Source organism: Salvelinus namaycush, unplaced genomic scaffold, assembly GCF_016432855.1.
Source record: "Salvelinus namaycush isolate Seneca unplaced genomic scaffold, SaNama_1.0 Scaffold1046, whole genome shotgun sequence".
Lineage (NCBI taxonomy): Eukaryota > Metazoa > Chordata > Actinopteri > Salmoniformes > Salmonidae > Salvelinus > Salvelinus namaycush.
Genome location: NW_024057727.1, coordinates 23,497 through 91,415, shown reverse-complemented (window position 1 = coordinate 91,415; position 67,919 = coordinate 23,497). Strand labels below are relative to the sequence as shown.

Below are 67,919 nucleotides of genomic sequence, written 5' to 3'. Positions count from 1 at the left end.
CATTAAACAGGCTATTCTAACATAGCCCAAATACGTGGGCTGGGTGTGTTCCATTTATACCATTTAAACAAGGCTATTCTAATGGACCTAATACAGTGGGCTGGATGTGTTCATTTATAACACTTAAACAGGCTCTATTCTAATGGACCCTAATACAGTGGGCCTGGATGTGTTCATTTATAAACAAAACAAAAAAAAAATTAACAGGCTATTCATAATGGACCAATACAGTGGGCTGGGATGTGTTCATATTATAACATTAAACAGGCTATTATAATTTAGACCAATACAGTGGGCTGGATGTGTTCATTTATAACATTAAACAGGCTATTCTAATGGACCAATACAGTGGGCTGGATGTGTTCATCTTATAACATTAAACAGGCTATTCTAATGGACCAATACAGTGGGCTGGGATGTGTTCATTTCTAACATTAACAGGCTATTCTAATAGACCAATACAGGGGCTGGGTGTGTTCATTTATAACATTAAACAGGCTATTCTAATAGACCAATACAGTGGGCTGGGTGTGTTCATTTATAACATTAAACAGGCTATTCTAATGGACCAATACAGTGGGCTGGATGTGTTCATTTATAACATTAAACAGGCTATTCTAATAGACCAATACAGTGGGCTGGGGGATGTGTTCATTTATAACATTAAACAGGCTATTCTAATAGACCAATACAGTGGGCTGGATGTGTTCATTTATAACATTAAACAGGCTATTCTAATGGACCAATACAGTGGGCTGGATGTGTTCATTTATAACATTAAACAGGCTATTCTAATAGACCAATACAGTGGGCTGGATGTGTTCATTTATAACATTAAACAGGCTATTCTAATAGACCAATACAGTGGGCTGGATGTGTTCATTTATAACATTAAACAGGCTATTCTAATGGACCAATACAGTGGGCTGGATGTGTTCATTTATAACATTAAACAGGCTATTCTAATAGACCAATACAGTGGGCTGGGTGTGTTCATTTATAACATTAAACAGGCTATTCTAATGGACCAATACAGTGGGCTGGATGTGTTCATTTATAACATTAAACAGGCTATTCTAATAGACCAATACAGTGGGCTGGGTGTGTTCATTTATAACATTAAACAGGCTATTCTAATGGACCAATACAGTGGGCTGGGGGGTGTGTTCATTTATAACATTAAACAGGCTATTCTAATGGACCAATACAGTGGGCTGGATGTGTTCATTTATAACATTAAACAGGCTATTCTAATAGACCAATACAGTGGGCTGGGGGATGTGTTCATTTATAACATTAAACAGGCTATTCTAATAGACCAATACAGTGGGCTGGGTGTGTTCATTTATAACATTAAACAGGCTATTCTAATGGACCAATACAGTGGGCTGGATGTGTTCATTTATAACATTAAACAGGCTATTCTAATGGACCAATACAGTGGGCTGGATGTGTTCATTTATAACATTAAACAGGCTATTCTAATGGACCAATACAGTGGGCTGGATGTGTTCATTTATAACATTAAACAGGCTATTCTAATGGACCAATACAGTGGGCTGGATGTGTTCATTTATAACATTAAACAGGCTATTCTAATAGACCAATACAGTGGGCTGGATGTGTTCATTTATAACATTAAACAGGCTATTATAATAGACCAATACAGTGGGCTGGATGTGTTCATTTATAACATTAAACAGGCTATTCTAATAGACCAATACAGTGGGCTGGGGGATGTGTTCATTTATAACATTAAACAGGCTATTCTAATGGACCAATACAGTGGGCTGGATGTGTTCATTTATAACATTAAACAGGCTATTCTAATAGACCAATACAGTGGGCTGGGTGTGTTCATTTATAACATTAAACAGGCTATTCTAATAGACCAATACAGTGGGCTGGATGTGTTCATTTATAACATTAAACAGGCTATTCTAATAGACCAATACAGTGGGCTGGGGGATGTGTTCATTTATAACATTAAACAGGCTATTCTAATGGACCAATACAGTGGGCTGGGGGATGTGTTCATTTATAACATTAAACAGGCTATTCTAATGGACCAATACAGTGGGCTGGGGGATGTGTTCATTTATAACATTAAACAGGCTATTCTAATAGACCAATACAGTGGGCTGGGGGATGTGTTCATTTATAACATTAAACAGGCTATTCTAATAGACCAATACAGTGGGCTGGATGTGTTCATTTATAACATTAAACAGGCTATTCTAATAGACCAATACAGTGGGCTGGGGGATGTGTTCATTTATAACATTAAACAGGCTATTCTAATGGACCAATACAGTGGGCTGGGTGTGTTCATTTATAACATTAAACAGGCTATTATAATAGACCAATACAGTGGGCTGGATGTGTTCATTTATAACATTAAACAGGCTATTCTAATAGACAAATACAGTGGGCTGGATGTGTTCATTTATAACATTAAACAGGCTATTCTAATGGACCAATACAGTGGGCTGGGTGTGTTCATTTATAACATTAAACAGGCTATTCTAATGGACCAATACAGTGGACTGGGTGTGTTCATTTATAACATTAAACAGGCTATTCTAATGGACCAATACAGTGGGCTGGGGGGTGTGTTCATTTATAACATTAAACAGGCTATTCTAATGGACCAATACAGTGGGCTGGGGGGTGTGTTCATTTATAACATTAAACAGGCTATTCTAATGGACCAATACAGTGGGCTGGGTGTGTTCATTTATAACATTAAACAGGCTATTCTAATGGACCAATACAGTGGGCTGGATATGTTCATTTATAACATTAAACAGGCTATTCTAATAGACCAATACAGTGGGCTGGGTGTGTTCATTTATAACATTAAACAGGCTATTCTAATGGACCAATACAGTGGGCTGGATGTGTTCATTTATAACATTAAACAGGCTATTCTAATGGACCAATACAGTGGGCTGGGGGGTGTGTTCATTTATAACATTAAACAGGCTATTCTAATAGACCAATACAGTGGGCTGGGGGGTGTGTTCATTTATAACATTAAACAGGCTATTCTAATGGACCAATACAGTGGGCTGGATGTGTTCATTTATAACATTAAACAGGCTATTCTAATAGACCAATACAGTGGGCTGGATGTGTTCATTTATAACATTAAACAGGCTATTCTAATGGACCAATACAGTGGACTGGATGTGTTCATTTATAACATTAAACAGGCTATTCTAATGGACCAATACAGTGGGCTGGATGTGTTCATTTATAACATTAAACAGGCTATTCTAATGGACCAATACAGTGGGCTGGATGTGTTCATTTATAACATTAAACAGGCTATTATAATAGACCAATACAGTGGACTGGGTGTGTTCATTTATAACATTAAACAGGCTATTCTAATGGACCAATACAGTGGGCTGGGGGATGTGTTCATTTATAACATTAAACAGGCTATTCTACTAGACCAATACAGTGGGCTGGGTGTGTTCATTTATAACATTAAACAGGCTATTCTAATGGACCAATACAGTGGGCTGGGGGATGTGTTCATTTATAACATTAAACAGGCTATTCTAATAGACCAATACAGTGGACTGGGTGTGTTCATTTATAACATTAAACAGGCTATTCTAATGGACCAATACAGTGGGCTGGGGGGTGTGTTCATTTATAACATTAAACAGGCTATTCTAATGGACCAATACAGTGGGCTGGATGTGTTCATTTATAACATTAAACAGGCTATTCTAATGGACCAATACAGTGGGCTGGATGTGTTCATTTATAACATTAAACAGGCTATTCTAATGGACCAATACAGTGGGCTGGGGGATGTGTTCATTTATAACATTAAACAGGCTATTCTACTAGACCAATACAGTGGGCTGGGTGTGTTCATTTATAACATTAAACAGGCTATTCTAATGGACCAATACAGTGGGCTGGGGGATGTGTTCATTTATAACATTAAACAGGCTATTCTAATAGACCAATACAGTGGACTGGGTGTGTTCATTTATAACATTAAACAGGCTATTCTAATGGACCAATACAGTGGGCTGGGGTGTGTGTTCATTTATAACATTAAACAGGCTATTCTAATGGACCAATACAGTGGGCTGGATGTGTTCATTTATAACATTAAACAGGCTATTCTAATGGACCAATACAGTGGGCTGGGTGTGTTCATTTATAACATTAAACAGGCTATTCTAATGGACCAATACAGTGGGCTGGATGTGTTCATTTATAACATTAAACAGGCTATTCTAATAGACCAATACAGTGGGCTGGATGTGTTCATTTATAACATTAAACAGGCTATTCTAATGGACCAATACAGTGGGCTGGATGTGTTCATTTATAACATTAAACAGGCTATTCTAATGGACCAATACAGTGGGCTGGATGTGTTCATTTATAACATTAAACAGGCTATTCTAATGGACCAATACAGTGGGCTGGATGTGTTCATTTATAACATTAAACAGGCTATTCTAATAGACCAATACAGTGGGCTGGATGTGTTCATTTATAACATTAAACAGGCTATTCTAATAGACCAATACAGTGGGCTGGATGTGTTCATTTATAACATTAAACAGGCTATTCTAATAGACCAATACAGTGGACTGGATGTGTTCATTTATAACATTAAACAGGCTATTCTAATGGACCAATACAGTGGGCTGGATGTGTTCATTTATAACATTAAACAGGCTATTCTAATAGACCAATACAGTGGGCTGGATGTGTTCATTTATAACATTAAACAGGCTATTCTAATGGACCAATACAGTGGGCTGGGTGTGTTCATTTATAACATTAAACAGGCTATTCTAATAGACCAATACAGTGGGCTGGGGGATGTGTTCATTTATAACATTAAACAGGCTATTCTAATAGACTAATACAGTGGGCTGGGTGTGTTCATTTATAACATTAAACAGGCTATTCTAATAGACCAATACAGTGGGCTGGATGTGTTCATTTATAACATTAAACAGGCTATTCTAATGGACCAATACAGTGGGCTGGATGTGTTCATTTATAACATTAAACAGGCTATTCTAATAGACCAATACAGTGGGCTGGGGGATGTGTTCATTTATAACATTAAACAGGCTATTCTAATAGACCAATACAGTGGGCTGGATGTGTTCATTTATCACATTAAACAGGCTATTCTAATGGACCAATACAGTGGGCTGGGGGGTGTGTTCATTTATAACATTAAACAGGCTATTCTAATGGACCAATACAGTGGGCTGGATGTGTTCATTTATAACATTAAACAGGCTATTCTAATAGACCAATACAGTGGGCTGGGTGTGTTCATTTATAACATTAAACAGGCTATTCTAATGGACCAATACAGTGGGCTGGGTGTGTTCATTTATAACATTAAACAGGCTATTATAATGGACCAATACAGTGGGCTGGATGTGTTCATTTATAACATTAAACAGGCTATTCTAATAGACCAATACAGTGGGCTGGATGTGTTCATTTATCACATTAAACAGGCTATTCTAATGGACCAATACAGTGGGCTGGGGGGTGTGTTCATTTATAACATTAAACAGGCTATTCTAATGGACCAATACAGTGGGCTGGATGTGTTCATTTATAACATTAAACAGGCTATTCTAATAGACCAATACAGTGGGCTGGGTGTGTTCATTTATAACATTAAACAGGCTATTCTAATGGACCAATACAGTGGGCTGGGTGTGTTCATTTATAACATTAAACAGGCTATTATAATGGACCAATACAGTGGGCTGGATGTGTTCATTTATAACATTAAACAGGCTATTCTAATAGACCAATACAGTGGGCTGGATGTGTTCATTTATAACATTAAACAGGCTATTCTAATGGACCAATACAGTGGGCTGGGGGATGTGTTCATTTATAACATTAAACAGGCTATTATAATAGACCAATACAGTGGGCTGGGTGTGTTCATTTATAACATTAAACAGGCTATTCTAATGGACCAATACAGTGGGCTGGATGTGTTCATTTATAACATTAAACAGGCTATTCTAATGGACCAATACAGTGGGCTGGATGTGTTCATTTATAACATTAAACAGGCTATTCTAACAGACCAATACAGTGGGCTGGGTGTGTTCATTTATAACATTAAACAGGCTATTCTAATGGACCAATACAGTGGGCTGGGGGATGTGTTCATTTATAACATTAAACAGGCTATTCTAATGGACCAATACAGTGGGCTGGATGTGTTCATTTATAACATTAAACAGGCTATTCTAATAGACCAATACAGTGGGCTGGGTGTGTTCATTTATAACATTAAACAGGCTATTCTAATAGACCAATACAGTGGGCTGGGTGTGTTCATTTATAACATTAAACAGGCTATTCTAATGGACCAATACAGTGGGCTGGGTGTGTTCATTTATAACATTAAACAGGCTATTCTAATGGACCAATACAGTGGGCTGGATGTGTTCATTTATAACATTAAACAGGCTATTCTAATGGACCAATACAGTGGGCTGGGTGTGTTCATTTATAACATTAAACAGGCTATTCTAATAGACCAATACAGTGGGCTGGGGGATGTGTTCATTTATAACATTAAACAGGCTATTCTAATAGACTAATACAGTGGGCTGGGTGTGTTCATTTATAACATTAAACAGGCTATTCTAATAGACCAATACAGTGGGCTGGATGTGTTCATTTATAACATTAAACAGGCTATTCTAATGGACCAATACAGTGGGCTGGATGTGTTCATTTATAACATTAAACAGGCTATTCTAATGGACCAATACAGTGGGCTGGATGTGTTCATTTATAACATTAAACAGGCTATTCTAATAGACCAATACAGTGGGCTGGGGGATGTGTTCATTTATAACATTAAACAGGCTATTCTAATAGACCAATACAGTGGGCTGGATGTGTTCATTTATCACATTAAACAGGCTATTCTAATGGACCAATACAGTGGGCTGGGGGGTGTGTTCATTTATAACATTAAACAGGCTATTCTAATGGACCAATACAGTGGGCTGGATGTGTTCATTTATAACATTAAACAGGCTATTGTAATAGACCAATACAGTGGGCTGGGTGTGTTCATTTATAACATTAAACAGGCTATTATAATGGACCAATACAGTGGGCTGGATGTGTTCATTTATAACATTAAACAGGCTATTCTAATAGACCAATACAGTGGGCTGGATGTGTTCATTTATAACATTAAACAGGCTATTCTAATGGACCAATACAGTGGGCTGGGGGATGTGTTCATTTATAACATTAAACAGGCTATTATAATAGACCAATACAGTGGGCTGGGTGTGTTCATTTATAACATTAAACAGGCTATTCTAATGGACCAATACAGTGGGCTGGATGTGTTCATTTATAACATTAAACAGGCTATTCTAATGGACCAATACAGTGGGCTGGATGTGTTCATTTATAACATTAAACAGGCTATTCTAACAGACCAATACAGTGGGCTGGGTGTGTTCATTTATAACATTAAACAGGCTATTCTAATGGACCAATACAGTGGGCTGGGGGATGTGTTCATTTATAACATTAAACAGGCTATTCTAATGGACCAATACAGTGGGCTGGATGTGTTCATTTATAACATTAAACAGGCTATTCTAATAGACCAATACAGTGGGCTGGGTGTGTTCATTTATAACATTAAACAGGCTATTCTAATAGACCAATACAGTGGGCTGGGTGTGTTCATTTATAACATTAAACAGGCTATTCTAATGGACCAATACAGTGGGCTGGGTGTGTTCATTTATAACATTAAACAGGCTATTCTAATGGACCAATACAGTGGGCTGGATGTGTTCATTTATAACATTAAACAGGCTATTCTAATGGACCAATACAGTGGGCTGGATGTGTTCATTTATAACATTAAACAGGCTATTCTAACAGACCAATACAGTGGGCTGGGTGTGTTCATTTATAACATTAAACAGGCTATTCTAATAGACTAATACAGTGGGCTGGGTGTGTTCATTTCTACGTAGTGTTTTAACTACTGTTCAATGGATTTGTAAAATGGATTAAATATTTTCTTCTTTTTTTTTTTTTTTTTTTTTTTTTTTTTACACACGATATCCCATAATGACAAAACGAAAACATTTTAGCAAATTTATAAAAAATGTATAACAGAAATACCTTATTTACATAAGTATTCAGACCCTTTGCTATGAGACTAGAAATTGATCTCAGGTGCATCCTGTTGCCATTGATCATCTGAGATGTTTCTACAACTTGATTGGAGTCCACCTGCGGTAAATTCAACTGATTGGACATGATTTGGAAAGGCACACACCTGTCTATATAAGATCCCACAGTTGACAGTGCATGTCAGAGCAAAAACCAAGCCATGAGGTCGAAGGAAATGTCCGTAGAGCTCCGAGACAGGATTGTGTCGAGGCACAGATCTGGGGAAGGGTACCAACACATTTCAGCAGCATTGAAGGTTCACAAGAACACAGTGGCCTCCATCATTCTGAAATGGAAGAAGTTAGGAACCACCAAGACTCTTCCTAGAGCTGGCCGCCCGGCCAAACTGAGCAATCGGAGGAGAAGGGCTTTGGTCAGGGAGGTGACCAAAAACCCGATGGTCACTCTGGCAGAGCTCCAGAGATCCTCTGTGGAGATGGGAGAACCTTCCAGAAGGACAAACATCTCTGCAGCACTCCACCAATCAGGCCTTTATAGTAGAGTTGCCAGACGGAAGCCACTCCTCAGTAAAAGGCACGACAGCCCGCTTGGAGTTTGCAAAAGGCACCTAAAGGACCTAAAGGAGAAACAAGATTCTCTGGGCTGAAGAAACCAAGATTGAACTCTTTGGCCTGAATGCCAAGCGTCACGTCTGGAGGAAACCTGGCACCATCTCTACGGTGAAGCATGGTGGTGGCAGCTTCATGCTGTGGGGATGTTTTTCAGTGGCAGGGAGACTAGTCAGGATCGAGGGAAAGATGAACGGAGCAAAGTACAGAGAGATCCTTGATGAAAACCTGCTCCAGAGAGCTCAGGACCTCAGACTGAGGTGAAGGTTCACCTTCCAACAGGACAACGACCCTAAGCACACTGCCAAGACCACGCAGGAGTGGCTTCGGGAAAAGTCTCTGAATGTCATTGAGTGGTCCAGCCAGAGCCCGGACTTGAACCCGATTCGAACAACTCTAGAGAAACCTGAAAATAGCTGTGTAGCAACGCTTCCCATCCAACTTGACAGAGCTTGAGAGGATCTGCAGAGAAGAACGGGAGAAACTCCCCAAATACAGGTGTGCCAAGGTTGTAGCGTCATACTCAAGAAGACTTGAGGTTGTAATCGCTGCCTTAGGTGCTTCAACAAAGTACTGAGTAAAAGGTCTGAATACTTATGTGATATTTCATTTTTTGTATTTTTATAAATTAACAAAAATGTATAAAAACCCTGTTTGACTTTGTGATTATGGAGTATTTGTGATTATGGAGTATTTGTGATTATGGAGTATTGTCTTGACTGATGAAGGAAAACAAACATTTAATCCATTTTAGAATGAGTCTGTAACGTAACAAAATGTTGAAAATGTCAAGGGGTCTGAATACTTCCCAAATGCACCGAACATTCTGATCTGAGTGGTCAGTCTTACCAGTTTTAGAACGGCCTGACAGACCTGTATATTCTGATCTGAGTGGTCAGTCTTACCAGTTTTAGAACGGCCTGACAGACCTGTATATTCTGATCTGAGTGGTCAGTCTTACCAGTTTTAGAACGGCCTGACAGACCTGTATATTCTGATCTGAGTGGTCAGTCTTACCAGTTTTAGAACGGCCTGACAGACCTGTATATTCTGATCTGAGTGGTCAGTCTTACCAGTTTTAGAACGGCCTGACAGACCTGTATATTCTGATCTGAGTGGTCAGTCTTACCAGTTTTAGAACGGCCTGACAGACCTGTATATTCTGATCTGAGTGGTCAGTCTTACCAGTTTTAGAACGGCCTGACAGACCTGTATATTCTGATCTGAGTGGTCAGTCTTACCAGTTTTAGAACGGCCTGATAGACACACTCTAGAGTTCTCTCTGTGTTTGTCTGTCTCTCCTTTTCTCTCTCCTCTTTCTTCTCCAAAGCCACCCCTCGCTCCATCTTCCTCTCCTCCTCCAGTCCTTCTATCTTTTGATCCTGAATGGTACGAGATAACTCTGAGATCCTGTGGAAGCAGAGAGGAGGACGGTTGGAGGAGTGCAGAAACAACCCTGTCAATCTCCAGACAACGAGAAACAGGATGTATCATGTCTGAGGCAGAGACAAAGGCTGTGTCCCAAATGACACCCTGTTCCCAGGGAGAGCCCCCCGGTCAAAGGGAGAGTGCCCCCCTGGTCAAAGGGAGAGTGCCCCCCTGGTCAAAGGGAGAGTGCCCCCCTGGTCAAAGGGAGAGTGCCCCCCTGGTCAAAGGGAGAGTGCCCCCCTGGTCAAAGGGAGAGTGCCCCCCGGTCAAAGGGAGAGCCCCCCGGTCAAAGGGAGAGCCCCCCGGTCAAAGGGAACGCCCCCCGGTCAAAGGGAGAGTGCCCTGGTCAAAGGGAGAGCCCCCTGGTCAAAGGGAACGCCCCCCGGTCAAAGGGAGAGGCCCCTGTCAAAGGGAGAGCCCCCTGGTCAAAGGGAGAGCCCCCCGGTCAAAGGGAGAGCCCCCTGTCAAAGGGAGAGCGCCCCCCGGTCAAAGGGAGAGCCCCCCGGTCAAAGGGAGAGGCCCCTGTCAAAGGGAGAGCCCCCTGGTCAAAGGGAGAGCCCCCCTGTCAAAGGGAGAGCCCCCTGTCAAAGGGAGAGCCCCCTGTCAAAGGGAGAGCCCCCTGTCAAAGGGAGAGCCCCCCGGTCAAAGGGAGAGCCCCCCGGTCAAAGGGAGAGCCCCCCGGTAAAAGGGAGAGCCCCCCGGTCAAAGGGAGAGCCCCCTGTCAAAGGGAGAGCCCCCTGTCAAAGGGAGAGCCCCCCGGTCAAAGGGAGAGCCCCCCGGTCAAAGGGAGAGCCCCCCGGTCAAAGGGAGAGCCCCCTGGTCAAAGGGAGAGCCCCCCGGTCAAAGGGAGAGCCCCCCGGTCAAAGGGAGAGCCCCCTGTCAAAGGGAGAGCCCCCTGTCAAAGGGAGAGCCCCCTGTCAAAGGGAGAGCCCCCTGGTCAAAGGGAGAGCCCCCTGGTCAAAGGGAGAGCCCCCTGTCAAAGGGAGAGCCCCCTGTCAAAGGGAGAGCCCCCCGGTCAAAGGGAGAGCCCCCCGGTCAAAGGGAGAGCCCCCTGGTCAAAGGGAGAGCCCCCTGGTCAAAGGGAGAGCCCCCCGGTCAAAGGGAGCGCCCCCCGGTCAAAGGGAGAGCCCCCCGGTCAAAGGGAGAGCCCCCCGGTCAAAGTGAGAGCCCCCCGGTCAAAGGGAGAGCCCCCCGGTCAAAGGGAGAGCCCCCCGGTCAAAGGGAGAGCCCCCCGGTCAAAGGGAGAGCCCCCCGGTCAAAGGGAGAGCGCCCCGGTCAAAGGGAGAGCCCCCCGGTCAAAGGGAGAGCCCCCCGGTCAAAGGGAGAGCCCCCCGGTCAAAGGGAGAGCCCCCCGGTCAAAGGGAGCGCCCCCCGGTCAAAGGGAGCGCCCCCCGGTCAAAGGGAGAGCCCCCCGGTCAAAGGGAGAGCCCCCCGGTCAAAGGGAGAGCCCCCTGTCAAAGGGAGAGCCCCCTGTCAAAGGGAGAGCCCCCTGTCAAAGGGAGAGCCCCCCGGTCAAAGGGAGAGCCCCCTGGTCAAAGGGAGAGCCCCCCGGTCAAAGGGAGAGCCCCCTGGTCAAAGGGAGAGCCCCCTGTCAAAGGGAGAGCCCCCTGTCAAAGGGAGAGCCCCCTGTCAAAGGGAGAGCCCCCCGGTCAAAGGGAGAGCCCCCCGGTCAAAGGGAGAGCCCCCCGGTCAAAGGGAGAGCCCCCCGGTCAAAGGGAGAGCCCCCCGGTCAAAGGGAGAGCCCCCCGGTCAAAGGGAGCGCCCCCCGGTCAAAGGGAGAGCCCCCCGGTCAAAGGGAGAGCCCCCCGGTCAAAGGGAGAGCCCCCCGGTCAAAGGGAGAGCCCCCCGGTCAAAGGGAGAGCCCCCCGGTCAAAGGGAGAGCCCCCCGGTCAAAGGGAGAGCCCCCCGGTCAAAGGGAGAGCCCCCCGGTCAAAGGGAGAGCCCCCTGGTCAAAGGGAGAGCCCCCTGGTCAAAGGGAGAGCCTCCAGGTCAAAGGGAGAGCCCCCCGGTCAAAGGGAGAGCCCCCTGGTCAAAGGGAGAGCCCCCTGGTCAAAGGGAGAGCCCCCTGGTCAAAGGGAGAGCCCCCTGGTCAAAGGGAGAGCCCCCTGGTCAAAGGGAGAGCCCCCTGGTCAAAGGGAGAGCACTATATAGGGAATAATGTGCCATTTGGGACAGATCCAAAGCAGTGTTCTCAGATGGTGGTGAAGGCAGGAAAGGCAGGGTGCCCCCTTTAGGACTGGAGTAACCTTTTAGTCTGACCTGTTATTCAGATGCAGGGTCTCAGCTTCATAGAGGGCTCTGAGCTCTGTCAGCTCCCTCTCTCTCTCCTTCTCTCTCTCTTCTCTCTCTCTCCCTCTCTCCTTATGGTCGTGGTCCAGATCCTGCAAGGAGAGAGGGCCTAGGGTGGAGGAGAGAGGAGGTGAGCCCAGGGTGGAGGAGTGGGGTGGGGCGGAGGCAGAGCGGGGAGCAGGAGGGAGGTTGGTTGTAGGGTCACTGGGACGTAGAGATAGAGACACCACTGAACCACAGTGGGAGAGGAGAGAGGAAGACAGACGAGAGAACTCAGCTCTAAGCTCCCAGAGGTCCCTGTGGATGGGACAAACAACAATCATTATCAACTGGACTATATACCAGAAGTACGTCCAGAATGGCACTCTAATCCCTATACAGTGCACTACTTTAGACCAGAGGCATAGGGCTCTTTTAACCAGAGCTCGAGTCAAAAGTAGTGCACTATATAGGGAGTAGGGTGCCACTTCAGACACAACCGTAGAGATAGAGTTTTGAAGATACTGCTTTGAAATGTTTTCCAGGCATCAGTTTACCTGTCAGTGGCAGTCTTCATGGTGTGACAGTGTCGTCTCAGAGTGACCACATCTCCCCATATGGACATCAGATGACCCTGCCCCCGGTCTACATGACCGGTCAGTCGCTGAAGAAGGAAAGAAAGAAAAGAGGGGACGAGAGAAAAGAGGGGACGAGAGACAGGAAGAAGAGAGGGTCTGCATGATGAAACAGCTCCAGTAATTTAGGAAACATGAAACAAGAATGAAACACATCTCCTATTCAGTCTGTCAATCAGTCTACCTCGTTATCTTTCTGCCACTCCATCTCCCTCAGTCCCGCCTCCTCCACGGCTTTGGACCAATCAGTAGTCAGTTTGCAAAGGTCCTCTCTCAGTGCTTCATTTACCTGGCCTGATTGGCTGAGCTGGCCACGAAGGAGAGAGTTCAGATCTGCCAGCCCTACACTCCTGCTCACCCAAACACACCAAACACACCCAAACACACACCAAACACACCCAACACACCCAAACACACCCAAACACACCCAACACACCCAACACACCCAAACACACCAAACACACCCAAACACACCCAAACACACACCAAACACACCCAAACACACCCAAACACACCCAAACACACACCAAACACACCCAAACACACCCAAACACACCAAACACACCAAACACACCCAAACACACCCAAACACACACCAAACACACCCAAACACACCCAAACACACCAAAACACACCAAAACACACCCAAACACACCAAACACACCCAAACACACCAAACACACCAAAACATACCAAAACACACCAAAACACACCCAAACACACCCAAACACACCCAACACACCCAAACACACCAAACACACCCAACACACCAAACACACCCAAACACACCAAAACACACCCAACACACCCAACACACCAAACACACCCAACACACCAAACACACCCAACACACCCAAACACACCAAACACACCAAACACACCCAAACACACCCAACACACCCAAAGGGAATTAAGTGTCACCATCTTGTCAAGGTACCTTATTATATTGATTGTGTCTTAACAAAAAATATATACAGTATATAGTTGTTTTTTGTGGGTGGGGGTTACAGGTACTATATACACATTCCTATAGGCAGTTCATATCATATTTACATGTGAGCTGCCACTCGAAAAGAAACAAAACATTTAGGAAAAGGACATAAATACAAGTTGAAAAAGTTTAACACAGTCAGTATATAACAAACCCGCTTTGGTCCGTGTGGACCCATTTGGGTAAGTCTAGAGATGAACAGTTTAATGTCGGTATTTATCAAACATAGGAGGCGAACACGGGGAACACGGTGAACACGGGAAACACGGCGAGTGAGAACACGGGGAACGCGGCGAGTGAGAACACAGGGTGGCTTTCTTACCTTTCGTAATAAAAGCTAAATTAGTGATGTATTCACATCTCTCCCAAAGCTAAATTAGTGATGTATTCACATCTCTCCCAAAGCTAAATTAGTGATGTATTCACATCTCTCCCAAAGCTAAATTAGTGATGTATTCACATCTCTCCCAAAGCTAAATTAGTGATGTATTCACATCTCTCCCAAAGCTAAATTAGTGATGTATTCACATCTCTCCCAAAGCTAAATTAGTGATGTATTCACATCTCTCCCAAAGCTAAATTAGTGATGTATTCACATCTCTCTGGTCTCTGTCTTTTCAATGAATGAAGTTCTGTCTTAACTTTGGAAAGACGAACAGCTACCTGGTCTGAAAAGAGTGTTTGTTGACAACGCTCTACCTCAGTTAACAACATTTCCAACTCTGACATTTTCTTTAACTGTGATTTATTCAACCCAGGTGCAGTTCGAGCTTCTGTGTCTGTTTAACACAAATTGTCAGACATGATGTGTCCCACACCCACCTCTGCTGTTCCTCCTCCAGCCTGATGAGGGCGCTCTCTAAGGAGTCACTGTGCTCATTCCTGATCCTCCTCTGCACAACAACAGAAGAAGACAAACACTAAATTAACTGATATCACAGATTATCCATTATACTGACCTGATACTGTAGTGGCTGCTCTAACAATGGAAAAAATGATTTACAAAATGGAAGGCAGTCGGGAGGAGGCGAGATCAGGTGGGACCATTCTAGCCAATGAGAGAGCAGATATAGGTGTGAACAACAGGCACAATGGATTCCACTAGTTACCACAGCCACAAATTCAAAATGGCTACATCATAAAAAGTCATGAAAACAAACATTTGCTTGTAGGTCTTAATTTAAGGTTCGGCGTAAGGTTAGCAGTGTGGTCAGGGTTTAAAATCACATTTTAAGAAAATAAATTGTAGAAATAGCATGGGTTTCTGACTTTGTGTCTGTGGTACCTAGTGACGACCAGGCACAACGCAGATATAAAGTGTTGTCAAGATGTCACAATTATATCAGTACACTCGTAACAACCTAATCATTACAAAACTTCTATTCGATCAAATAAGCCACACATATCAAATAAGATATTAATATTTTATTTTTTTAAACAAATTCGACACTCTTTCATCTTATCGCTTGGTGAGCGAAACAACGCCACCTGCTGGAAAAGACAGATTTTGTTTTATCCCACTCGTGTCGCCTCTTCCTCTCTGCTGACGTTCAAATAACTACAGCTTCATCAAGAACTCCCTTGAAAAAGAGATATCTTCATGGGTTTGACCTGGTTAAATAAAGGATTCATCAAATGATAGATTTCCCTCTAACCTCGCGTTTCAGGAGCTCTCTTTCTTCAGTCTTCACCTGGTATTCCAAACCCTGACAGCGATCCCGGTATTCCAGCACCTGACAACAGCCCGTATGATCACAGTGTAAACAAGAGAGCAACAATTATTTTCTTTGCCATGTTTAAGAGCGTCAATTCTGCTCGGTCATGGACTGACGACTTTATGCTGTTAAAACAAGTCCATTATAGCCCCACAGCGCCAACCCTTTCAACCCTGACCTTGTTCTGCAGTTTGTGGATGAGTAGAGCCTGCCGGGCCTCCCTCTCTCTGCCATCTCGCATCTTCCTTCTCAACTCACTGTCCAGACGCAGAGGAACACACAGGGACGGGTCCAGGGACTGGGACAGCTAACCAAGGGGACAGAGACAGAGAGTTAGTTACACAACCGTTCAAAAAGTTTGGGGTCACTTAGAAAATGTCCTTGTTTTTGAAAGAAAAGCACATGTTTTTGTCCATTAAAATAACATCAAATTGATTAGAAATACAGTGTAGACATTGTTAATGTTGTAAATGACTATTGTAGCTGGAATATCTACATAGGTGTACAGAGGCCCATTATCAGCAACCATCACTCCTGTGTTCCAATGGCACGTTGTGTTAGCTAATCCAAGTTTATCATTTTAAAAAGGGTAATTGATCATTAGAAAACCCTTTTGCAATTATGTTAGCACAGCTGAAAACTGTTGTGCTTATTTAAGAAGCAATAAAACTGGCCTTCTTTAGACTAGATGAGAATCTGGAGCATCAGCATTTGTGGGTTCGATTACAGGCTCAAAATGGCCAGAAACAAATACTTTCTTCTGAAACTCATCAGTCTATTCTTGTTCTGAGAAATGAAGGCTATTCCATGCGAGAAATTGCCAAGAAACTGAAGTTCTCGTACAACGCTGTGTACTACTCCCTTCACAGAACAGCGCCAGCTGGCTCTAACCAGAATAGAAAGAGGAGTGGGAGGCCCCGGTGCACAACTGAGCAAGAAGACAAGTACATTAGAGTGTAGTTTGACAAACAGATGCCTCACAAGTCCTCAACTGGCAGCTTCATTAAATAGTACCCACAAAACACGTCTCAACGTCAACAGTGAAAAGGCGACTCCGGGATGCTGACCTTCTAGGCAGAGTTGCAAAGAAAACGCCATATCTCAGACTGGCCAATAAAAATAAAAGATTAAGACGGGCAAAAGAACACAGACACTGGACAGAGGAAGATTGGAAAAAAGTGTTATGGCGCGTTCTGTCTCCTAGAGATGAACGTACTTTGGTGCGAAAAGTGCAAATCAATCCAGGAACAACAGCAAATGACCTTGAGAAGATACTGGAGGAAACAGGTACAAAAGTATCTATATCCACAGTAAAACGAGTCCTATATCAACACAACCTGAAAGGCCGCTCAGCAAGGAAGAACCCACTGCTCCAAATCCATCATGTAAAAGCCAGTCTACGGTTTGCAACTGCACATGCGGACAAAGATCGTACTTTTTGGAGAATTGTCCTCTGGTCTGATGAAACAAAAATAGAACTGTTTGGTCATAATGACCATCGTTATGTTTGGAGGAAAAAGGGGGAGGCTTGCAAGCCGAAGAACACCATCCCAACCGTGAAGCACGGAGGTGGCAGCATCATGTTGTGGGGGTGCTTTGCTGCTGGAGGGACTGGTGTACTTCACAAAATACATGGCATCATGAGGCAGGAAAATTATGTGGATATATTGAAGCAACATCTCAAGACATCAGTCAGGAAGTTAAAGCTTGGTCGCAAATGGGTCTTCCAAATGGACAATGACCCCAAGCATGCTTCCAAAGTTGTGGCAAAGTGGCTTAAGGACAACAAAGTCAAGGTATTGGAGTGGCCATCACAAAGCCCTGACCTCAATCCTATAGAAAATGTGTGGGCAGAACTGAAAAAGCGTGTGCGATTAAGGAGGCCTACAAAGCTGACTCAGTTACACCAGCTCTGTCTGGAGGAATGGGCCAAAATTCACCCAACTTATTGTGTGAAGCTTGTGGAAGACTACCCAAAACGTTTGACCCAAGTTAAACCATTTAAAGGCAATGCTACCAAATACTAATTGAGTGTATGTAAACATCTGATCCACTGGGAATGTGATGAAAGAAATAAAAGCTGAAATAAATCATTCTCTCTACTATTATTCTGACATTTCACATTATTAAAAATAAAGTGGTGATCCTAACTGACTGAAGACAGGGAATTTTTACTAGAATTAAATGTCAGGAATTGTAAAAAACTGAGTTTAAATGTAGTTGGCTACGGTGTATGTAAACTTCCGACTTCAACTGTATATATATATATATATATTTGTTACTGCTCGACTAAAACAATCTGGGTCGACCAACAGTATAACGACCAAACCACCAACCAGTCCACTAAATGGGGTCCGTTCTAAAAGAAAGCCTCGACTCCAGAAATGGTAGGTTTCTCCAGAAGACCAGAACTCAACCCATTCTCCAACGAGAATACAGTGTTGAGGTCTGGTCCCGCAAGACTAGAATACAGTGTTGAGGTCTGGTCCAGCAAGACTAGAATACAGTGTTGAGGTCTGATCCAGCAAGACTAGAATACAGTGTTGAGGTCTGGTCCCGCAAGACTAGAATACAGTGTTGAGGTCTGGTCCCGCAAGACTAGAATACAGTGTTGAGGTCTGGTCCCGCAAGACTAGAATACAGTGTTGAGGTCTGGTTCCGCAAGACTAGAATACAGTGTTGAGGTCTGGTCCCGCAAGACTAGAATACAGTGTTGAGGTCTGGTCCCGCAAGACTAGAATACAGTGTTGAGGTCTGGTCCAGCAAGACTAGAATACAGTGTTGAGGTCTGGTCCAGCAAGACTAGAATACAGTGTTGAGGTCTGATCCAGCAAGACTAGAATACAGTGTTGAGGTCTGGTCCCGCAAGACTAGAATACAGTGTTGAGGTCTGGTCCCGCAAGATTAGAATACAGTGTTGAGGTCTGGTCCCGCAAGACTAGAATACAGTGTTGAGGTCTGGTCCCGCAAGACTAGAATACAGTGTTGAGGTCTGGTCCCGCAAGACTAGAATACAGTGTTGAGGTCTGGTCCAGCAAGACTAGAATACAGTGTTGAGGTCTGGTTCCGCAAGACTAGAATACAGTGTTGAGGTCTGGTCCAGCAAGACTAGAATACAGTGTTGAGGTCTGGTCCCGCAAGACTAGTTGAAATGGAATTTGTGAATGTGTTGGTGCTCTGTGAGGGCCTGGGGAGGTGGGGACTCACCCTGTCTGTGAGGGCCTGGGGAGGTGGGGACTCACCCTGTCTGTGAGGGCCTGGGGAGGTGGGGACTCACCCTGTCTGTGAGGGCCTGGGGAGGTGGGGACTCACCCTGTCTGTGAGGGCCTGGGGAGGTGGGGACTCACCCTGTCTGTGAGGGCCTGGGGAGGTGGGGACTCACCCTGTCTGTGAGGGCTTGGGCACGTGACTCCAGCTCCTCTCTCTCAGCGTGACTCTCAGCCAGCTCATTCTGCAGGCGAGACACCTCCGCCCTCAGCTCCGCCCTCTCCTCCTTCCAGCCATCCAACAGTGCCGACTCCATCTTGGTCCTGGGCACTCAACACGCCCAAGAGACTCAGGAAGCTGGGGAGGAATTACAAGTCAAACTCCCCTCACATCACTTAGGATGTATCATGGTCCACACACACCAACACAGTCATGAAGAAGGCAAGTCTGGGACCAACAGGACCCTGAACAGCTTCTACCCCCAAGCCTTTAGTCTGCTAAATAGTAAGTTCAATAGTTATCCAAATAGCTACCCGGACTGTCTGCATTGACCCTTTCTGCACCAACTCTTTTGACTCATCACATACGCTGCTGTTACTGTTTATTATCTATCCTGTTGCCTAGTCACTTTACCCCTACCCATATGTACATATCTACCTCAATTACCTCGCACTGTGTATACAGCCATGTTATCGTTACTCATTGACTCGGTACTGGTACCCTGTGTATACAGCCATGTTATCGTTACTCATTGACTCGGTACTGGTACCCTGTGTATACAGCCATGTTATCGTTACTCATTGACTCGGTACTGGTACCCTGTTTATACAGCCATGTTATCGTTACTCATTGACTCGGTACTGGTACCCTGTTTATACAGCCATGTTATCGTTACTCATTGACTCGGTACTGGTACCCTGTTTATACAGCCATGTTATCATTACTCATTGACTCGGTACTGGTACCCTGTGTATACAGCCATGTTATCGTTACTCATTGACTCGGTACTGGTACCCTGTTTATACAGCCATGTTATCGTTACTCATTGACTCGGTACTGGTACCCTGTTTATACAGCCATGTTATCATTACTCATTGACTCAATACTGGTACCCTGTGTATACAGCCATGTTATCATTACTCATTGACTCGGTACTGGTACCCTGTTTATACAGCCATGTTATCATTACTCATTGACTCGGTACTGGTACCCTGTTTATACAGCCATGTTATCGTTACTCATTGACTCGGTACTGGTACCCTGTTTATACAGCCATGTTATCGTTACTCATTGACTCGGTACTGGTACCCTGTGTATACAGCCATGTTATCGTTACTCATTGACTCGGTACTGGTACCCTGTTTATACAGCCATGTTATCGTTACTCATTGACTCGGTACTGGTACCCTGTTTATACAGCCATGTTATCATTACTCATTGACTCAATACTGGTACCCTGTTTATACAGCCATGTTATCATTACTCATTGACTCGGTACTGGTACCCTGTTTATACAGCCATGTTATCGTTACTCATTGACTCGGTACTGGTACCCTGTTTATACAGCCATGTTATCATTACTCATTGACTCAATACTGGTACCCTGTTTATACAGCCATGTTATCATTACTCATTGACTCGGTACTGGTACCCTGTTTATACAGCCATGTTATCATTACTCATTGACTCAATACTGGTACCCTGTTTATACAGCCATGTTATCGTTACTCATTGACTCGGTACTGGTACCCTGTTTATACAGCCATGTTATCGTTACTCATTGACTCGGTACTGGTACCCTGTTTATACAGCCATGTTATCATTACTCATTGACTCAATACTGGTACCCTGTGTATACAGCCATGTTATCATTACTCATTGACTCGGTACTGGTACCCTGTTTATACAGCCATGTTATCATTACTCATTGACTCGGTACTGGTACCCTGTTTATACAGCCATGTTATCATTACTCATTGACTCAATACTGGTACCCTGTTTATACAGCCATGTTATCATTACTCATTGACTCAATACTGGTACCCTGTTTATACAGCCATGTTATCGTTACTCATTGACTCGGTACTGGTACCCTGTTTATACAGCCATGTTATCATTACTCATTGACTCGGTACTGGTACCCTGTTTATACAGCCATGTTATCATTACTCATTGACTCGGTACTGGTACCCTGTTTATACAGCCATGTTATCATTACTCATTGACTCGGTACTGGTACCCTGTTTATACAGCCATGTTATCATTACTCATTGACTCGGTACTGGTACCCTGTTTATACAGCCATGTTATCGTTACTCATTGACTCGGTACTGGTACCCTGTTTATACAGCCATGTTATCATTACTCATTGACTCGGTACTGGTACCCTGTTTATACAGCCATGTTATCATTACTCATTGACTCGGTACTGGTACCCTGTTTATACAGCCATGTTATCGTTACTCATTGACTCGGTACTGGTACCCTGTTTATACAGCCATGTTATCATTACTCATTGACTCGGTACTGGTACCCTGTTTATACAGCCATGTTATCATTACTCATTGACTCGGTACTGGTACCCTGATTATACAGCCATGTTATCATTACTCATTGACTCGGTACTGGTACCCTGTTTATACAGCCATGTTATCATTACTCATTGACTCGGTACTGGTACCCTGTTTATACAGCCATGTTATCATTACTCATTGACTCAATACTGGTACCCTGTTTATACAGCCATGTTATCATTACTCATTGACTCGGTACTGGTACCCTGTTTATACAGCCATGTTATCATTACTCATTGACTCGGTACTGGTACCCTGTTTATACAGCCATGTTATCATTACTCATTGACTCGGTACTGGTACCCTGTTTATACAGCCATGTTATCATTACTCATTGACTCGGTACTGGTACCCTGTTTATACAGCCATGTTATCATTACTCATTGACTCGGTACTGGTACCCTGTTTATACAGCCATGTTATCATTACTCATTGACTCGGTACTGGTACCCTGTTTATACAGCCATGTTATCATTACTCATTGACTCGGTACTGGTACCCTGTTTATACAGCCATGTTATCGTTACTCATTGACTCGGTACTGGTACCCTGTTTATACAGCCATGTTATCATTACTCATTGACTCAATACTGGTACCCTGTTTATACAGCCATGTTATCATTACTCATTGACTCGGTACTGGTACCCTGTTTATACAGCCATGTTATCGTTACTCATTGACTCGGTACTGGTACCCTGTTTATACAGCCATGTTATCATTACTCATTGACTCGGTACTGGTACCCTGTTTATACAGCCATGTTATCGTTACTCATTGACTCGGTACTGGTACCCTGTTTATACAGCCATGTTATCATTACTCATTGACTCGGTACTGGTACCCTGTTTATACAGCCATGTTATCATTACTCATTGACTCAATACTGGTACTCTGTTTATACAGCCATGTTATCATTACTCATTGACTCGGTACTGGTACCCTGTTTATACAGCCATGTTATCGTTACTCATTGACTCGGTACTGGTACCCTGTTTATACAGCCATGTTATCGTTACTCATTGACTCGGTACTGGTACCCTGTTTATACAGCCATGTTATCATTACTCATTGACTCAATACTGGTACCCTGTTTATACAGCCATGTTATCATTACTCATTGACTCGGTACTGGTACCCTGTTTATACAGCCATGTTATCATTACTCATTGACTCGGTACTGGTACCCTGTTTATACAGCCATGTTATCATTACTCATTGACTCAATACTGGTACCCTGTTTATACAGCCATGTTATCATTACTCATTGACTCAATACTGGTACCCTGTTTATACAGCCATGTTATCATTACTCATTGACTCGGTACTGGTACCCTGTTTATACAGCCATGTTATCGTTACTCATTGACTCGGTACTGGTACCCTGTTTATACAGCCATGTTATCATTACTCATTGACTCGGTACTGGTACCCTGTTTATACAGCCATGTTATCATTACTCATTGACTCGGTACTGGTACCCTGTTTATACAGCCATGTTATCGTTACTCATTGTGTATTTATTATTACGTGTTTTACTATTAAATATTACTATTAGAGGACGACCGATTAATCGGTATTTTTGGACACCGATTTGGCCGATTTTTTTTCTTTCTCTTTTTTACATCTTTATTTAACTAGGCAAAAAAACTAGAACAAATTCTTATTTTCAATGACGGCCTGCTGGGGAACAGCGGGTTAACTGGTCTAGGAACAGTGGGTTAACTGGTCTAGGAACAGTGGGTTAACTGGTCTAGGAACAGCGGGTTAACTGGTCTAGGAACAGCGGGTTAACTGGTCTAGGAACAGCGGGTTAACTGGTCTAGGAACAGCGGGTTAACTGGCCTAGGAACAGTGGGTTAACTGGTCTAGGAACAGCGGGTTAACTGGTCTAGGAACAGTGGGTTAACTGGTCTAGGAACAGTGGGTTAACTGGTCTAGGAACAGTGGGTTAACTGGTCTAGGAACAGTGGGTTAACTGGTCTAGGAACAGTGGGTTAACTGCCTTGTTCAGGGGAACAGTGGGTTAACTGGTCTAGGAACAGTGGGTTAACTGCCTTGTTCAGGGGAACAGCGGGTTAACTGGTCTAGGAACAGTGGGTTAACTGGTCTAGGAACAGCGGGTTAACTGGTCTAGGAACAGTGGGTTAACTGGTCTAGGAACAGTGGGTTAACTGGTCTAGGAACAGTGGGTTAACTGGTCTAGGAACAGTGGGTTAACTGGTCTAGGAACAGTGGGTTAACTGGTCTAGGAACAGTGGGTTAACTGGTCTAGGAACAGCGGGTTAACAGCCTTGTTCAGGGGAACAGTGGGTTTGAAAAAGCCAAACCTTGACCCGGAAAATATAAAAAACTATCGGCCTATATCGAATCTTCCATTCCTCTCAAAAATTTTAGAAAAAGCTGTTGCGCAGCAACTCACTGCCTTTCTGAAGACAAACAATGTATACGAAATGCTTCAGTCTGGTTTTAGACCCCATCATAGCACTGAGACTGCACTTGTGAAGGTGGTAAATGACCTTTTAATGGCGTCAGACCGAGGCTCTGCATCTGTCCTCGTGCTACTAGACCTTAGTGCTGCCTTTGACACCATCGATCACCACATTCTTTTGGAGAGACTGGAAACCCAAATTGGTCTACACGGACAAGTTCTGGCCTGGTTTAGATCTTACCTGTCGGAAAGATATCAGTTTGTCTCTGTGAATGGTCTGTCCTCTGACAAATCAACTGTACATTTCGGTGTTCCTCAAGGTTCCGTTTTAGGACCACTATTGTTTTCACTATATATTTTACCTCTTGGGGATGTTATTCGAAAACATAATGTTAACTTTCACTGCTATGCGGATGACACACAGCTGTACATTTCAATGAAACATGGTGAAGCCCCAAAATTGCCCTCGCTAGAAGCCTGTGTTTCAGACATAAGGAAGTGGATGGCTGAAAACTTTCTACTTTTAAACTCGGACAAAACAGAGATGCTTGTTCTAGGTCCCAAGAAACAAAGAGATCTTCTGTTAAATCTGACAATTCATCTTGATGGTTGTAAAGTCGTCTCAAATAAAACTGTGAAGGACCTCGGCGTTACTCTTGACCCTGATCTCTCTTTTGACGAACATATCAAGACTGTTTCAAGGACAGCTTTTTTCCATCTACGTAACATTGCAAAAATCAGAAATTTTCTGTCCAAAAATGATGCAGAAAAATTAATCCATGCATTTGTTACTTCTAGGTTAGACTACTGCAATGCTCTACTTTCCGGCTACCCGGATAAAGCACTAAATAAACTTCAGTTAGTGCTAAATACGGCTGCTAGAATCCTGACTAGAACCAAGAAATTTGATCATATTACTCCAGTGCTAGCTTCCCTACACTGGCTTCCCGTTAAGGCAAGGGCTGATTTCAAGGTTTTACTGTTAACCTATAAAGCGTTACATGGGCTTGCTCCTACCTATCTTTCCGAGTTGGTCCTGCCGTACATACCTACACGTACGCTACGGTCACAAGACGCAGGCCTCCTAATTGTCCCTAAAATTTCTAAGCAAACAGCTGGAGGCAGGGCTTTCTCCTATAGATCTCCATTTTTATGGAACAGTCTGCCTACCCATGTGAGAGACGCAGACTCGGTCTCAACCTTTAAGTCTTTACTGAAGACTTATCTCTTCAGTAGGTCATATGATTGAGTGTAGTCTGGCCCAGGAGTGTGAAGGTGAACGGAAAGGCTCTGGAGCAACGAACCGCCCTTGCTGTCTCTCCAGGGCCGGTTCCCCTCTCTCCACTGGGATTCTCTGCCTCTAACCCTGTTACTGGGGCTGAGTCACTGGCTTGCTGGTGCTCTTTCATGCCGTCCCTAGGAGGGGTGCGTCACTTGAGTGGGTTGAGTTACTGACGTGAACTTCCTGTCTGGGTTGGCGCCCCCCCTTGGTTGTGCTGTGGTGGAGACCTTTGTGGGCTATACTCGGCCTTGTCTCAGGATTGTAAGTTGGTGGTTGAGGATATCCCTCTAGTGGTGTGGGGGCTGTGCTTTGGCAGAGTGGGTGGGGTTATATCCTTCCTGTTTGGCCCTGTCCGGGGGTTTCTTCGGATGGGGCCACAGTGTCTCCTGACCGCTCCTGTCTCAGCCTCCAGTATTTATGCTGCAGTAGTTTATGTGTCGGGGGGCTAGGGTCAGTTGGTTATACCTGGAGTACTTCTCCTGTCTTATCCAGTGTCCTGTGTGAATTTAAGTATGCTCTCTCTAATTCTCTCGTTCTCTCTTTCTCTCTGAGAACCTGAGCCCTAGGACCATACGTCAGGACTACCGGGCATGCTGACACCTTGCTGTCCCCAGTCCGCCCGGCCTTGCTGCTATTCCAGTTTCAACTGTTTCTGCCTGCGGTTACGAAACCCCTACCTGTCCCAGACCTGCTGTTTTCAACTCTTAATGATCGGCTATGAAAAGCCAACTGAGATTTATTCCTGATTATTATTTGACCATGCTTGTCATTTATGAACATTTTGAAAATCTTGGCTCTCTCTAATTTTCTCCTTCTCTCTTTCTCTCGGAGGACCTGAGCCCTAGGACCATACGTCGGGACTACCGGCCGTGGTGACTCCTTGCTGCCCCCAGTCCGCCTGGCCTTGCTGCTATTCCAGTTTCAACTCTTCTGCCTGCGGTTATGGAACCCCTACCTGTCCCAGACCTGCTGTTTTCAACTCTTAATGATCGGCTATGAAAAGCCAACTGAGATTTATTCCTGATTATTATTTGACCATGCTTGTCATTTATGAACATTTTGAAAATCTTGGCTCTCTCTAATTTTCTCCTTCTCTCTTTCTTTCTCTCGGAGGACCTGGGCCCTAGGACCATGCGTCGGGACTGCCGCCCGTGGTGACTCCTTGCTGTCCCCAGTCCGCCTGGCCTTGCTGCTATTCCAGTTTCAGCTGTTCTGCCTGCGGTTATGGAACCGCCACCTGTCCCAGACCTGTTGTTTTTCAACTCTTAATGATCAGCTATGAAAAGCCAACTGATAATTATTCATGATTATTATTTGACCATGCTTGTCACTTATGAACATTTTTGAACATCTTGGCATAGTTCTGTTATAATCTCCACCCGGCACAGCCAGAAGAGGACTGGCCACCCCTCATAGCCTGGTTCCTCTCTAGGTTTCTTCCTAGGTTTTGGCCTTTCTAGGGAGTTTTTCCTAGCCACCGTGCTTCTACACCTGCATTCTAGCTGTTTGGGGTTTTAGGCTGGGTTTCTGTACAGCACTTCGAGATATTATCTGATGTACGAAGGGCTATATAAAATAAAATTGATTGATTGATTGATTGATTGGTTAACTGGTCTAGGAACAGCGGGTTAACTGGTCTAGGAACAGAGGGTTAACTGGTCTAGGAACAGCGGGTTAACTGGTCTAGGAACAGTGGGTTAACTGGTCTAGGAACAGCGGGTTAACAGCCTTGTTCAGGGGAACAGTGGGTTAACTGGTCTAGGAACAGTGGGTTAACTGGTCTAGGAAAAGTGGGTTAACTGGTCTAGGAACAGTGGGTTAACTGGTCTAGGAACAGTGGGTTAACTGGTCTAGGAACAGTGGGTTAACTGGTCTAGGAACAGTGGGTTAACTGGTCTAGGAACAGTGGGTTAACTGGTCTAGGAACAGTGGTTAACTGGTCTAGGAACAGTGGGTTAACTGGTCTAGGAACAGTGGGTTAACTGGTCTAGGAACAGTGGGTTAACTGGTCTAGGAACAGTGGGTTAACTGGTCTAGGAACAGTGGGTTAACTGGTCTAGGAACAGTGGGTTAACTGGTCTAGGAACAGTGGGTTAACTGGTCTAGGAACAGTGGGTTAACTGGTCTAGGAACAGTGGGTTAACTGGTCTAGGAACAGCGGGTTAACTGGTCTAGGAACAGTGGGTTAACTGGTCTAGGAACAGCGGGTTAACTGGTCTAGGAACAGCGGGTTAACTGGACTAGGAACAGCGGGTTAACTGGTCTAGGAACAGCGGGTGAACTGCCTTGTTCAGGGGCAGACCGACAGATTATTACCTTGTCAGCTCGGGGGATTCGATCTTGCAACCTTTCGGTTAATAGTCCAACGCTCTAACCACTAGACTACCTGCTGCTCTAACCACTAGGCTACCTGCCGCTCTAACCAGTAGGCTACCTGCCTCCCCAACACTCTAACCACTAGGCTACCTGTCGTTCTAACCACTAGGCTACCTGCCTCCCCAACACTCTAACCACTAGGCTACCTGCCGCTCCTACACTCTAACCACTAGGCTACCTGCCGCCTCTACACTCTAACCACTTGGCTACCTGCCGCCTCTACACTCTAACCACTTGGCTACCTGCCACCTCTACACTCTAACCACTAGGCTACCTGTCGTTCTAACCACTAGGCTACCTGCCTCCTCTACACTCTAACCACTAGGCTACCTGCCGCCCCTACACTCTAACCACTAGGCTACCTGCCGCCCCTACACTCTAACCACTAGGCTACCTGCCGCCCCTACACTCTAACCACTAGGCTACCTGCCGCCTCTACACTCTAACCACTAGGCTACCTGCCGCCTCTACACTCTAACCACTAGGCTACCTGCCTCCTCTACACTCTAACCACTAGGCTACCTGTCGTTCTAACCACTATGCTACCTGCCGCCCCTACACTCTAACCACTAGGCTACCTGCCACCCCTACACTCTAACCACTAGGCGACCTGCCGTCCCTACACTCTAACCACTAGGCGACCTGCCGTCCCTACACTCTAACCACTAGGCTACCTGCCGCCGCTACACTCTAACCACTAGGCTACCTGCCGCCCCTACACTCTAACCACTAGGCTACCTGCCGTCCCTACACTCTAACCACTAGGCTACCTGCCGCCCCTACACTCTAACCACTAGGCTACCTGCCGCCGCAACACTCTAACCACTAGGCTACCTGCCTCCTCTACACTCTAACCACTAGGATACCTGCCGTCCCTACACTCTAACCACTAGGCTACCTGTCGTTCTAACCACTAGGCTACCTGCCGTCCCTACACTCTAACCACTAGGCTACCTGCCGCCCCTACACTCTAACCACTAGGCGACCTGCCGTCCCTACACTCTAACCACTAGACTACCTACCGCCTCTACACTCTAACCACTAGACTACCTACCACCCCTACACTCTAACCACTAGGCTACCTGCCGCCCCTCCACTCTAACCACTAGACTACCTACCGCCTCTACACTCTAACCACTAGACTACCTACCACCCCTACACTCTAACCACTAGGCTACCTGCCGCCCCTACACTCTAACCACTAGACTACCTACCGCCTCTACACTCTAACCACTATGCTACCTGCCGCCCCTACACTCTAACCACTAGGCTACCTGCCACCCCTACACTCTAACCACTAGGCTACCTGCCACCCCTACACTCTAACCACTAGGCTACCTGCCGCCCCTAACTCTAACCACTATGCTACCTGCCGCCCCTAACTCTAACCACTAGGCTACCTGCCACCCCTACACTCTAACCACTAGGCGACCTGCCGTCCCTACACTCTAACCACTAGGCTACCTGCCGCCGCTACACTCTAACCACTATGCTACCTGCCGCCCCTAACTCTAACCACTAGGCTACCTGCCACCCCTACACTCTAACCACTAGGCGACCTGCCGTCCCTACACTCTAACCACTAGGCTACCTGCCGCCGCTACACTCTAACCACTAGGCTACCTGCCGCCCCTACACTCTAACCACTAGGCAACCTGCCGTCCCTACACTCTAACCACTAGGCTACCTGCCGTCCCTACACTCTAACCACTAGGCTACCTGCCGCCCCTACACTCTAACCAGTAGGCTACCTGCCGCCGCTACACTCTAACCAGTAGGCTACCTGCCGCCCCTACACTCTAACCACTAGGCTACCTGCCTCCCCTACACTCTAACCACTAGGCTACCTGCTGCCCCTACACTCTAACCACTAGGCTACCTGCCGCCCCTACACTCTAACCACTAGGCTACCTGCCGCCGCTACACTCTAACCAGTAGGCTACCTGCCGTCCTTACACTCCAACCACTAGGCTACCTGCGGCCGCTATACTCTAACCACTAGGCTACCTGCCGTCCCTACACTCTAACCACTAGGTTACCTGCCGCCCCTACACTCTAACCACTAGACTACCTGCCGTCCCTACACTCTAACCACTAGACTACCTGCTGCCCCTACACTCTAACCACTAGGCTACCTGCCGCCACTACACTCTAACCACTAGGCTACCTGCCGCCACTACACTCTAACCACTAGGCTACCTGCCGCCTCTACACTCTAACCATTAGGCTACCTGCCGCCCCCACACTCTAACCACTAGGCTACCTGCCGCCCCTACACTCTAACCACTAGACTACCTGCCTCCCCTACACTCTAACCACTAGGCTACCTGCCGCCCCTACACTCTAACCACTAGACTACCTGCCGCCCCTACACTCTAACCACTAGGCTACCTGCCGCCCCCACACTCTAACCACTAGGCTACCTGCCGCCCCTACACTCTAACCACTAGACTACCTGCCTCCCCTACACTCTAACCACTAGACTACCTGCCTCCCCTACACTCTAACCACTAGGCTACCTGCCGTCCCTACACTCTAACCACTAGGCTACCTGCCGCCTCTACACTCTAACCACTAGACTACCTGCCACCTCTACACTCTAACCACTAGGCTACCTGCCGTCCCTACACTCTAACCACTAGGCTACCTGCCACCTCTACACTCTAACCACTAGACTACCTGCCTCCCCTACACTCTAACCACTAGGCTACCAGCCGTCCCTACACTGTAAACCACTTGGCTACCTGCTGCCCCTCCACTCTAACCACTAGGCTACCTGCCGCCCCTACACTCTAACCACTAGGCTACCTGCCACCTCTACACTCTAACCACTAGGCTACCTGCCGCCCCTACACTCTAACCACTAGGCTACCTGCGGCCGCTACACTCTAACCACTAGGCTACCTGCCGTCCCTACACTGTAAACCACTTGGCTACCTGCTGCCCCTCCACTCTAACCACTAGGCTACCTGCCGCCCCTACACTCTAACCACTAGGCTACCTGCCACCTCTACACTCTAACCACTAGGCTACCTGCCACCTCTACACTCTAACCACTAGGCTACCTGCCGCCCCTACACTCTAACCACTAGGCTACCTGCGGCCGCTACACTCTAACCACTAGGCTACCTGCCGTCCCTACACTGTAAACCACTTGGCTACCTGCTGCCCCTCCACTCTAACCACTAGGCTACCTGCCGCCCCTACACTCTAACCACTAGGCTACCTGCCACCTCTACACTCTAACCACTAGGCTACCTGCCGTCCCTACGCTCTAACCAGTAGACTACCTGCCTCCCCTACACTCTAACCACTAGGCTACCTGCCGCCCCTACACTCTAACCACTAGGCTACCCTGCCGCCCCTACACTCTAACCACTAGGCTACCTGCCTCCCCTACACTCTAACCACTAGGCTACCTGCTGCCCCTACACTCTAACCACTAGGCTACCTGCCGCCCCTACACTCTAACCACTAGGCTACCTGCCGCCGCTACACTCTAACCAGTAGGCTACCTGCCGTCCTTACACTCCAACCACTAGGCTACCTGCGGCCGCTACACTCTAACCACTAGGCTACCTGCCGTCCCTACACTCTAACCACTAGGTTACCTGCCGCCCCTACACTCTAACCACTAGACTACCTGCTGCCCCTACACTCTAACCACTAGGCTACCTGCCGTCCCTACACTCTAACCACTAGACTACCTGCTGCCCCTACACTCTAACCACTATGCTACCTGCCGCCCCTAACTCTAACCACTAGGCTACCTGCCACCCCTACACTCTAACCACTAGGCGACCTGCCGTCCCTACACTCTAACCACTAGGCTACCTGCCGCCGCTACACTCTAACCACTAGGCTACCTGCCGCCCCTACACTCTAACCACTAGGCAACCTGCCGTCCCTACACTCTAACCACTAGGCTACCTGCCGTCCCTACACTCTAACCACTAGGCTACCTGCCGCCCCTACACTCTAACCAGTAGGCTACCTGCCGCCGCTACACTCTAACCAGTAGGCTACCTGCCGCCCCTACACTCTAACCACTAGGCTACCTGCCTCCCCTACACTCTAACCACTAGGCTACCTGCTGCCCCTACACTCTAACGACTAGGCTACCTGCCGCCCCTACACTCTAACCACTAGGCTACCTGCCGCCGCTACACTCTAACCAGTAGGCTACCTGCCGTCCTTACACTCCAACCACTAGGCTACCTGCGGCCGCTATACTCTAACCACTAGGCTACCTGCCGTCCCTACACTCTAACCACTAGGTTACCTGCCGCCCCTACACTCTAACCACTAGACTACCTGCCGTCCCTACACTCTAACCACTAGACTACCTGCTGCCCCTACACTCTAACCACTAGGCTACCTGCCGCCACTACACTCTAACCACTAGGCTACCTGCCGCCACTACACTCTAACCACTAGGCTACCTGCCGCCTCTACACTCTAACCATTAGGCTACCTGCCGCCCCCACACTCTAACCACTAGGCTACCTGCCGCCCCTACACTCTAACCACTAGACTACCTGCCTCCCCTACACTCTAACCACTAGGCTACCTGCCGCCCCTACACTCTAACCACTAGACTACCTGCCGCCCCTACACTCTAACCACTAGGCTACCTGCCGCCCCCACACTCTAACCACTAGGCTACCTGCCGCCCCTACACTCTAACCACTAGACTACCTGCCTCCCCTACACTCTAACCACTAGACTACCTGCCTCCCCTACACTCTAACCACTAGGCTACCTGCCGTCCCTACACTCTAACCACTAGGCTACCTGCCGCCTCTACACTCTAACCACTAGACTACCTGCCACCTCTACACTCTAACCACTAGGCTACCTGCCGTCCCTACACTCTAACCACTAGGCTACCTGCCACCTCTACACTCTAACCACTAGACTACCTGCCTCCCCTACACTCTAACCACTAGGCTACCAGCCGTCCCTACACTGTAAACCACTTGGCTACCTGCTGCCCCTCCACTCTAACCACTAGGCGACCTGCCGTCCCTACACTCTAACCACTAGGCTACCTGCCGCCGCTACACTCTAACCACTAGGCTACCTGCCGCCCCTACACTCTAACCACTAGGCAACCTGCCGTCCCTACACTCTAACCACTAGGCTACCTGCCGTCCCTACACTCTAACCACTAGGCTACCTGCCGCCCCTACACTCTAACCAGTAGGCTACCTGCCGCCGCTACACTCTAACCAGTAGGCTACCTGCCGCCCCTACACTCTAACCACTAGGCTACCTGCCTCCCCTACACTCTAACCACTAGGCTACCTGCTGCCCCTACACTCTAACCACTAGGCTACCTGCCGCCCCTACACTCTAACCACTAGGCTACCTGCCGCCGCTACACTCTAACCAGTAGGCTACCTGCCGTCCTTACACTCCAACCACTAGGCTACCTGCGGCCGCTATACTCTAACCACTAGGCTACCTGCCGTCCCTACACTCTAACCACTAGGTTACCTGCCGCCCCTACACTCTAACCACTAGACTACCTGCCGTCCCTACACTCTAACCACTAGACTACCTGCTGCCCCTACACTCTAACCACTAGGCTACCTGCCGCCACTACACTCTAACCACTAGGCTACCTGCCGCCACTACACTCTAACCACTAGGCTACCTGCCGCCTCTACACTCTAACCATTAGGCTACCTGCCGCCCCCACACTCTAACCACTAGGCTACCTGCCGCCCCTACACTCTAACCACTAGACTACCTGCCTCCCCTACACTCTAACCACTAGGCTACCTGCCGCCCCTACACTCTAACCACTAGACTACCTGCCGCCCCTACACTCTAACCACTAGGCTACCTGCCGCCCCCACACTCTAACCACTAGGCTACCTGCCGCCCCTACACTCTAACCACTAGACTACCTGCCTCCCCTACACTCTAACCACTAGACTACCTGCCTCCCCTACACTCTAACCACTAGGCTACCTGCCGTCCCTACACTCTAACCACTAGGCTACCTGCCGCCTCTACACTCTAACCACTAGACTACCTGCCACCTCTACACTCTAACCACTAGGCTACCTGCCGTCCCTACACTCTAACCACTAGGCTACCTGCCACCTCTACACTCTAACCACTAGACTACCTGCCTCCCCTACACTCTAACCACTAGGCTACCAGCCGTCCCTACACTGTAAACCACTTGGCTACCTGCTGCCCCTCCACTCTAACCACTAGGCTACCTGCCGCCCCTACACTCTAACCACTAGGCTACCTGCCACCTCTACACTCTAACCACTAGGCTACCTGCCGTCCCTACGCTCTAACCAGTAGACTACCTGCCTCCCCTACACTCTAACCACTAGGCTACCTGCCGCCCCTACACTCTAACCACTAGGCTACCTGCGGCCGCTACACTCTAACCACTAGGCTACCTGCCGTCCCTACACTGTAAACCACTTGGCTACCTGCTGCCCCTCCACTCTAACCACTAGGCTACCTGCCGCCCCTACACTCTAACCACTAGGCTACCTGCCACCTCTACACTCTAACCACTAGGCTACCTGCCGTCCCTACGCTCTAACCAGTAGACTACCTGCCTCCCCTACACTCTAACCACTAGGCTACCTGCCGCCCCTACACTCTAACCACTAGGCTACCCTGCCGCCCCTACACTCTAACCACTAGGCTACCTGCCTCCCCTACACTCTAACCACTAGGCTACCTGCTGCCCCTACACTCTAACCACTAGGCTACCTGCCGCCCCTACACTCTAACCACTAGGCTACCTGCCGCCGCTACACTCTAACCAGTAGGCTACCTGCCGTCCTTACACTCCAACCACTAGGCTACCTGCGGCCGCTACACTCTAACCACTAGGCTACCTGCCGTCCCTACACTCTAACCACTAGGTTACCTGCCGCCCCTACACTCTAACCACTAGACTACCTGCTGCCCCTACACTCTAACCACTAGGCTACCTGCCGTCCCTACACTCTAACCACTAGACTACCTGCTGCCCCTACACTCTAACCACTAGGCTACCTGCCGCCCCTACACTCTAACCACTACGCTACCTGCCACCTCTACACTCTAACCACTAGGCTACCTGCCGTCCCTACACTCTAACCACTAGGCTACCTGCCGCCCCTACACTCTAACCACTAGGCTACCTGCCACCTCTACACTCTAACCACTAGACTACCTGCCGTCCCCTACACTCTAACCACTAGGCTACCTGCTGCCCCTCCACTCTAACCACTAGGCTACCTGCCGCCCCTACACTCTAACCACTAGGCTACCTGCCACCTCTACACTCTAACCACTAGGCTACCTGCCGTCCCTACGCTCTAACCACTAGGCTACCTGCCGTCCCTACGCTCTAACCAGTAGACTACCTGCCTCCCCTACACTCTAACCACTAGGCTACCTGCCGCCCCTACACTCTAACCACTAGGCTACCCTGCCGCCCCTACACTCTAACCACTAGGCTACCTGCCGCCCCTACACTCTAACCACTAGGCTACCTGCCACCCCTACACTCTAACCACTAGGCTACCTGCCGCCCCTACACTCTAACCACTAGACTACCTGCCTCCCCTACACTCTAACCACTAGGCTACCTGCCGCCCCTCCACTCTAACCACTAGACTACCTGCCGCCCCTACACTCTAACCACTAGGCTACCTGCCGCCCCTACACTCTAACCACTAGGCTACCTGCCGCCCCTACACTCTAACCACTAGACTACCTGCCTCCCCTACACTCTAACCACTAGGCTATCCTGCCTCCCATACACTCTAACCACTAGGCTACCTGCCGCCCCTCCACTCTAACCACTAGACTACCTGCCGCCCCTACACTCTAACCACTAGGCTACCTGCCGCCCCTACACTCTAACCACTAGGCTACCTGCCGCCCCTACACTCTAACCACTAGGCTACCTGCCGCCCCTACACTCTAACCACTAGACTACCTGCCGCCCCTCCACTCTAACCACTAGGCTACCTGCCTTCCCTACACTCTAACCACTAGGCTACCTGTCTCCCCTACACTCTAACCACTAGGCTACCCTGCCGTCCCTACACTCTAACCACCAGACTACCTGCCGCCCCTACGCTCTAACCACTAGGCTACCTGCCCCCCCCTACACTCTAACCACTAGGCTACCTGCCGCCCCTACACTCTAACCACTAGGCTACCTGCCACCTCTACACTCTAACCACTAGGCTACCTGCCACCTCTACACTCTAACCACTAGGCTACCCTGCCGTCCTTACACTCTAACCACTAGGCTACCTGCGGCCGCTACACACTGTCATGACGTTGGGTTGGGGGTAGGTTTACGACAGTCATAAATACCTCTTTCCCCCTTTTTCTCTCTCCCCACTATAACTGATGTGACATAAGGAAACCCATGGGTTAACATAGAGATTCTGGGTAACATCAGAAGTTGGGGGAAATGAACTATATTCTGGTAATCCAACCAACTGTACATATGCGGTGGTACTTAAGGTATATTATGTCAGTTCGGTTGCCCTCTGACACATTCTCATCAATGATAGAATGACATAAACGCTACTGTGAAAAGTCTAAACGTCAGAGGTATCGGATTCACATGGAATTGTTGTTTAATTCAAATGTTTGAATATGACATTGTTTGTGAAGAGGTGAAATGTAATTTTACCTTCCAAATGAGAGATCTGTGTTTTCATAAATTTGGTTTCTGCTCAACCAGGGGCCCGCCCCTGTGAAGAGACCTGGGTAATAGACTTTTCAGACACACCCCTCTCCCTCCACTATAAAAGCCACGAACCAGAAAATAACTTCTGTTCCGGGTACTCTAGGATGACGATCCAGGGTCAGAATGGTTCAGATAATCACTATAGATGAAGCCAACATCAGCATGGACTTTGATTGTGAATGGTATGAACTTTGAACTCGTATTCACTACAGAAGTGATATCTCCTAGCCTTGGAGTTAGCAACAGCTAAACGCAGGTTCGGAAGGACAGTCCAAGTATCCCCTCTAATACACACAACGTGTTCCCGTGACTACCAGAGACTTCTTCAAAGGACAGAGGACTCGGGTTGGCGACACAGGCCATCTACCACCAACCTACTGAAGCGCAGCTCAGAGTAAATATTCATTGCATTTTCCTCTTCAAATGGGCGGTAATTTAGAATGCATAAGATAAGATTTACGATAGCACAGCTCGCCTATGCTCAAGTCTCCCGCGCTTTCACTAGGACTCCCCCCCCTTTCCTTTGTGTAACAAGCTGTCATATCGATTCTGCCCGCTAGGGACGTTTTTCTGTATGACGTAATTTGTGATCAAGTTATGATTTAATTGTGTATATGTGTTTCTGTGTGATTAGTTAGGTATTTAGTAAATAAATAATTAAACCCAATTTTGTATTGCTGATTCAACTTGTTAGCCAGGATTCTTGCAGATAATCAAGGACTTACAACTTTCAGATGAGACTGAATAAAATGACGATTAATGTGACTGCTATTTAGTAAAATATTACTAAATCTTTAAGAGTTTATTCGAAAGATATCAGCTCTATAAATATTCTTTCGTGGTGTCCCTCTCTAGTTAATTCATATTTACATGATTAGTTCAATCAGGTAATATTAATTACGGAGAAATTATTTTATAGAATAGCATGTCATAGCAATTAATCTGGCATAGTCAAAGACACGACAACTCTAACCACTAGGCTACCTGCTGCCCCTCCACTCTAACCACTAGGCTACCTGCCGCCCCTACACTCTAACCACTAGGCTACCTGCCACCTCTACACTCTAACCACTAGGCTACCTGCCGTCCCTACGCTCTAACCAGTAGACTACCTGCCTCCCCTACACTCTAACCACTAGGCTACCTGCCGCCCCTACACTCTAACCACTAGGCTACCCTGCCACCCCTACACTCTAACCACTAGGCTACCTGCCGCCCCTACACTCTAACCACTAGGCTACCTGCCGCCCCTACACTCTAACCACTAGACTACCTGCCTCCCCTACACTCTAACCACTAGGCTACCTGCCGCCCCTCCACTCTAACCACTAGACTACCTGCCGCCCCTACACTCTAACGACTAGGCTACCTGCCGCCCCTACACTCTAACCACTAGGCTACCTGCCGCCCCTACACTCTAACCACTAGGCTACCTGCCGCCCCTACACTCTAACCACTAGACTACCTGCCTCCCCTACACTCTAACCACTAGGCTACCTGCCGCCCCTCCACTCTAACCACTAGACTACCTGCCGCCCCTACACTCTAACCCCTAGGCTACCTGCCGCCCCTACACTCTAACCACTAGGCTACCTGCCTCCCCTACACTCTAACCACTAGGCTACCTGCCGTCCCTACACTGTAAACCACTTGGCTACCTGCTGCCCCTCCACTCTAACCACTAGGCTACCTGCCGCCCCTACACTCTAACCACTAGGCTACCTGCCACCTCTACACTCTAACCACTAGGCTACCTGCCGTCCCTACGCTCTAACCAGTAGACTACCTGCCTCCCCTACACTCTAACCACTAGGCTACCTGCCGCCCCTACACTCTAACCACTAGGCTACCTGCGGCCGCTACACTCTAACCACTAGGCTACCTGCCGTCCCTACACTGTAAACCACTTGGCTACCTGCTGCCCCTCCACTCTAACCACTAGGCTACCTGCCGCCCCTACACTCTAACCACTAGGCTACCTGCCACCTCTACACTCTAACCACTAGGCTACCTGCCGTCCCTACACTCTAACCACTAGGCTACCTGCCGCCCCTACACTCTAACCACTAGGCTACCTGCCGCCGCTACACTCTAACCAGTAGGCTACCTGCCGTCCTTACACTCCAACCACTAGGCTACCTGCGGCCGCTACACTCTAACCACTAGGCTACCTGCCGTCTCTACACTCTAACCACTAGGTTACCTGCCGCCCCTACACTCTAACCACTAGACTACCTGCTGCCCCTACACTATAACCACTAGGCTACCTGCCGTCTCTACACTCTAACCACTAGGTTACCTGCCGCCCCTACACTCTAACCACTAGACTACCTGCTGCCCCTACACTATAACCACTAGGCTACCTGCCGTCCCTACACTCTAACCACTTGGCTACCTGCCGCCCCTACACTCTAACCACTAGACTACCTGCCGCCCCTACACTCTAACCACTAGGCTACCTGCCGCCTCTACACTCTAACCACTAGACTACCTGCCGCCCCTACACTCTAACCACTAGGCTACCTGCCGCCTCTACACTCTAACCACTAGACTACCTGCTGCCCCTACACTCTAACCACTAGGCTACCTGCCGTCCCTACACTCTAACCACTAGACTACCTGCCGCCCCTACACTCTAACCACTAGGCTACCTGCCGCCCCTACACTCTAACCACTAGGCTACCTGCCGCCCCTACACTCTAACCACTAGGCTACCCTGCCGTCCTTACACTCTAACCACTAGGCTACCTGCGGCCGCTACACTCTAACCACTAGGCTACCTGCCGCCCCTACACTCTAACCACTAGGCTACCTGCCGCCCCTACACTCTAACCACTAGACTACCTGCCTCCCCTACACTCTAACCACTAGGCTACCTGCCGCCCCTCCACTCTAACCACTAGACTACCTGTCACCCCTACACTCTAACCACTAGGCTACCTGCCGCCTCTACACTCTAACCACTAGGCTACCTGCCGCCCCTACACTCTAACCACTAGGCTATCTTGCCTCCCATACACTCTAACCACTAGGCTACCTGCCGCCCCTCCACTCTAACCACTAGACTACCTGTCACCCCTACACTCTAACCACTAGGCTACCTGCCGCCCCTACACTCTAACCACTAGGCTACCTGCCGCCCCTACACTCTAACCACTAGGCTATCTTGCCTCCCATACACTCTAACCACTAGGCTACCTGCCGCCCCTCCACTCTAACCACTAGACTACCTGCCGCCCCTACACTCTAACCACTAGGCTACCTGCCGCCCCTACACTCTAACCACTAGGCTACCTGCCGCCCCTACACTCTAACCACTAGACTACCTGCCGCCTCTACACTCTAACCACTAGGCTACCTGCCGTCCCTACGCTCTAACCACTAGGCTACCTGCCGCCCCTACACTCTAACCACTAGACTACCTGCCGTCCCTACGCTCTAACCACTAGGCTACCTGCCGCCCCTCCACTCTAACCACTAGGCTACCTGCCTTCCCTACACTCTAACCACTAGGCTACCTGTCTCCCCTACACTCTAACCACTAGGCTACCCTGCCGTCCCTACACTCTAACCACCAGACTACCTGCCGCCCCTACGCTCTAACCACTAGGCTACCTGCCCCCCCCTACACTCTAACCACTAGGCTACCTGCCGCCCCTACACTCTAACCACTAGGCTACCTGCCACCTCTACACTCTAACCACTAGACTACCTGCCTCCCCTACACTCTAACCACTAGGCTACCCTGCCGTCCTTACACTCTAACCACTAGGCTACCTGCGGCCGCTACACTCTAACCACTAGGCTACCTGCTGCCCCTCCACTCTAACCACTAGGCTACCTGCCGCCCCTACACTCTAACCACTAGGCTACCTGCCACCTCTACACTCTAACCACTAGGCTACCTGCCGTCCCTACGCTCTAACCAGTAGACTACCTGCCTCCCCTACACTCTAACCACTAGGCTACCTGCCGCCCCTACACTCTAACCACTAGGCTACCCTGCCGCCCCTACACTCTAACCACTAGGCTACCTGCCGCCCCTACACTCTAACCACTAGGCTACCTGCCGCCCCTACACTCTAACCACTAGGCTAACTGCCGCCCCTACACTCTAACCACTAGGCTACCTGCCGTCCCTACACTCTAACCACTAGACTACCTGCCGTCCCTACACTCTAACCACTAGGCTAACTGCCGTCCCTACACTCTAACCACTAGGCTACCTGCCGTCCCTACACTCTAACCACTAGGCTACCTGCCGCCCCTACACTCTAACCACTAGACTACCTGCCTCCCCTACACTCTAACCACTAGGCTACCTGCCGCCCCTCCACTCTAACCACTAGACTACCTGCCGCCCCTACACTCTAACCACTAGGCTACCTGCCGCCCCTACACTCTAACCACTAGGCTACCTGCCGCCCCTACACTCTAACCACTAGGCTACCTGCCGCCCCTACACTCTAACCACTAGACTACCTGCCTCCCCTACACTCTAACCACTAGGCTATCCTGCCTCCCATACACTCTAACCACTAGGCTACCTGCCGCCCCTCCACTCTAACCACTAGACTACCTGCCGCCCCTACACTCTAACCACTAGGCTACCTGCCGCCCCTACACTCTAACCACTAGGCTACCTGCCGCCCCTACACTCTAACCACTAGACTACCTGCCGCCTCTACACTCTAACCACTAGGCTACCTGCCGTCCCTACGCTCTAACCACTAGGCTACCTGCCGCCCCTACGCTCTAACCACTAGACTACCTGCCGTCCCTACGCTCTAACCACTAGGCTACCTGCCGCCCCTCCACTCTAACCACTAGGCTACCTGCCTTCCCTACACTCTAACCACTAGGCTACCTGTCTCTCCTACACTCTAACCACTAGGCTACCTGCCGTCCCTACACTCTAACCACTAGGCTACCCTGCCGCCCCTACACTCTAACCACTAGGCTACCTGCCGCCCCTACACTCTAACCACTATGCTACCTGCCGCCCCTACACTCTAACCACTAGACTACCTGCCTCCCCTACACTCTAACCACTAGGCTACCTGCCGCCCCTCCACTCTAACCACTAGACTACCTGCCGCCCCTACACTCTAACCACTAGGCTACCTGCCGCCCCTACACTCTAACCACTAGGCTACCTGCCGCCCCTACAATCTAACCACTAGGCTACCTGCCGCCCCTACACTCTAACCACTAGACTACCTGCCTCCCCTACACTCTAACCACTAGGCTACCTGCCGCCCCTCCACTCTAACCACTAGACTACCTGTCACCCCTACACTCTAACCACTAGGCTACCTGCCGCCTCTACACTCTAACCACTAGGCTACCTGCCGCCCCTACACTCTAACCACTAGGCTATCTTGCCTCCCATACACTCTAACCACTAGGCTACCTGCCGCCCCTCCACTCTAACCACTAGACTACCTGTCACCCCTACACTCTAACCACTAGGCTACCTGCCGCCCCTACACTCTAACCACTAGGCTACCTGCCGCCCCTACACTCTAACCACTAGGCTATCTTGCCTCCCATACACTCTAACCACTAGGCTACCTGCCGCCCCTCCACTCTAACCACTAGACTACCTGCCGCCCCTACACTCTAACCACTAGGCTACCTGCCGCCCCTACACTCTAACCACTAGGCTACCTGCCGCCCCTACACTCTAACCACTAGACTACCTGCCGCCTCTACACTCTAACCACTAGGCTACCTGCCGTCCCTACGCTCTAACCACTAGGCTACCTGCCGCCCCTACACTCTAACCACTAGACTACCTGCCGTCCCTACGCTCTAACCACTAGGCTACCTGCCGCCCCTCCACTCTAACCACTAGACTACCTGCCGCCCCTACACTCTAACCACTAGGCTACCTGCCGCCCCTACACTCTAACCACTAGGCTACCTGCCGCCCCTACACTCTAACCACTAGACTACCTGCCGCCTCTACACTCTAACCACTAGGCTACCTGCCGTCCCTACGCTCTAACCACTAGGCTACCTGCCGCCCCTACACTCTAACCACTAGACTACCTGCCGTCCCTACGCTCTAACCACTAGGCTACCTGCCGCCCCTCCACTCTAACCACTAGGCTACCTGCCTTCCCTACACTCTAACCACTAGGCTACCTGTCTCCCCTACACTCTAACCACTAGGCTACCCTGCCGTCCCTACACTCTAACCACTAGGCTACCCTGCCGTCCCTACACTCTAACCACCAGACTACCTGCCGCCCCTACGCTCTAACCACTAGGCTACCTGCCCCCCCCTACACTCTAACCACTAGGCTACCTGCCGCCCCTACACTCTAACCACTAGGCTACCTGCCACCTCTACACTCTAACCACTAGACTACCTGCCTCCCCTACACTCTAACCACTAGGCTACCCTGCCGTCCTTACACTCTAACCACTAGGCTACCTGCGGCCGCTACACTCTAACCACTAGGCTACCTGCCGCCCCTCCACCCTAACCACTAGGCTACCTGCCGCCCCTACACTCTAACCACTAGGCTACCTGCCACCTCTACACTCTAACCACTAGGCTACCTGCCGTCCCTACGCTCTAACCAGTAGACTACCTGCCTCCCCTACACTCTAACCACTAGGCTACCTGCCGCCCCTACACTCTAACCACTAGGCTACCCTGCCGCCCCTACACTCTAACCACTAGGCTACCTGCCGCCCCTACACTCTAACCACTAGGCTACCTGCCGCCCCTACACTCTAACCACTAGGCTACCTGCCGCCCCTACACTCTAACCACTAGGCTACCTGCCGTCCCTACACTCTAACCACTAGACTACCTGCCGTCCCTACACTCTAACCACTAGGCTAACTGCCGTCCCTACACTCTAACCACTAGGCTACCTGCCGTCCCTACACTCTAACCACTAGGCTACCTGCCGCCCCTACACTCTAACCACTAGACTACCTGCCTCCCCTACACTCTAACCACTAGGCTACCTGCCGCCCCTCCACTCTAACCACTAGACTACCTGCCGCCCCTACACTCTAACCACTAGGCTACCTGCCGCCCCTACACTCTAACCACTAGGCTACCTGCCGCCCCTACACTCTAACCACTAGGCTACCTGCCACCCCTACACTCTAACCACTAGACTACCTGCCTCCCCTACACTCTAACCACTAGGCTATCCTGCCTCCCATACACTCTAACCACTAGGCTACCTGCCGCCCCTCCACTCTAACCACTAGACTACCTGCCGCCCCTACACTCTAACCACTAGGCTACCTGCCGCCCCTACACTCTAACCACTAGGCTACCTGCCGCCCCTACACTCTAACCACTAGACTACCTGCCGCCTCTACACTCTAACCACTAGGCTACCTGCCGTCCCTACGCTCTAACCACTAGGCTACCTGCCGCCCCTACACTCTAACCACTAGACTACCTGCCGTCCCTACGCTCTAACCACTAGGCTACCTGCCGCCCCTCCACTCTAACCACTAGGCTACCTGCCTTCCCTACACTCTAACCACTAGGCTACCTGTCTCCCCTACACTCTAACCACTAGGCTACCTGCCGTCCCTACACTCTAACCACCAGACTACCTGCCGCCCCTACACTCTAACCACTAGGCTACCCTGCCTCCCCTACACTCTAACCACTAGACTACCTGCCGTCCCTACGCTCTAACCACTAGGCTACCTGCCCCCCCTCCACTCTAACCACTAGACTACCTGCCGCCCCTACACTCTAACCACTAGACTACCTGCCCCCCCTCCACTCTAACCACTAGGCTACCTGCCCCCCCTCCACTCTAACCACTAGGCTACCTGCCGCCTCTACACTCTAACCACTAGACTACCTGCCCCCCCTCCACTCTAACCACTAGGCTACCTGCCCCCCCTCCACTCTAACCACTAGGCTACCTGCTAGTAAGAGAAAACGTAATTAGCGATACAGTGCCTTTGGAAAGTATGCAGTCTTTTTACACATTTTGTTACGTTACAGACTTATCCTAAAATTGATTTTTTAAATAAATCCACCGCTATCTACACACAATACCCCATAATGACAAAGCGAAAACAGGTTCATAGACATTTTTGCAAATGTATTAAAAATAAAAAACAGAAATACCTTATTTACATAAGTATTCAGACCCTTTGCTATGAGACTCGAAATTGAGCTCAGGTGCTTCCTGTTTCCATTGATCATCTGAGATGTTTCTACAACTTGACTGGAGTCCACCTGTGGTAAATTCAATTAATTGGACATGATTTGGAAAGGAACACACACCTGTCTATATAAGATCCCACAGTTGACAGTGCATGTCAGAGCAAAAACCAAGCCATGAGGTCAAAGGAATTGTCCATAGAGCTCCGAGACAGAATTGTGTCGAGGCACAGATCTGGGGAAGGGTACCAATAAATGTCTGCAGCATTGAAGGTCCCCAAGAAAACTGTGGCCTCCATCATTGTTTTATTGAAGAAGTTTGGAACCACCAAGACTTTTCCTAGAGCTGGCCGCCAGGACAAACTGAGCAATCTGGGGAGAAGGGCTTTGGACAGGGAGGTGACCAAGAACCCAATGGTCATTTTGACAGAGCTCCAGAGTTCCTCTGTGGAGATGGAAGAACCTTTCAGAAGGACAACCATCTCTGCACCACTCCACCAATCAGGCCTTTATGGTAGAGTGGCCAGATGGAAGCCACTCTTCAGTAAAAGGAACATGACAGCCCGCTTGGAGTTGCCAAAAGGCACCTAAAGGACTCTCAGACCATGAGAAATAAGATTATCTGGTTTGATGAAACCAAGATTGAACTCTTTGGCCTGAAAGCCAAGCGTCACGTCTTGAGGAATCCTGGCACCAACCCTACGGTGAAGCATGGTGGTGGGAGGATCATGCTGTGGGCGTGTTTTTCAGCGGCAGGGACTGGGAGACTAGTCAGGATCGAGGCAAAGATGAACAGAGCAAAGTACAGAGAGATCCTTGATGAAAACCTGCTCCAGAGCGCTCAGGACCTCAGACTGGGGCGAAGGTTCACCTTCCAACAGGACAATGACCCTAAGCACACAGCCAAGACAACACAGGAGTGGCTTCGAGACAAGTCTCAATGTCCTTGAGTGGTCCAGCCAGAGCCCGGACTTGAACCCGATCGAACATCTCTGGAGAGAACTGAATATAGCTGTGCAGCAACGCTCCCCATCCAACCTGACAGAGCTTGAAATGATCTGCAGAGAAGAATGGGAGAAACTCCCCAAATACAGGTGTGCCAAGCTTGTAGCGTCATACCCAAGAAGACTGGAGGCTGTAATCGCTGCCAAAGGTGCTTTAACAAAGTACTGAGTAAAAGGTCTGAATACTTATGTTAATGTGATTTTTGGGGGGTAATAAATTAGCACAAATTTCTAATAACCTGTTTTTGTGGGGTAGTGTGTGTAGATTGAGGGGGGAAAACGATTTAATCAATTTTAGAATAAGGCCGTAACCTAATAAAATGTGAGAAAAGTGAAGGGGTCTGAATACTTTCCAAAGGGACTGTACAGCCTGATAATACCAGTGATGTTGTAAACCTAAACCAAAGAGGAACACGCTAAGCAAGAATATGTTAACTACATGAAGTAGCTAAGTGAAAACATGCAATGTAGCCAAAAATTATAGGGTCCCCTAGGAAACACTTGTAAACACTGTGGTTCCTACCCTGTCACAATAACTCCTCCCTGGCATATTCATTTGTTGTCATGTCAAATTGTATTCAAAGTGCCCACTATTATATTCTAACTATAGAATTAAAATAATCTTTATTTTCCACAAATTGCAATTCCAACATGTGTTTAAAAATAAGGTCTAGATTGTTTTGCCCATGTCGTGCAGCCCTACGTGGCAGAGTGGAAATGATCTCACATGAGTGCAGGAAATGCAGAAATTGATTTAAATGCTGAAAATAATTTTGTGTCAAAGTTTAATTGAACAGTATATAACAATCAGAATGGAGAAAGACTCATTGAAATCATTTAGAATGTACAGTCAGTATGTGTCGCCACCCTAGAGTCACGCACTACTCATAAAGAACATTTTTAACTTGTATTATTAAAAAACATAGAATACCGTATAACCGTCTGATAAAAAACACACGATATGATATTTTGGCCATATCGTCCAGCCCTAATTTGATTTGAAGTGGGTCAGATCATGTGGACAGTGAGTAAAACTCCGATACATTGTGAGCCTCCTTTATTCGGCAATCCATAATGTTACATAAGTTCTTGTTAGAGATATCAGTTCAGCAGAAAAGTAATTCGTAAGCAGAACCACAACGATAAAAGGCGAAACATTGAACCAGGCAGAGCCCCATAGACCCAGAGTTGGTTAGTAGCGAAGATACTGTAGATGGCTACCTTTAAAAGCTCAACCATGACCCACATTTTTTTTAATTATTTTTTAACCTTTATTTTAACTAGGCAAGTCAGTTAAGAACAAACTATTATTTACAATGACGGCCCGCCCCGGTCAAACCCGGCGGCGCTATGGGACTCCCAACCACAGCCGGATGTGATGCAGCCAGGATTCGAACCAGGGACTGCAGTGACGCCTCTTGAACTGAGATGCAGTGTCTTCGCCACTCGGGAGCCCATAAGAAGATCAGTAGCTAGTAGCATAGCAAGGTAGTTTTGACATTGGAGAGATGAGCTCCTCATAATCAGCTTGCAAAGTAACGTTAGCGTTAGTTGGCTAGCTAGCTAGCGCTAGTTTACAGTGAGATGAATCATACTCTAAACTAGTTAGCTAGCATCATCTAAATTAGCTAACAATCAAGATAGCAAGTAGACAGCTTTCCTACCTTTAAAAGCAGATCCTTCGAAACATACTGTGAATGTAAACAAACGCTTTCTGTAACCTTAAAAAAAAAACGAATGAAACATATGCATGATATTTATTAAATTCCTTTTGATGATCCTAAACACTTCATCACAAAAGGATTCAAAACTGTAAACTTTACCTCTAACGTGAAAATAGAGGAACCATGCAGACGCTGCAATGTAGAAAGAAAAAAGAGGATCACTTCACACGCAGACAGCGCCACCGTGTGGCCGGAGGAGTAGTCTCCTCTAGTTTAGTGGATGGTGAGCATGTCCAGCAGGCGCCACAGTTCTACCACAGAGTTGACTGTTTTTGGTTCTACCACAGAGTTGACTGTTTTTGGTTCTACCACAGGAGCCAGATAATTCTCAGAATGTACAAGGAGTGGGTGTGTCTAAAGCAGTGGGTGTGTCTAAAGCAGTGGGTGTGTCTAAAGCAGTGGGTGTGTCTAAAGCAGTGGGCATGTTGGAAGGAGTGGGTGTGTCTAAAGCAGTGGGTGTGTCTAAAGCAGTGGGCGTGTTGGAAGGAGTGGGCGTGTTAGAAGGAGTGGGCGTGTCTAAAGCAGTGGGCATGTTGGAAGGAGTGGGCGTGTTGGAAGGAGTGGGCGTGTCTAAAGCAGTGGGCGTGTTGGAAGGAGTGGGCATGTTGGAAGGAGTGGGCGTGTCTAAAGCAGAGGGCGTGTTGGAAGGAGTGGGCGTGTCTAAAGCGGTGGGCGTGTTGGAAGGAGCGGGCGTGTTGGAAGGAGTGGGCGTGTCTAAAGCAGTGGGCGTGTTGGAAGGAGTGGGCATGTTGGAAGGAGTGGACGTGTCTAAAGCGGTGGGCGTGTTGGAAGGAGTGGGCGTGTCTAAAGCAGTGGGCGTGTTGGAAGGAGTGGGCATGTTGGAAGGAGTGGGCGTGTCTAAAGCAGTGGGCGTGTTGGAAGGAGTGGGCGTGTTGGAAGGAGTGGGCGTGTCTAAAGCAGAGGGCGTGTTGGAAGGAGTGGGCGTGTTGGAAGGAGTGGGCGTGTCTAAAGCAGTGGGCGTGTTGGAAGGAGTGGGCGTGTTGGAAGGAGTGGGCGTGTCTAAAGCAGTGGGCGTGTCTAAAGCAGTGGGCGTGTCTAAAGCAGTGGGCGTGTTGGAAGGAGTGGGCGTGTCTAAAGCAGTGGGCGTGTTGGAAGGAGTGGGCGTGTTGGAAGGAGTGGGCGTGTTGGAAGGAGTGGGCGTGTTGGAAGGAGTGGGCGTGTCTAAAGCAGTGGGCGTGTTGGAAGGAGTGGGCGTGTTGGAAGGAGTGGGCGTGTCTAAAGCAGTGGGCGTGTTGGAAGGAGTGGGCGTGTCTAAAGCAGTGGGCGTGTTGGAAGGAGTGGGCGTGTCTAAAGCAGTGGGCGTGTTGGAAGGAGTGGGCGTGTTGGAAGGAGTGGGCGTGTTGGAAGGAGTGGGCGTGTTGGAAGGAGTGGGCGTGTCTAAAGCAGTGGGCGTGTTGGAAGGAGTGGGCATGTTGGAAGGAGTGGGCGTGTTGGAAGGAGTGGGCATGTTGGAAGGAGTGGGCGTGTTGGAAGGAGTGGGCATGTTGGAAGGAGTGGGCGTGTTGGAAGGAGTGGGCATGTTGGAAGGAGTGGGCGTGTCTAAAGCAGAGGGCGTGTTGGAAGGAGTGGGCGTGTTGGAAGGAGTGGGCGTGTCTAAAGCAGTGGGCGTGTTGGAAGGAGTGGGCGTGTCTAAAGCAGTGGGCGTGTTGGAAGGAGTGGGCGTGTTGGAAGGAGTGGGCGTGTTGGAAGGAGTGGGCGTGTTGGAAGGAGTGGGCGTGTCTAAAGCAGTGGGCGTGTTGGAAGGAGTGGGCGTGTTGGAAGGAGTGGGCGTGTCTAAAGCAGTGGGCGTGTTGGAAGGAGTGGGCGTGTTGGAAGGAGTGGGCGTGTCTAAAGCAGTGGGCGTGTTGGAAGGAGTGGGCGTGTTGGAAGGAGTGGGCGTGTTGGAAGGAGTGGGCGTGTCTAAAGCAGTGGGCGTGTTGGAAGGAGTGGGCGTGTTGGAAGGAGTGGGCGTGTTGGAAGGAGTGGGCGTGTCTAAAGCAGTGGGCGTGTTGGAAGGAGTGGGCGTGTTGGAAGGAGTGGGCGTGTTGGAAGGAGTGGGCGTGTTGGAAGGAGTGGGCGTGTCTAAAGCAGTGGGCGTGTTGGAAGGAGTGGGCGTGTTGGAAGGAGTGGGCGTGTCTAAAGCAGTGGGCGTGTTGGAAGGAGTGGGCGTGTTGGAAGGAGTGGGCGTGTTGGAAGGAGTGGGCGTGTCTAAAGCAGTGGGCGTGTTGGAAGGAGTGGGCGTGTTGGAAGGAGTGGGCGTGTTGGAAGGAGTGGGCGTGTTGGAAGGAGTGGGCGTGTCTAAAGCAGTGGGCGTGTTGGAAGGAGTGGGCGTGTTGGAAGGAGTGGGCGTGTCTAAAGCAGTGGGCGTGTTGGAAGGAGTGGGCGTGTTGGAAGGAGTGGGCGTGTTGGAAGGAGTGGGCGTGTCTAAAGCACACTGCTATAGGTTAGACACTCTTGTATTGAATGGTGTTGTGTATGACATTAAAGGTGCTCCTTTAATTCGGTCAACGGTCAATTCCAGACCGTTCTTTACCTGATGTTACGGAGATTTCTGACATTTCTGATGCGTTACTTTGTAGCTAATATATGAACGATCAATAGATAGACAGAATAACATCATTATATATAGGTAATAACAAGCACAGAAATCAGACATATAAGGCTGAAAGTGCTTAAGTCCATTAGGATCATCAGAAAGATTAGTGGTTTGGTTTATCAATTACACATCCTTCAAAATAAATTTGCAAGACTAGCCACCTCCTCTGACTACAATTGTCTCCATCTGCCCTTCTATTTAAGAAACTCAATATCATGTTCATCTACAACATGAATATCCTCCAATGAACGACCTTCATTTACAAATTCACATGCATTACATTTACTATATGTGGACACCCCTTCAAATGAGTGGATTCTATTTTAGCCACACCTGTTGCTGACAGGTGTATGAAATCGAAAACACACAACCATGCAATCTCCATAGACAAACACTGTGTCTAACCTCTGAGGTAGGAACTATTAAAGTGGGAACAGGTAACTGAAACTGCTAGGTGACTTGGCTGTGTGTCTAACCTACACTAAGTTCACTGGAAACATGACTTAGAGAAGTGATTCAGTAGCCTACACTAAGTTCACTGGAAAAAAAAATTCGAACTGCACATAGCTTCTCTCCATAGAGTGAATGAGTTTCTACTTTCAAAAATCCACCTTTCCAGAAACAAGTCTCTCGCCGTTGCCACTCGTTATAGACCCCCCCTCAGCCCCCAGCTGTGCCCTGGACACCAGATGTGAATTGATTGCCCCCCATCTATGTTCAGAGTTTGTTCTGTTAGGTGATCTAAACTGGGACATGCTTAACACCCCGGCCGTCCTACAATCTAAGCTAGATGCCCTCAATCTCACCCAAATTATCATGGAACCTACCAGGTACAACCCTAAATCCGTAACCAAGGGCACCCTCTTAGATATCATCCTTACCAACCTGCCCTCTAAATTCACCTCTGCTGTATTCAACCAGGATCTCAGCGATCACTGCCTCATTGCCTGCGTCTGTAATGGGTCCGCGGTCAAACGACCACCCCTCATCACTGTCAAACGCTCCCTAAAACACTTCAGCGAGCAGGCCCTTCTAATCGACCTGGCCCGGGTATCCTGGTAGGATATTGACCTCATTCCGTCAGTAGTGGATGCCTGGTTATTCTTCAAAACTTCTTTCCTCACCATCTTAAATAAGCCCCATTCAAAAAATGTAGAACTAAGAACAGATATAGCCCTTGGTTCACCCCAGACTTGACTGCCCTTGACCAGCACAGAAACATCCTGTGGCGTTCTGCATTAGCATCGAATAGCCCCCGCGATATGCAACTTTTCAGGGAAGTCAGGAACCAACCAGTCAGTTAGGTAGGCTTAGGCTAGCTTTTTCAAACAGAAATTTGCTTCCTGTAGCACTAATTCCAAAAAGTTTTGGGACACTGTAAAGTCCATGGAGAATGAGAGCACCTCCTCCCAGCTGCCCACTGCACTGAGGTTAGGAAACACTGTCACCACCGATAAATCTACGATAATCGATCACTTCAATAAGCATTTCTCTACGGCTGACCATGCTTTCCACCTGGCTACCCCAACCCTGGCCAACAACATCTCAGCACCCCCTGCAGCAACTTGCCCAACTTGCTTCTCCTTCACAAAATCCAGACAGCTGATGTTCTGAAAGAGCTGCAAAATCTGGATCCCTACAAATCACCTGGGCTAGACAATCTGGACCCTCTCTTTCTAAATTATCCGCCGAAATTGTTGCAACCCCTATTACTAGCCTGTTCAACCTCTCTTTCGTATCGTCTGAGATCCCCAAAGATTGGAAAGCTGCCGCGGTCATCCCCCTCTTCAAAGGGGGAGACACTCTAGACCCAAACTGCTACAGACCTATATCCATCCTGCCCTGCCTTTCTAAGGTCTTCGAAAGCCAAGTTAATAAACAGATCACAGACCATTTCGAATCCCACCGTACCTTCTCCACTTTGCAATCTGGTTTCCAAGCTGGTCATGGGTGCACCTCAGCCACGCTCAAGGTCCTAATCTATATGGTCCAAATCAGGATGATCCACACTTCTTCGAAAACATTTATACCAATTTATTTAATTTACAGGCAACAAATGATCTAATCCTTATGGTAGGAGACTATAACACAGTGTTAAGTACCTCAATGGACCGTAAAGGTAATCACTCTACAAACTATCATCACTGTGCCCTTAAGGAAATCACAAATATTATGGACACATTAGAAATAGTGGATATTTGGAGACTAAAAAACCCAGACCTAGTGAGATATACATGGAGGAGACTTAATCAAGCTATTCGTCTTGTCTAATTTCTTGTCTCTTTCTCTCTTGCATCAAAGGTTAAAAAAGTTTTAATAGGAGACAGAATGCGATCGGATCATCATCTAATTGGCATTCACACAACTCTTATAGATTTTCCACGTGGACGGGGATATTGGAAATATAATCAAAGTTTACTGGAGGACAACTTATTTTTAACTAAGACAAAATAATTTATAACTGAATTTTTCCAGTATAATATAGGTTCAGCAAATCCCCTTATTGTTTGGGATACCTTTAAATGTACCTTCAGGGGTCATTCATTTCAATATTCATCAATAATAAAAAGCAGTTTCTGGCTAAAGAGACAAGACTAACAAGGGAAATCCATGAACTAATAGTACAGGTAGATGGCAATAAAAATTATACTACAGAGATACACAGTAAGTTAGAGGAAAAACAAAAAGAACTGGAGGAACTTATTCAAGAAAGATCTAATGTAATCTATTACAGAAATAAAGCAAACTGGATGGAATACAGAGAAAAATGCACAAAATTCTTCCTGAATCTCCAATACAGGAACGCTAACAAAAATAATTTGCAGAAACTCGTTACTAAAGACGGAGTCATCTATGATTCTCTGAATTATATTTTAAAAGAGGAAGCTAATTATTTTAGGCAGATGTTCTCTTTTCCGTCTCATCCTCTCCCAAAGAATGAAGATTACGGTAAGGAATTCTTTCCAAATAATATAAAAAATGGAATATTAACAAATGTACAGAAAGATCAGTACGAAGGCCAAATTACAGAGGAATAACTTTTTGAGGCTATTAAATCCTTTCAGTCTGGAAAAACCCCAGGGCTTGATGGCATACCGGTAGAGGTATATCAAGTATTTTTTGATATACTAAAAGCTCCATTGTTAGATTGTTTTAACTACTCCTATAGAAATGGCAGTCTGTCAGGTACTCAGCAGGAAGGTCTGATTTCTCTATTATTTAAACAAGACCCTGATGGCAAATATAAAGACCCAGTCTATCTAAAAAACTGGAGGCCCCTTACACTTCAATGTTGTGATGCAAAAATACTAGCAAAATGCATAGCACTCAGAATTAAAAGGGTTTTTACCAGGTATTGTTCATCCTGATCAGACAGGTTTCTTACATGGACGATACATTGGAGATAATATACGACAACTACTAGAAATAATAGAACATCATGAAACATATAAGAAGTCAGGAATGGTATTTATAGTGGATTTTGAAAAGGCATTTGATAAAGTAAGACTGGATTTTATTTATAAATGACTGGATTTTTTCAATTTCAGTAATTCTCTTATAAAATGGGTAAAATGATGTATAGCAACCCCAGGTGTAAAATAGTAAAAAATGGCTACTTCTCAGAGAGTTTTGAATTGTCAAGAGGAGCTAAACAAGGGCGTTCGCTGTTACCATATCTATTCGTTATGGCCATTGAAATGCTAGCTGTTAAAATCAGATCCAATAACAACATTAGAGGATTAGAAATCCAAGGCTTAAAAACAAAGGTGTCCATGTATGCCGATGACTCAAGTTTTATATTAAGTCCGCAAGCTAGATCCCTGCAATGTCTCATTAAAGATCTAGATAACTTTTCTGTACTCTCTGGACTAAAACAATATTACGTATTGGATCCTTAAAAAATACAACTTTTACATTACCTTGCAGCTTACCTATAAACTGGGATGATGGTGAGGTAGACATACTCGGTATTCATATCACAAAATATATAAATAAGCTCTCCACAATGAATTTCAATAGAAAACTTGTAAAAATAGACAAGATCCTGCAACCATGGAGAGGTAAATACCTGTCTGTTTATGGAAAAATTGCCCTGATTAACTCCTTAGTCATATCTCAGTTTACTCACTTACTGATGGAGCTGCCTACTCCTGATGATTCGTTTTCAAATCATATGAGCAAAAAATATTTCGCTTTATCTGGGACGCTAAACCAGACAAAATAAAACGAGCGTATCTATATAATGAATATGAATTGGGTGGGTTGAGATTATTACATATAACAGCACTAAACCTCTCTCTGAAAGCTTCACTCATTCAAAAGTTTTATTTGAACCCTAAATGATTCTCAAGTAGATTAATAAGAAAAGCTCATCCATTGTTTAAAAATAGCCTTTTTGCCTTTGTCCAGATTGTCATGTCTCATTTTAGATTAATTGAAAATTATACTTTTTTCAAAGTATCTCTCTTTTTCAAACAAGCATTTCAGAGCTGACTACAATTTAAATTTCATCCCCCTGAAAAGATAGAACAAATATTACAACACATATTTGAACTCAAATGTGCTGGTTGATAAAATACCTGTATTTATGGAAAAGATGTTTGAAAAGGGTATTTTATTCTTAAATGATATTGTAAATTGTAATGGTAGAGTTATGTCCTTCATTGAGTTATCAGAATTGTTCGGGAAGGTCTGCTCAATCCAAGAGTACAACCAATTGATTACAGCATTGCCCCAAAAATGGAGGAGGCGGGTGGCAGCGGGAGGAGGTCGGGAACTGGTCTGCCTGCCCAATATAAAGGATCAAAACTGGCGGAGGAATAAAAATAGCATAAATAGGAAAGTATACCAGTTTCATTTGAGGACCAGGATGTTGACAACTGTGCCATACAGATTGCAAAATAGTTGGGAAGAGATTTTTTGATGTACCGATTCCATGGTACAGGGTGCATGAGTTGATATATAAAACAACGCAAGATTCAGGACTTTGTGCTTTTCAGCTAAAATTATTATATAAAATTCTTGCCACCAACAAAATGTTGAATATTTGGCGCATAAAATCATTGAAGCTCTGCAGATTTTGTTGTGAGGATACAGAATCAATAGACCATTTATTTTGGTATTGCCCTCAGGTATCCTGTTTCTGGTCTCAGGTTCAGGAATGTCTGAAAATGCATAGCATTGATCTAAAATTGACCCTAGAAATAGTACTGTTAGGAGATCTGGAGAGACCGGGTAAGTCAATTACAAATATACTAATACTCTTATTATAAGTATTTATCTTCAACACGCAATCTGTAGATTATTTTCGATTAGATAGATTGAAATTGTACGTTACACATCATAGCATAGTTGAAAGATATGTGTTGCGTAGAAACACGAAGTGGGTGGCCAGCAGAGATAGATGGAATGGGCTGAGGGAAGCTGAGGGTTGGGATGTGGAATTGGAGACAAGTGGAGTGGAGTTGCTGTGTGGGAGAGAGAATGATGGTCAAAAGATAAAGGGAAAAAAAGTCAAAATAAAACATAATAAAAGTACATTTGAATGACACTAAGGGGCAGTGTTTTTACAACTAATGCCGGTTTGCCTGAGGCTGATGCCGTGCAGGTGGTTGTACACATGCATATACACACATATATCTCCCTCTCTAACTTTAAGCATCAGCTGTCAGAGCAGCTTACCAATCACTGTACCTGTACACAGCCCATCTGTAAATAGCACACCCAACTACCTCATCCCCATATTGTTACTTACCCCCTTGCTCTTTTGCACACCAGTATTTCTACTTGCACATCATCATCTGCACATCTATCACCGCAGTATTATTGCTAAATTGTAATTATTTTCACCTCTAGGGCCTATTTATTGCCTTATCTCCCTACTCTTCCACATTTGCACACACTGTATATAGATTTTTCTATTTTCTTTTCTATTGTGTTATTGACTGTACGTTTGTTTATGTGTAACTCTGTGTTGTTTTCGCATTGCTTTTCTTTATCTTGGCCAGTTGTAAATGAGAACTTGTTCTCAACTGGCCTACCTGGTTAAATAAAGGTGAAATAAAACATGTATTTAAGTGAATGAGTTTCTACCTACTCAGGGGGTCATATTGAATTTGACGATGTAACAAGTAAAATCAAGAGAATTCCTGCAAGTATCGAAACAGTGTAGCGTTTCACTGCCCACAGTCATTGAAAAGGTGATTATTTTTGTAAAATGACTAACAATAGCTAGGCTTCCTTTAATTTATGGCTACGACTTTACGTAATTTCTAGACAGGTTTTCAATGTATGCATTGCAACACTGTAGCGTTTGACAGCACACACTTGTTGAAAATGTGTTATTCTTTTGAGATATTACAGTATAACTCTTCATTTCATGGCTACGAGATACTGTCATTTTATTGACCTGTTGGTCGAGTTGTTCAACACGTCTTTAATCTCAAGTTGTTCAACGATCTCATATAGTCTCGGAGTCTGAGCTTGCAGTGTTAGGCGCAGCAGTAATATCTGACCTATTAGCTGCTTGCTTTTGACACATCCACAAAACTCCCGAGTGGCGCAGCGGTCTAAGGCACTGCATCTCAGTTCTAGAGGCGTCACTACAGACCTTGGTTTGATTCCAGGCTGTATCACAGCGGTCTAAGGCACTGCATCTCAGTTCTAGAGGCGTCACAACAGACCTTGGTTTGATTCCAGGCTTTATCACAACTGTCAGTGATTGAGAGTCCCATAGGGCAGCGCTCAATTGGCCCAGCGGTCCTGGTTAGGGTTTGGCCGTTATGGTAAATAAGAATGGGTTTTTAACGGACTTGCCTAGTTAAATACAGCCTCCAGAAAAAAAACTCTAACAGCTCACAAGTGACGACTGCACCCCTCGCTGGAAGTACTGTAGCTCACAAACACAGCGATCTCAGAACATATTTGCCTCTTTCCTAGACTTGCTCTCGCATTGTGTTAAGTGAATGACCAAACACTTGATTACCATCAATGTACTTTTTCCTATTTGATAAGATGTGCGGTTTGAAATTTCCTAAAGTGGCCTAGGAAGACAGCAACAGTCTTTCAGCACTCCTCATACAACAGCCAAAGGAAGCACACAAAGGTAGCTGAGTACCAAACTATATTTATTGTATACAGTAGTAAAAGACAATGTACAAATCATTAGAGCAACAGAAGGACTTAGTGGACCTGTGCTACCTGTAGAACACCACACCTGTCTGAAGGCAAGTGGGAAGATTCATCAAGTCTCGATTATAGAGAAACAGAAAGGTCAAAGGTTGTTGAAGTCGTGATGGATTCCCTTTTATTTTGTCATAAAATAGTGATTCAGTGGGATGGGCTAAAAGCAGGATCTCGACGACTTCCCTTAAATCTGTGAGGAAGGGGGAGGGGAAACCAAACCGACATGTGAAAGGTGAGTTGCATCCTTTCAAGCGATGTTGAAAATAGACCTGAAACTCGGCCCTTTTCGATCGGACGTTTCTGTTCTCTTCAGTAAAGCCTTTGTTCCAGAGAGACACAGCAATTCAATCTAATGGCACCAGCGGTAGAGAACCCCATTCACCAATATTCCTTCAACACATTGTACAGGTTTAAAATTACAATTGATCACTTGGACTGTATATTTTGCAAAATGTACTTAAAAACAGCAGACAAAAAAAACAAAAAAACTTTTGCATATTATGAGACCTGTTCAACACCAAGTCCCTCAACCTATGGTCGATTTAAAACGTGTCCCAAATGGCACCCTATTGACCATATAGTGCACTACTTTGTTTAGTGTAGAGCACTATAAGAGGAATAGGGTGCCATTTGGGACACAGCCTGAATGAGTTGAACCCCCCCCACATCCCCGTGTGTGAAACAAACACATATTCTCCAAAACACGACTCCGAGCAGTTTATAGTCCATCCTCAATATGAATGTAAACAAGACATTTGTGGATTGGTGGCGTGAAAAGGATAAGACCATGGCTACGAGCAGATCGACCACAAAACAAAAATAAAAAAAGCGGAACAATTATGTAATAATAATCAAAAAGTTGCTGCTCTTCAACTGTGTTTCTGTCCTCAGAGGGGGAGGCGCCTCAGACGGGTCCATACACCTTTAAGAGACGCCTCCGAGAGGAAGGAGCCTCCTCCGGTCTGTTGTTGAAATACATCAATAGTATCCTCGTCTTCCATCTCAAGCTGCCAAAACAAATACATAGAATGGTCAGTAAGTCTACTTGTAACTCCACCTGTGCATGTTATCACTTCTTTTTGAATCTTTTGCATTATCGAGGACTACACCGAAAGCGAGTGGCACCTACCTGTGCAGGTGTGTCCGTCTCGTTGATTGGCTGTCCGTCAAACCTAAACCGTATCTGTCTAATTGACAAACCCTGAAATAAAGGGAGAGGTTACAATATAGAAGGGAGACACTGTCAGGCTCATCTAGCAAGTTACTGTGGTCAGGAGTTGCCCTGTAGAGTTGTACAATCAGCCTCAAAGCTTAACATAGTCTTATAGGAGCAGAGTAGTAGTAGTAGCCTCACCTGTCTTTCGCAGTAGGCCTTCATCAGCTTGCTGAGCGGCGTGTGCCGTTTAATTTTGAACTGGACAACTGACCCATCTTGACCTGCGACCTTTAGGTTGATGTGGTCGTTTTCAGTCTTCACTCCTTCCTGAAAAAACAGTGGGGAACGGGTGAATTTCAGAGACAATAGCTACATTTTTTAAATTTTATATATCAAATCAAAATCTAATTTTATTGGTCAGATAACACATGGTTAGCAGATGTTAATGCGAGTGTATCGAAATGCTTGTGTTTCTAGTTCCAACAGTGCAGTAGTAACAAGTAATCTAACAATTCCCAACAACTACCCAATACACACAAATCTAAAGGGGTGAATGAGAATATGTACATATAAGTATATGGATGAGCGACATAGGCAAGGTTCAGTAGATGGTATAAAATACAGTATATACAGGTGATATGAGTAATGTAAGATATGTAGAGATTATTAAAGTGACCAGTGATTGGGTCTCAATGTAGGCAGCAGCCTCACTGAGTTAGTGGTGGCTGTTTAGCAGTCTGATGGCCTTGAGATAGAAGCTATTTCTCAATCTCTCAGGCCCAGCTTTATAGCTAGAGTCTAACAGTTAATGTCATGCATTAGACAGAGCAAACTTTTTGGCTAAAATTAAAGCATCTCAACAGGAATTGTAACATGAAGATGTTAGCTAGTTAGTTACAGCAAGCTAACGTAAACTCACGTAGTCGTACATCGCCTTGGTCTGTACAATTGACCATATTTTAGCGCCCCAAAAACACAATACTTCCAGATCAACACCAGTGTAAAGCACAATTTCTCCCCTTTCCAACAGAATCAATTACATGACCTAAACGCTGCCCGTTTCTGCATAATTCAAGCAGGCAATGAGCCCCGTCAGGTCTTTTTAAAAATGGCGGGTGGGGAAGCGAAACTAGTGTGATAGTGAAAAGGAGAGATGTTGTGGGAAATTCTTTTTTTCCACTCTCTGTCCAACTTATCGCCTCTAAAATGTAAATAAAAAACTATAAAGAGTTTATATAATGTGTCATTACCTATTTGAAGGTTTGTGTGGAATTTGAACCGGGTTTTTAGGGCGGTGCTAAAGTGATCTTAGAAGTAAACAGCGGCTTTGAGAATGATGATCTCATGCAATGATGAGCAATAATGACTAGGTATCCCCCCCTTACCCCTGTCACTGCCCATTTCTTGTTTTTAAACTATGAGAGAAGTGCTACACCAGGTGGAGAGAGATTGTAAGACAGAAATAGTTGCTTTATGCGTGCTGTACATTACGACATGACACGATGTAACGGAGGGTCCGTTTTTTAAACTTTTCTCCAATACTAGAGAGTCATTACCATGTTGATCAACGCTCGAATAGAAACCTAGTTCACCCCCCCAATGTTGAAGTCAACAGTCCCATTAGTTCTTTGTAGCCTCGTTTGAATGTTGGTTGCGCACATTTGTACGGAATGGGATGAGTTTACGTTACCAAGCGGTGCACACTGCTAACGGTTGTATTTTATTGTACAATTATTTTAGCAGAGTCCCATTGGGACAGTTTCTCTTTTGTAAGGGAGCCCTGCATCTCACAATTACACAACATTTCCACAAAAACGGCAGTGTAGGACGAGCATAACAGTACTGGTAGGTTGATGAGTTCAGTCTGACGGTGAGTTAATATCTTTGCTTGGTGTCAAACATTTGAGTTTAGCTTTTTAGTTAGCAATCAGTTGGTCAGTTAGCAATCAGTTAGCTAGCTAGCTCTTACAACAAGAGCCATGCTAACCTAGATAGCTAACTGGCCAGCCATCAATGGGGTGGCAGCTCCAGTGGGAATCTCAATCTAACGTTAGCATGCTAGCTAGTTAGCTCAAAAAGCCGCAAAGAGACAACGACGTTGGTCCCTATTCCAATGGGCGCAGAAAAGTCACAATGGCGCTGTTTCACTGAAAACCATCACCTTACAAAACATGAATAGATAATAGTACACTACATCTATCAGATAACTGGCTAGCTAGCCCATTTTCTACACGCAAAACGTTACGCGGCCAAATGTCCACAAATCGAACCTTTGTTTTCTCTTTTTACCCGCTCAAATTGGAAACGGGCAATCTAACGTTATCACCAACATATTAGTACGCTCGACAAGCAGAATGCAAGGAAATATGGAAAATATTCAATCACACACAACATTTCTTACCTTTGGCTTTTCTTCAGACATTGTGTAGCTAGTTAATGCTCTGATATTTACTAATTTACAGACAGATTGCTAAATGTTTGCGCTCTTTTCAACTCTCTTCGTCTTCTGTTTGTCGACCAGGAGCGCGCATAGGGTTTTAAACTCTAATTGGCTCACGGGGTCACGTGTCTATAGTTTCTCGGGACCGTGCACACACGAGCGCGCAAATCGGTTTAATGCGCGCTCCCGTGAATTACGCAAAATTGGATAGCTATTTCTATCACCTGGATAAATCAATGTATGAAGTGTGTAAATATACATGTTCATTAATCAATGATGCCTCTCAAAGATGTTTGAGCGTGGCAATCATAGACTAATGTACACTGAACAAAAATATAAACGCAAATCATCAAATCACATGTTTATAAAGACCTTTTTACATCACCGGATGTCACATAGTACATATACACAAGCCCAGACTAAAACCCCCAAAGCACAGTTAGTAGTTAACCAGAACACATATTAAAGAGACTGGGTCGTATTCAAGTAGGCAAGAAACAGGAGACATTTATTTTAAACGGAGTGTTGAAATGTAGTGCTGTGCTGTACATTCTACCTGAATGTGTACACTTGAAATGTTTGCTTGGCAGTCATTTAAAAAACGTTTTCTGACATTTGTGCCTTCTTAACGCAACCCTGGTGTTCTTCTCTCAGTAACTCTTTTTTTTATCTTACAAAATATCTTTCAGTAAAACATTGATGTATTATTAAAATACTGCAAAGAAAAAACCCTCCCCTACAATTTTCCAGAATTAATATATATGGACAGTTCCAGTCAAGAAATCATCAAACGGAGGAAAATAAATAAAACTGAGTTTCCAAATAAGTAAGCAGTATACTTTAATTGTCTTGAAATCTGGCATATGGGTTCTCCTTGGCCAAACCTGAAACAGAAACAACTGTCAATATAGCCTATACATACTGGTCCTTTCATTCAAGAGCCTAGTCCAGCAGTCACCAACCGGTCCATCTCCTAGTCCAGTGGTCACCAACCGGTCCATCTCCTAGTCCAGCGGTCACCAACCGGTCCATCTCCTAGTCCAGCGGTCACCAACCGGTCCATCTCCTAGTCCAGCGGTCACCAACCGGTCCATCTCCTAGTCCAGTGGTCACCAACCGGTCCATCTCCTAGTCCAGTGGTCTCCAGCCGGTCCATCTCCTAGTCCAGCGGTCACCAACCGGTCCATCTCCTAGTCCAGCGGTGACCAACCGGTCCATCTCCTAGTCCAGTGGTCACCAACCGGTCCATCTCCTAGTCCAGCGGTCACCAACCGGTCCATCTCCTAGTCCAGCGGTGACCAACCGGTCCATCTCCTAGTCCAGTGGTTACCAACCGGATCATCTCCAAGGCATTTCTAGTAGATCACCAAACATTTCTGTAAAACAAAATAAGGATAAAGTCTTCTGTTGCAATTTTTTTTAAATGTTTGCGTTGTTGACGGTAGGTGCACTTGATTCAGCAGCCCTGGCGCCAGGAAGGCAAAGTGTTCCCATTTTAAACCATTTCATGTCTGAAGGTGGAACACCGCCTACCCGGCAGGCCCAGAGAGCAAATCAAGTGCTCCTACAAGCCTAGCGCTGGCCAATCAGATTGCTCAGATCACCATGTTTCACCATCACCACAGTTTCCTCGAGCCATAGACTGTTCAAATGAAACGTTGATACTGTGAGATTTCAACACTTTTAAAACCATCACTAGAAAGAGAGTCTCAACGAATACTGGCCTCCCGGGTGGACTGTAAGTCGCTCTGGATAAGAGCGTCTGCTAAATGACTAAAATGTAAATGTAAATGAATACAGCAGAGAGCTGCTGTTTGGAAAGAGGAAGTTCGTGTTTAAGTGTTAACACTTTGTTCAGCACTTTGTACAGAAGCCATAAAAAGTGTGTTCTCCCTACTTCCACTCGTGCTACAACCAACACTGTGTTTCGGTAAGCGGCTTGTCTTTTTTAATATCAAGGAATATTTCACTTTCTCTGGTCGTCGGAGTAACAACAAGCAGTGGTGATTTTAGCATGGAAATCTTGGTGGGGCAAACACACGTTTTTAATGCATGCAATCAAAGCCACAACACAACACTAAACAATACATTAATTACACTATAACGGTGACAAACGGTGCCCACAAACTGTTAGGGCCTACAAAAAGCTGTCCCAAAAGCAGAGCTTTCTGTTCAGCACCATGGAGTGAATCCTTACCTCCGCTACACCTGGCTATCAGCGGAGCCTTGTCTGGCAGCTAAACAGTTCATTCAGCCTCGTTTACTGCCTTTTAAAAACATAGCTGATATGGCTGACTTGCTTAAACAAATGTGGTTTCTACTGACAATTGAGATGTACAAACTATGGCATAAGGGAACAATGAGCGGATAAGAGGCAATCCGTAATTTCGATTAAGACATTAATGAACGAGCTAGGATGGACGTTGTCAATATAACTATTTGTTCAGCACTTTTGAAATGTACAACGACAGATTTCAGAACATGGGCCGTTCTTACAGTATTCTCCCTGTACACCAAGTCAGAACCGTAGGATAAATAAAGGGGGCATATAAAAAAAGTATAATTGAGCTGCATACAAACACGGTGTCTTTTTTAAATAGCTAAACAGGTGGGGCTCTAAACAGGTGGGGCTCTAATCAGGTGGGGCTCTAAACAGGTGGGGCTCTAAACAGGTGGGGTTCTAAACAGGTGGGGCTCTAAACAGGTGGGGCTCTAAACAGGTGGGGCTCTAAACAGGTGGGGTTCTAAACAGGTGGGGCTCTAAACAGGTGGGGCTCTAAACAGGTGGGGCTCTAAACAGCTGGGGCTCTAAACAGGTGGGGCTCTAAACAGGTGGGGCTCCTAATCAGGTGGGGCTCCTAATCAGGTGGGGCTCTAAACGGGTGGGGCTCTAAACGGGTGGGGCTCTAAACGGGTGGGGCTCTAAACGGGTGGGGCTCTAATCGGGTGGGGCTCTAATCGGGTGGGGCTCTAATCGGGTGGGGCTCTAATCGGGTGGGGCTCTAAACGGGTGGGGCTCTAAACGGGTGGGGCTCTAAACGGGTGGGGCTCTAAACGGGTGGGGCTCTAAACGGGTGGGGCTCTAATCGGGTGGGGCTCTAATCGGGTGGGGCTCTAATCGGGTGGGGCTCTAATCGGGTGGGGCTCTAAACGGGTGGGGCTCTAAACGGGTGGGGCTCTAAACAGGTGGGGCTCTAAACAGGTGGGGCTCTAAACAGGAGATTGCATCATCTGTGAATCTGTTGGGGTGGTATGCAAATTGGAGTGGGTCTAGGGTTTCTGGGATAATGGTGTTAATGTGATCCATGACCAGCCTTTCAAAGCACTTCATGGCTACAGACCTGAATGCTACGGGTCGGTAGTCATTTAGGCAGGTTACCTTAGTGTTCTTGAGCACAGGGACTATGGTGGTCTGCTTAAAACATGTTGGTATTACAGACTCAGACAGGGAGAGGTTGAAAATGTCAGTGAAGACACTTACCAGCTGGGTAGCGCATGCTCGGAGTACACATCCTGGTAATCCGTCTGGCCCAGCGGCCTTGTGAATGTTGACCTGTTTAAAGGTCTTACTCACATTGGCTACAGGAAGCGTGATCACACAGTCATCCGGAACAGCTGATGCGCTCATGCATGCTTCAGTGTTGCTTGCCTCGAAGGGAGCATAGCAGTAATTTAGCTTGTCTGGTAGGCTCGTGTCACTGGGCCGCTCGCGGCTGTCCTTCCCTTTGTAGTCTGTAATATTCTGCAAGCCCTGCCACATCCGACGAGCATCAGAGCCGGTGTAGTACGATTCAATCTTATTCCTGTACTGACGCTTTGCCTGTTTGAGGGTTCGTCTGAGGGCATAGCGGGATTTCTTATAAGCGTCCGGGTTAGTTTCCTGCTGCTTGAAAGCAGTAGCTCTACCCTTTAGGAGCAATAGTGTAGAGCAGGGTTTCCCAAACTCTGTCCTGGGTCCCCTCCAGGGTGCACATTTTGGTTTTTACACAGCTGATTCAAGTAATGAACTAGTCATCAAGCTTTGATCATTTGAATCAGCTGTGTAGTGCTAGGACAACAACCAAAATGTGCACCCTTTAGGAGCCCCAGGACCGAGTTTGGGAAACCCTGCTCTACACTATTGCTCGTTTTGTCACAAACTGAAATTAGGATTATACTATTCAAATTTTAGCAACCAGGAAATGGCGGATCGAATTTCTGCATAGTGCATCTTTAACAGCGGTAACAGACTCCATATTATTAAGACCAGTTAATATGGCACCCAAAGGCTGAGGCAGATTACACTCTGACAGCAGACTGCTACTTCCGGGAAACACAACACCACACAGAGAACAAACCTGAAACACTAAGTAGTCGTGTACTGAACTGTTGGATGTATTATACCTGGATTACCAAGGTGACGGACCAACTAGCATTTCATTGGTGCTCCATTTCCTGTCAAGCTATGAGAGGGAAGGCTGTAACACTGTATTATACTGACTGAATAATGGGACATTATATTCAGACTCATCTTAGATGCTAAAGAAGGGGGGCATTTCAGTCCCTCACACCTCAGCATGTGACTGATCATTAGCTATAACGGCATCAAATGCACCATACAGTTTTGCATAATTCCGATAAGGAATTGTCTTAAAGAGAATCTGATCAATAATTGATCAATGATGACCAGGGTGGCCTATTACCCTGTTAAGTAGCTCATGTAGTAGCTTGTTTGGCATTACTAAGACCAAGATTGTGCAACACTTTAGTAACTGATAAACCAAAAAGGGATGTAGGCTAGGTCCTTTGTAACTCAACACATCTGTTCCTTCTCTCTGCTAACACCACCACTCCTCTGGGCCTTTGATGTTATTGTTTTAATCTCAGATTACCTTTGAAGTTGTTGATGTTATTGTTTTAATCTCAGATTACCTTTGAAGTTGTTGATGTTATTGTTTTAATCTCAGATTACCTTTGAAGTTGTTGTTGTTATTGTTTTAATCTCAGATTACATTTGAAGTTGTAGATGTTATTGTTTTAATCTCAGATTACCTTTGAAGTTGTAGTTGTTATTGTTTTAATCTCAGATTACCTTTGAAGTTGTAGTTGTTATTGTTTTAATCTGAGATTACCTTTGAAGTTGTAGTTGTTATTGTTTTAATCTGAGATTACCTTTGAAGTTGTTGATGTTATTGTTTTAATCTCAGATTACCTTTGAAGTTGTAGATGTTATTGTTTTAATCTCAGATTACATTTGAAGTTGTAGATGTTATTGTTTTAATCTCAGATTACCTTTGAAGTTGTTGTTGTTATTGTTTTAATCTCAGATTACCTTTGAAGTTGTTGATGTTACTGTTTTAATCTCAGATTACCTTTGAAGTTGTTGTTATTGTTTTAATCTCAGATTACCTTTGAAGTTGTTGTTGTTATTGTTTTAATCTCAGATTACCTTTGAAGTTGTTGTTGTTATTGTTTTAATCTCAGATTACCTTTGAAGTTGTTGTTATTATTGTTTTCATTCTATAGCGAGAGGGCTCCTGATATCTCCAAGAGTGATAAGTATAATTGTCTTTTTGCTAGCTAGGACTATCTACTTTAAGTGCTTCCTGTCTTCCCAGTAGCCTACTTGGCGTGTGCACTGCTTCCTGTCTTCCCAGTAGTGAACTGCTTCCTGTCTTCCCAGTAGTGAACTGCTTCCTGTCTTCCCAGTAGTGAACTGCTTCCTGTCTTCCCAGTAGTGAACTGCTTCCTGTCTTCCCAGTAGTGAACTGCTTCCTGTCTTCCCAGTAGTGAACTGCTTCCTGTCTTCCCAGTAGTGAACTGCTTCCTGTCTTCCCAGTAGCCTACTTGGCGTGTGAACTGCTTCCTGTCTTCCCAGTAGTGAACTGCTGACTGCTATTAACTTGCAGATGATTGTTGACACATCAACCAGGATTAAGGGGCGGGGCAATTTGTGACTTGTGGTAATCAGTGTTAGAGTCGGTCTCCTCGTCAAAACTAAGACAAAGACGGTTCTGCTGAGTCAGTTCTGCCGAGGAAGGAAGGAACACAATGTGTGTGTTTTCTATCCCAGTTCTTTCCTGTTCCTGTAGGCTTTACAGACACTCTCCACCCCTTCGCTGCAACCCTTCTAATGTAGTGTACCCTGCGCGCACAACCCATGTGGAATTCCTGGTCTCTGGCAGCGTTTGGAACTGCCGATCTGCGGTCAAGAACGCAGAGTTCATCTCAGCCTATGCTTCCCTTCGGTCCCTTGCCTTGTTGGCCGTGACGGAGACATGAATCACCCCCAGAGAACACTGCTACTCCAGCTGCTCTCTCTCTCTTATGTTTCCTCTCATAGTCCGAGAGCATCTGGTCGTCGCAGTGGTGCCACAGGTCTACTCCTTTCTCCTAACTGGAGATCTTCTCTCTCTCTCTCACCTGTCCATCTCCTCATTGAATTGAATTTCATGCTGTCACTGTCACTTGTCCACTTTAACACCGTTGTCTTTATCGCCACCAGGTGCCCTTAGAGAGTTCCTCAAGGTGCTTGATAAATTGACAAGCTCATTTCCTGACGACGGCTCATCTTTGTACTGGGCGATTTCAACTTCCCGACATCTGCCTTCCATTAATGTCTTTCTACCCTTTTCTTTTTGACCTCACCCTTCCCCAGTCCCCTCCCACTCAATGTAGCAACTACTTGCTTGTGGAAAACTACATAAGTGAAGTAGCTACTCTTAGCAAGCAAGTAGCAAACCTACATAAGCTACTGGGGAACCCACACCCACCTACTTTTTATTTTTCTTCCACCCCAGTAGCTGGACGCCGCTCTGGTCTGGTGGAAGTTTCCCCGCCGTGTCGGCTCTCCACAGCCGACTGGCCGGTGCTCGGCAGGGTTCCATCCCCTAAGGGGTCTCCCCCTTCCCTGGAGAACGGAGCTGATCTCGACCCAACCAACCAGCCATGGAGGTACGTCACTCGCCGTGGAAGTCGAAGAAGGTGCCCTCTGACAACAGGGGTCTCCATGGAGATGTTGAGCCCGGAACTGACACAGACCAGAAACAGCTTTCCGCTCTGGATCCAGAGGTTCCGGCGCCTTTGTCCATGGTGACTTCCCAATCAACATCGGATCCGGAGGTACCTGCATCTTCATCCTCGGCTCTGTCTTCCTCTCCGGTGGCTTCTTCCTCAGGTTCAGATCCTCGAAGCTCCCAGCCTCACCAGATCGT

At 46.7% G+C, this 67,919-nt stretch overlaps 2 protein-coding genes across 2 annotated transcripts; both read right to left on the bottom strand.

Moving 5' to 3' along the window:
- Positions 1–9,412: 9,412 nt before the first annotated feature.
- Positions 9,413–47,348, bottom strand: LOC120035379 (rootletin-like). The gene is made up of 9 exons (XM_038982144.1): positions 47,290–47,348; positions 19,239–19,420; positions 16,035–16,163; positions 15,797–15,874; positions 14,964–15,034; positions 13,335–13,500; positions 13,073–13,179; positions 12,507–12,833; positions 9,413–10,229 (listed from the first exon to the last, which is right to left on the bottom strand). The coding sequence occupies exons 2-9, from the start codon at positions 19,377–19,379 to the stop codon at positions 10,010–10,012; spliced, it is 1,239 nt and encodes a 412-aa protein (XP_038838072.1). The 5' UTR covers positions 19,380–19,420; positions 47,290–47,348; the 3' UTR covers positions 9,413–10,009.
- Positions 47,349–57,051: 9,703 nt separating this feature from the next.
- Positions 57,052–60,811, bottom strand: LOC120035378 (small ubiquitin-related modifier 3-like). Its single transcript, XM_038982143.1, has 4 exons — positions 60,688–60,811; positions 58,485–58,613; positions 58,260–58,331; positions 57,052–58,137 (listed from the first exon to the last, which is right to left on the bottom strand). The coding sequence occupies exons 1-4, from the start codon at positions 60,706–60,708 to the stop codon at positions 58,018–58,020; spliced, it is 342 nt and encodes a 113-aa protein (XP_038838071.1). The 5' UTR covers positions 60,709–60,811; the 3' UTR covers positions 57,052–58,017.
- Positions 60,812–67,919: the final 7,108 nt, after the last annotated feature.

Bases quoted from the DNA above. Each gene is read 5' to 3' on its own strand.
- LOC120035379 (XM_038982144.1), bottom strand. From the start codon at position 19,379: ATGGAGTCGGCACTGTTGGATGGCTGGAAGGAGGAGAGGGCGGAGCTG. The intron at 15,875-16,034 runs GTCAGGGTTGAA...GGCTGTTGTCAG, and splicing joins TCCACAAACTGCAGAACAAG to GTGCTGGAATACCGGGATCG. The intron at 13,501-14,963 runs GTGGGTGTGGGA...TTGGGTGAGCAG, and splicing joins CTGGAGGAGGAACAGCAGAG to GAGTGTAGGGCTGGCAGATC.
- LOC120035378 (XM_038982143.1), bottom strand. From the start codon at position 60,708: ATGTCTGAAGAAAAGCCAAAG. The intron at 58,332-58,484 runs GTGAGGCTACTA...CCTTTATTTCAG, and splicing joins AGGCCTACTGCGAAAGACAG to GGTTTGTCAATTAGACAGAT. The intron at 58,138-58,259 runs GTAGGTGCCACT...TTGTTTTGGCAG, and splicing joins AGACGGACACACCTGCACAG to CTTGAGATGGAAGACGAGGA.